General features: G+C 39.3%; 1 long non-coding RNA gene across 1 annotated transcript; it reads left to right on the top strand.

The window, feature by feature from the left end:
• The first annotated feature begins 518 nt into the window (after positions 1 to 518).
• Positions 519 to 6,069, top strand: LOC104605523 (uncharacterized). The gene is made up of 3 exons (XR_736631.2): positions 519 to 721; positions 819 to 896; positions 5,873 to 6,069. It is a non-coding gene; the product is annotated as an uncharacterized LOC104605523 (long non-coding RNA).
• Positions 6,070 to 72,089: the final 66,020 nt, after the last annotated feature.

The raw sequence follows: 72,089 nt of genomic DNA on the forward strand, positions 1-72,089 counted from the left end.
GAAATCGGTTGCCTAGACGGTTTCCAGTCCGAACGGGCTGACCGTTCGGGTCAACGACGGTTCGAAAACATTGGTTAAAAAAATCATAACAAAAATCCACTTGCATTGTTTATTACTCTTTTTAGTTATTGGTGGCTATAAATTGATTATAAAATAATAAATATATTTAAAAGTAATAAAGTAATAAATATTTTAATAAAAAGATAAAAATTAATAAATATTGAAATATTTACTAAAATGATTAAAAATTCATGTAATGCATGGAAATTAATACTAAAGAAATTATTAAAATAAATAAATATGATTAATAATTAATTATTTCATTACTAATGAATAACAATAACAATTAATGATATTAAATTATTAATAATTTCATAATTACTTATTGCATGAAATTTCCTTTTAACTACGGTCAACAATGACCGTGGTTAAAGACATTGTTTCTGGGATTTTCTATTTTTCTTTTCCTCCCGCCCCTGAAACCAATCTTTTCTTTCTATTTTAGTTTCAAAACTCTCCTCTTTTTTAACTTCTTCTCGTCTTTGTTTTTCTCTCTCATTTCTTATTTGCTTCATTGCTTTTTTTCACTCACAAAACCCTCCCCTTCTCGTTCATTTCTTTTCACTCACAAAACCCTCCTCTTCTCTTTGGTTTCATATTTTCTCAAAAATCATCAACTGGTTCGGGTGCTACTCTAGGAAGAATCCATCGACTGTTTCAGGTAAGAATTTCAATTCTCTGATTCTTTATATCACTCTTTATCTCTCTCTCTTTCTCTCTCTCTCTCACCGAAAAGAATCATTTATCTTTGATGCAAGGACTGGCTTGGGTTCTAAAGGTGTGCAGCTTCGTTGGCTCAGCTCGGACGCCAAAGGTGTGCAACTTCGTTACCTCAGGTTTGTTTTAATTGCCCTGTCTCTCATCAACTTAATTAGTTCATCAAGTTTCCAATTTCTTTCATGAACCGATTGTTAATTAGGTATATTTATTTTCAAAAGATTAAAATTATAAGTTATTACATGAAAAGGAAAAAATTGAAGAGTGTCCGTGGGTAATTCTTTAACCGGTGGGATGGGGGTATCAAGTGATGTTGTTCTATCTTTCTTCCAAAAGAAAGATGGTCGATAGTATTTCTTTAATGGTGAGATTTATTTGAGTTTCTGGATTTGGGGTTTTGGTTGAAATAAAGATGGTGGGTAATTCTTTAATGGTGAGATTTATTTGATTTTATGGGTTTGGGGTTTTGGTTCGGTCATCAAAAGAATATTTTATAATTGTTGAGAATCTTTAGAGAAATCTTGTATAATTTGGCAGAGGTCGATGGGTGGTCTTGAATGGTTCCTCTGCCTTTTGCACCCCAACCACTGCTGCCTTGAGTTCTACCCCGATGGAGTCTCATTCTCCTATTAGGCCTGAGTACATCACAAGTAAAAAAACCATTCTCATTTCTTATTCCTCCCCCTATCCCATAATGACAATGATTGCCCTTACTGCTTCCATCAAAGTTCAGATTTATTCATCCCTTTTCTGATAGTGTCCATTCTTTTATCAGCTTTGGTTTCTTAGAACAAGAGGCTGTAACTGCACCCCAATTCTGAAAAAAAAAAAATAATCATCCATCATGAAGTCTGAAAACAAATTGAAAGTGTTTCACCTAATTTGCAACCTTCACCATGATGCTTTTAATAATAGTTTCCTTTCTTCTTTCCTTCCCTTCAAAGATTCTTGTGTTTTTTCCTTGCACAAAGTCTAGAGTACCACTATTGCTTTTTTTTTGATAAATAAAGTAATTATCAATTTATTTTACTAGAGCACCACTGTATCAAAAAGAGGGGAAAAATGTTAAAAAGTGTATATGAGTGGCCTTCCTACATGGAGAGCTTAAGGGAAAATATTGTATATGAGTATTCCACTTAGGGTAGAGTTGTCTGGTGATATAGGAAGAAAAATGTTCAAATTGACAAAAAAATAAAAATAAAAATCTATGGCCTCAGACAGTCTCATAGAGCCTGGTTTGAAAAGTTCAACGATGTTGTCCATAGACTTGGGTTCACTAGAAGCCAAGTTTATATATAGTATTTGTCAAAAGAGCAAGTAAGTCTACTAGACTACTACAATATTATTTGTTTATGTTGATAGCATTTTGATTAAATGTGATAGTGTGATACTGTCAAAAAGATACAATAACTTAAGCTATTTTTTGAAAAAAATTAAATAAATTCAAACCAAAGTGAAAAGAAGCAAATAACTACACCGTGGTCTTTCTGGTTTGAAGTGAAATCTATCAGCCCAAAAACAATATACAAATTTGTTGAAATCAAGGATTTAGGACCTCATAGGTAGTTTTTTTCTGAATTGAGATTACTAGATCCAATTTTTTTTCTTTTTTTTTTCTTCATGACATCTTCAAGAAATTGGAAAATTGAATTCAAAACCTGCTGATGTGCCTACAGAACCAAATTTGAAACTTGATGATGTTAATGATCACAAGGTTGAAGATGTAAGGATGTTTCGGTGGCTGGTGGTAAAGGCATTTATTTGTCTCTCACTAGATATAACATTGCACATGTTAGACCTAACATTGCACATGCTGTTGGAGCAGTGAGCCAATTTATGCATTGTTCTTGTATTTCTCTCCTCAATGTTGTGAATAGGGGGTGTCAATGGACTGGTTTTGTGTTGGACTCCATCCAAATCAAAATCAATTTGGATGGATTTAGACAGACCAATAAGACATATTGAATTAGACCAATCCAAACTTAATGGTCTAAAATATTTATTGGATTGGACTGGACACGGTCCATCCATAATGGATTATATTGGATTGGGTCGGATTGAACCAATATCCAGTTCATTGATTGAAGATAAGAATACATGTGTCAATAGACTAGGTTTGTGTTGGAACCAATCTAATTTAAAACCGATTTGAACGGATTGGATGGTCCAAACATTGAATTGGACTGGTACAAGAATGGTCCAGAGTATTCACTGGATTGGATTGGACCTAATCTACTCCAGTTGACACCGTTAGCTGTGAACTTATTGAGCTACTTAAGGGTCACTTGGAAAACATCTCTTGTTTTATAACAATGGTCTTTTGAAGGTGGGTATTTGTAGTGATGCTTATTGGATTGTATTTCTTTTTATTTTGATAAATAAGTGGTATTTTATTAAGCATAGAATAGAAAAGTGTAAATCAGCATAAGAGGAGGCACGGGATGTTACCTCCCCTTAGAGCTAAGCAGTTAAGCACACATTCTATCCAGAATTACAATTATAAGGTAGCTCAAAACAGATCACCCCTTGATACCCCCTATTTAGCCAAGGAATCAGTCATGGCATTTGCCAATTTGCTGACTCACTGAAAGCTAACTAAGGGTCCATTTGGTTCATAGTTGGAATTGGAATTCGGAATCAGAATTGGAATGGCCTATTCTCATAGTCTGTTTGGTTCAGACAGGATTAAGAATAGGAATCAGCAGGAATGAGATTTCATTCCCAAGGGAGGGACAGGGAATGTCCATTCCCTCAAATTGGGGAATGCTATTCCAGCAGGAAGTGGAATGGGGTTCCGATTCTGCCCAACCAAGTAGCTGGAATCAGAATAGCCCATTTCAATTCCAATTCCAGACCCCTATTCCTACAAACCAAACGGGGCATGACATATTCCTGATAAACCAATGAACAATAGCAAATTGGTCTGGTGTATCAACAATAGTAAATTGATGAAACAGCTTCAGAAAGAACCATGAACAGCTTCAGAAAGACCAAAATCTGACAACTTTGGATGAAACCCTTCATCCAATATATTATTGGATGATTTGAGGTCCCTATAGATAACTGGGGGGTTTGCTTTGTCATGTAGGTATTCCAGCCCCTTGGCTGCACCAGCAGCTATCTTCATTCTTGTGTTCCAGTCAAGTGGCTCCTTAACAGGTGGAAGATCGGCACAATGAACATTTGTTATTGATCAGTATTATTAATATTCAAATTAAATGTTGACAACTTGACATACTCATAAAATGCTGTAATAACTGTCCACTTAAACACTTACCAAAAGAAAAAAAGAAAAGAAAACTGTCCACTTAAACTTCAAAAATAAAAGCTAAGGAATGATAGGTAGCTTCGTAACCTTGACACTCATTTTCTTTTCTTGGAAATTCTTTATTCTTTTTTGGGTTAAGTTAGCAATCAAAATATTGCCTTGGACAACATCCGGCTGCTCCTTCCAGAAATCTACAACTCTTAAAAGTTATAGTTTGTTTATTCTTTTTTGGGTCTGATTTGTCTAGTTATAGTTTGTTTATATTTAAATCTTGTTTTTTGGGTCTGATTTGAAAATCTTGTTTATTAACATTCCTAAATGCACCAAAACTTTTGTGGATGAGTTGTTTTTTTTTTTATTTGTTGCTCAGATTGGACTCAATGGCTGAATTATATAGTGGATCTCTTGAGCCCGTTTTTTTGTGTATTTGGTATAATCCATCCCTGTCCCTCTTGTTTGTGCTGGTTTTTTTCTGTTTTACACTTTTCTTTTGTCTTGCTTTTAGTAAACTTATCATTAGAAATTAATTAGAAATTTAAATAGCAAAATCACAGATTAAAACAAAAGAAAAATAATTGCATTTGCATTTGGAATCTGATTGACAATTGTCACAGGTGATCTAGATGGCTACAGTACAGGCCCAACAGACGGTGTACTCGTAATGCATAAAATAAACTCTAAAAATGGTGTTTATTGTATGTTTGATAATCAAAACTAGTCAAGATATTAATGTTCTTGGAATACTTGGAGACACTGAATGATATGATGCAGTAGATGGTTTCATCACTTTGCTGAAATCTTATTTGTGGGTCTAAAGTGGAAGATGTTTATTGTGTCATGTTTCATTTTCACATCCACTTCCTGCTTTGTGATGTGTATGTTGTCTTCTTTGAGAACAATCAGGTACAATGGGCCCTCCTTTCAAGATTGAGTCCATAGGAATTCTCTTGGTTTCCTCCCTATTCAACCTAATGAACCACCCTATGAGGTCAAATATATTTTCCACCTGTTGTATGTTATTCTTAAAAGTTCCAACATTTATTCCCCCATCAAATACTCTATAGCATTGCTGCAGTTCTACAATGCTAAAGTATCTTACCTCTTCTTTTGTGTGTATGAATGATTGTGAAGTTCCATTGTTCTCTTCAGAATCCCTTTCTAGAGATGGGATTAACAGACTGAAGCCTGTATGTGAGTTGAGAAACTCCATGACCTGGCTTTCAATAAACAAGAGTTTGTCCAGTTAAATATATTTTGCTAACGGTATTGCCTGCTATGTTTCACATAGTTCTTGAATTGTTCCTGCTACTAGATATTTTTCAGATAATCTTAAAATAGTAGGAGCTTTCATCTTTCTATATCAATAAAAATCCTATTGACTTTGTCATTGATAAAGAAAAAAGAAGAAGAAAACATTGATGCTGAACTTGTATGCACACCAAGAATGTAATATTACATCATGTGAAACGAAGAAGATTTCTTTAATTTTGCATTAAATTATTATAGAATTTGGACCCAAATGCCTCGGCCTACCAAGATTAAACAACAGTTTTCAAGTTCAATGACCAAAAAAAATTCAAGTTCAGGGATTTACTTCAACATAGCTAGGCTCCACATGGAATTCAGAAACATTGTTGTGTTTAGTGAAAATCCGAAATTCATAAAAGATGTGTTTGATCTCAATCCTTACGTTTGTCATTTGTTTAAAATTAGGCTTGGAAAGTAGGCAAGAGTTTACATTCCATATATACTTAATTAAATTTTCATATATGATTTTATATCTCCAAAAATGTGATATCTAACTTATTTTCTATTATTTTCTTATAGGTTGAACATGGTAAAGGAGGATACTTCACACGTGTGGATGGAGACATTTGATCAAATTTTACATGCCATTTTTTTTTTATTGAGTTTCATGTATTCAAGAACATTGAATTTGTAGCAAACACATGGATATTAAAGCGCTGTGAGATACATGTATTCAAGAACCTTTTAATGAAAATTTAAATTCAAGTTCCATCTTATATTATGAATTAGTTATGCTTGTATTCAATACAGGAAAGCAGTTTTCAAATAAATAATGAAAAAAATTGGGATCTAGCCATCTAGGCTTTATGTTTTTTGCTACAAACAATGAAAACCGTTGCTAAAGGTGTTTTAGCTACAGTAAAAAAATCGTTGCTAAAGGACTTTTTAACTAACTACTGATTGTACACCTCCGTAGCTATAGATTGTTGTTCTTCTGCTACTGATACATCAACCGTAGCTATAGCTAATTTTTTCTAGCTACGGCCAGTTATCCGTAGCTATAGATTGATGCCTTTTGCTACGAGCAACTTGAGTTCGTAGCTATAAATCCATAGTTTAAGCTACGGATATCTCATCACCGTAGCTATAAATGCAAATTTTGTAGCCATGGGCATCACACAACCGTAGCCAAATTTGACAATACAATTTATTGCCATATGTTTATAGTAAAATGCCAAGCCTCTAACTCAGAGTAGATGAACTTTTGTTTAAGTTGTTTTCCATGAAACAAGAACTTTCTTTCTTTTTTCCAAGGATAAATCTTCTCAATTGACTTTTAATAGAGCAGTCCTGAATTTGGTTTCTATTGGTTCTCGTCTAAAAAATAAACATCAAAAGAGGAAACTAACACTTGAGTAGATGTTAACCAGATCTTGATACCAATTCATGTTCTGTGGTTAGGCATAGAAGGCTGGACATGAACCCCACTTAGGAGTCTCAACAACTGCGAACAGGCCTCCACCTCCCAATTGTTCAGGTTGCACCTGAACTGAGGACATCGAGAAATGCCTGCCTCTAAAAATCAAAACAATCTCAAACAGTAACACCCCTACTGGTCATATGTGTCAAACTTTTGGCTTAACTCTGTTGATCTTGCACTATATTGTGTGCTTACCTATTAGAGTAGTGAATAGAAAAGAATAACCTTCCCCTTACCATTAAAGAGATAACAATTCTTGGATCCTTTGCAAAAGGGTTCAGATTTGACAGTTATTAGCCTGATTTAAAATAACCATCCGCTTGCCTGTTATGGACACAACACCCGGCAACACGCTACGTCGCAACCACAGGTAGTAGCGTGCACAGCAGTGCGCCTAGCGGCACGCCCCGCCCGGTAGCGCGCCGCAGTACAGTCTGCCAGCCGCACGCCTAGCGGCACGCACCGCCCGGTAGCGCGCCGCGGTATAGTCTGCCAGCCGCACGCCTAGCGGTACGCACCGCCCGGCAGCAGCACGCACCGCACGACAGCAGCACTCGACAGCAGCACGCACCACACGGCAGTGGCACGCACCACACAACAGCAGCACGCACCACACGGTAGCAACAAGGTGAGACACACGCGCCAGCGGTAGAGCGGGGCCCACACGACAGCTCATCCAGGTGGGCCCACACCTATCCGGCCACAACAGCCCTGCTCGCCAATGCCAGTTGTACCTTTCCCTTATCCCCAATTTTTGTGTTCCCCTTAGAAGTAGGAGTTTGAGTTTCGATAGAAGTTTAAGTTGCGATAAGAGAGGGACTACCCTAGCTGAATACAAGAAGGAAGCCCTCTTGTAATCTCCTATTTAAAGGAGTTTTGAATTTGGAAGAAGTCATTGAATTTTCGATCAAGGAAGTGCTTAGGAGAGTTAGGGTGATCTGCACTACATGCTGCTGGTTAGTGTGCAACCGTTTGATCCATTGGCAGAGTTCCAAGCCCCGTATCCGGAATTCGAGCTTGAGGACAAGCTCGTTGTCCAGGAGGGGTGTAATGTTATGGTCACACCAACCGACAGCGCACTAAGGCGCAGTCATAGGCAGCAGCACGCACAGTTGGACGCACAACAGCAAGCACCGCCTGGCAGCGTCGCCAGCAGCACGCACCGCCCGGCAGCGCGCAGCGCGCACCGCCTGGCAGCACGCAGCATGCACCGCCCGGCAGCGCCGCACGGTAGCACGCACTGCCCGACAGCGCGCAGCACGCACCGCCTGGCAGCATGTAGCATGCACCGCACGACAGCAGCACGCACCGCACGACAGTAGCACGCACCTCACGGCAGTAATACGCACCACCCGGCAGCAGTAGTAGGGCGGGGCCCACATGACAGCTCATCAGGCCGGGCCCACACTTATCTTACCACATCAGCTATGCCTGCCAACTCACCGCCAGCTTACCTTATCCCTTATCCCTTATCCCTTATCTTATCTTATCATTATCTTTATCTTATCTTAAGTAAATGTGTTACCAATAGGAGTAAGTAATTAGGAGTTTTGAGTTCAAGTTGGAGTTTGAGTTTAATTAGGAATTTCCTTCTGTAATCTCCTATTTAAGGAGCTACGAATTGAAAATAAAGGCATTCAGTTTTCCAGTCAAGAAAAGAGTGAGGAGAGTTCGGGTAGTCTCTTGGACAAATCACCTATTCAGTTTCCGCAATAGGGTGGGTCTACACGAAAGGGAAGGCGCAAGGGAAAGCAGGGCTTTCTCACCGTGGACTGACCCATGACGAGATCCTACGCGCGGGCCCATAACATTTGGTATCAGAGCCAAGCGTCATGGGCGACATGGAGCAGCTATCTTCCAAGGTTCACGAGTTGGAACACCGTCTCGTGGAAAATCACGCAGAGGTAAGAGAAGTTAAAGAGGATGTCAGGGAACTTCGGCATCTACTGGAGTTACACTTCTCCACCAGGGAAAGGAGCCCTGAAGGGGCAGCCACCAACAACAGCCGCCGCCCAGATCGGGCAGAGGGCTCCGGTGAACGACAGAACGACACCCCAACAGTAGCAATCATACCCAAATACAGTCGTCTGGAGTTCCCCTCATACAGCGGCAGTGGTGACCCACTTGGATGGCTGTACCGCTGTGAGCAATTCTTCCGCAATCAGTGCACGGAAGAGAAGGACAAGGTCAGCCTGGCAGCATTCCACTTGACTGATGAAGCACAGCTCTAGTTCTACCGAGTGGAGCGGGAAGAACCCGGCCTTAGTTGGAACCAGTTCAAGTCGTAATGCCTCCTCCAGTTCGGACCCCCATTAACAAGCAACCCCTTGGGAGAGCTCATTAACCTCAAGCAGACCAGGATCGTCGTGAAGTATCAACGGCAGTTTCAAACCCTTCTCGCTAGAGCCTCTTCAGTTTGGCCAGACCAACAGGTGGATATGTTCACAGTCGGCCTATCTGAATCTCTAAGAGTTGATGTGGAGATGCAGAGCCCACCCAACTTGGTCACAACAATGAATCTGGCCCGAGCCTTCGAGTGCAAGCTGTAGATCAGCCGAGCCGAGGGCCGCCCAGCATGGGGCGTCCCGCAACGACTTGGACGAACCCAAGGTCTACCGTAGGAGGGCCTTCGATGGCTGCCAACAGGGAACAACACCCTTTCACCAGCAACACTACCCGATCTGCAACTACCATGGGTAGCAACATGACAACACCTCTCATCTGACTCTTATCCAGGGCCGAGATGGCTGAGCGCCGAGCCAAGGGCCAATGCTTCAACTGTGACGAGATGGAGGAGGAAGAAGAGGAACAGGCGGCACTAGAACCCGAGATCTCCCTCCATGCCATCACTGGAATCCAAAACTCCCAAACCTTGCAATTGCAGGCCCAGGTGGTAGGAAAACGGGTACGGATTTTGGTTGACTCAGGGAGCACCCACAACTTCATCAGCAAGCGGGCTGCGCTCCAACTGAAGCTACCAATGGAAGACAGACCGCAGCTCCATGTGGCTGTAGCAAATGGGGAGAGAGTTCATAGTCCAGGGATCTTCCGAAGCATCCAAATCCGTGTGGATTCTGAACCATTCCTCGCAGATCTATTTGTACTGACCCTAGACGAGTTCGACATAGTGTTGGGAATTAAGTGGCTCATCACCCTCGGCCCCATCCTATGGGATTTCAGTGCCTTGACCATGACGTTTGACTTACATGGGAAATAGGTCACCTGGAAGGGGACCAAGATGAGAGCAAGAAAACCACAGGTGCGAACTCTCCATGGCGACGCCTTGCACACTGCAGAGATGGAGAGGCTTCTTGCCGATTTTTCAGACGTGTTCTCAGAGCCCAAGGGCCTTCCACCTAGCCGGTCGTGTGACCATCAAATTCCCTTAGTACCAGGGGTAGGACCCGTTGTCGTGAGGCCGTACCGCTACCCGCACCTATAGAAGGACGAGATAGAGAGGCAGTGTACAGAGATGCTGGAACAGGGAATCATACACCCCAGTCACTCTCTATTCTCTTCACCAGTCTTGTTGGTGCCAAAGCAAGACGGCACCTAGAGATTTTGTGTGGACTATAGGGAGCTCAACAATAGAACCGTCAAGGACAAGTTCCCGATTCCGGTGGTAGACGAATTGGTAGATGAGCTTCACGGGTCTCAGTACTTTTCTAAGCTAGATCTCAGGTCAGGCTACTTCCAGGTCCGAATGGCCCCTAAAGATGTGGAGAAAACAACCTTCCGAACGCATCACAACCACTTTGAATTCCTGGTCATGCCTTTTGGTCTCACCAATGCCCCATCTACATTTCAGGCCCTGATGAACGAGGTATTTTGGCCCCACCTCCACAGGTACTTCGTGGGTGGAGCACGTTTGTCACCTAAGGACAGTTCTGGAGCTGCTACGACAGCACAAGCTCTTCCTAAAATGGACCAAGTGCTCCTTCGGAGAGCCACAGGTCCTTTACCTAGGCCATATAGTCAGCAGGGAAGGAGTCTCGGTAGATAATTCCAAGATTCAAGCCATTCGAGAATGGCCCAAGCCTTAGACCATTAGGGCTCTCTGCAGGTTCTTGGGGCTCACGGGATACTACCGCAAGTTTGTAAGGGACTATGGACTCCTGGCGGCCCCATTAACCAAGATGTTGAAGAAGAATGCATTTCAATGGGATGAAGCAGCTAACACCGCCTTCATAAACCTAAGGGATGCACTCTCCACTACCCCCGTGCTGCAACTACCAAACTTTGACCAAGAATTTAAGGTGGAATGTGATGCGTCGGGCATAGGCATCGGCGCAGTACTGCAACAGCAAGAGCACCCCATAGCCTTCTTCAGCCGCAAACTAGCAGATCGGCACCTCAAGCTACCTGCCTACGAGTGTGAATTGATCGGACTGGCCAAGGCCATCTAGCACTGGAGGTCGTATTTGTGGGGCAGGCCCTTCGTTGTCAAGACAGATCACTACAGCCTCAAGTACCTTCTAGAGCAGCGGCTTACTACTCCACCCCAACAGCACTGGGCAAGCAAACTGCTAGGGTTTGACTTCCGCGTAGACCACAAGGCGGGAGCCTCTAACCGGGCCGCTGATGCGTTGTCCAGGCGTGGAGAGGACACGACACACCTCTGCGCGGTCTCCCAGCCCCGTGTGACCCTACTGGAGGACCTAAGGAGCGTGTTGCCTCAATCACCAACATGGAGAGACCTGGTGCAAGATTTACAGTCTGGCACGAACAAACCAAACTAGACCATCCACGAGGGACTTGTGCTGTACAAGGGAAGGGTATATCTCCCAACAGATTGTCCCTTGATTCCAGCTATCCTCGCTAGCATCCATAACGCCACCCATGAAGGGGTTCAGAAGACGTTACACCGCATCCGTGCAGATTTTCATTGGCATGGTATGCGAGGCTCGGTTAGGGATTTCATCCAGAACTGCTCCATATGTCAGCAACAAAAGTGGGAGAACTTACACCCAGCAGGACTCCTGCAACCTCTTTCACTCCCGACGCAGATCTGGGCCGATATCTCTATGGACTTCGTGGAAGGCTTGCCTAAAGTTGATGGGAAATCCATCTTATTCGTAGTGGTGGACCGCTTCTCCAAATATGCTTATTTCATTCCATTGTCCCACCCTACAGTGCAGTTTCTGTGGCCCACGCCTTTTTCACACACATCTTCCGCCTACATGGGCTGCCCGAGTCCATCGTCAGTGATAGGGATGCAGTCTTCACCAGTGCTATTCAGATTACAGGGCACGACCCTAGCCTTTTCCTCCGCCTATCATCCACAGACGGATGGGCAAACGGAGGTTGTCAATCACAACATAGAAATGTACCTCCGTTGTTTCGAAGGGGACCAACCACGACGCTGGGTGGACTGCGTTCCTTGGGCTGAATACTGCTATAACACATCCTACCACTCGTCCCTTGGCTTGACTCCCTTCCGCGTCGTGTATGGGCGAGACCCTCCTCGTCTTCTCTCCTACGAACCGGGTTCAACACGGTTGGAAGAAGTAGACCGCAGCCTCCAAGACCGCGATGCCCTACTGGCTGAAGTCTCCTTACGTTTACAGCAGGCACAGGCACGCATGAAGATAGCCTACGATCAGCACCGCCATGAAGTCACCTTCCAGCCAGGACAGTTCGTTTGGCTAAAGCTCCAGCCCTACCAGCAGCTCTCCCTCAGGCGACAGGGCCCCCAAAAGCTGACCCCAAGGTTTTACGGGCCCTTCAAGGTTCTTCGACAGATTGGGAAGGTTGCCTATCAACTTGAACTGCCAGAGCACAGCAAAATCCATGACGTCTTCCATGTGTCCCTACTAAATCCATTTACAGGGACTCCCCCAACGCAAGTGCCCCCTCTACCCCCTCTCAAGGATGGCAGACCCATCCTTCAACCTAGAGCTCTTGTCCGGTCACGCATCAATCAGGGCACCTTCGAGGTTCTAGTAGACTGGGATGGACTACCATCAGTAGAGGCCACTTGGATTCCCTGGACCGACCTGCACAACGCCTACCCTGACCTCGAGCTTGAGGACAAGCTCGTTGTCCAGGAGGGGTGTAATGTTATGGACACAACACCTGACAACACGCTGTGTCGCAACCACAAGCAGCAGTGCGCACAGCAGCGTTCCTAGCGGCACGCCCCGCCCGGCAGCACGCCACGGTACAGTCTGCCAGCCGCATGCCTAGCGGCACGCACCGCCCAACAGCAGCACGCACCGCACAGCAGCAGGACTCAGCAGCACGCACCACACGGCAGCGGCACGCACCACACGACAGCAGCACGCACCACACGGTAGCAGCAAGGTGAGACGCACGCGCCAGCGGTAGAGCGGGGCCCACATGATAGCTCATCCAGGTGGGCCCACACTGATCCGACCACAGCAGCCCTGCTTGCCAACGCTAGCTATACCTTTCCCTTATCCCCTATTTTTGTGTTCCCCTTAGAAGTAGGAGTTTGAGTTTTGATAGAAATTTAAGTTGCGATAAGAGAGGGACTACCCTAGCCGAATACAAGAAGGAAACTCTCTTGTAATCTCCTATTTAAAGGAGTTTTGAATTTGGAAGAAGACATTGAATTTTCAATCAAGGAAGAGCTTAGGAGAGTTAGGGTGATCTCTTGAACAAATCACCCCCTCAGTTCGCCACCATAGGGTCAACTCGCAAAGCGAAGGGCAAGGGAAGGCAAGGAGTTTTCCCCACAAACCGCCCCGTGACGAGATCCTACGCCCGGGCCCATAACATTAAACTCGAGTTTGAGTTTAATTAGGAATTTCCTTCTGTTATGGTCACACCAACCGGCAGCGCACTGCGGCGCAGTCATAGGCAGCAGCACGCACAGCTGGCCACACAGCAGCAGGCACCGCCTGGCAGCGTCACACAACAGCATGCACCGCTGACAGCGCGCAGCATGCACCGCCTGGCAGCACGCAGCACGCACCGCCCGGCAGCGCGCAACGCGCACCGCCCGACAGCACGCAGCACGCACCGCCTGGCAGCACGCAGCAGTGCCGCACGGCAGTAGCAGTAGGGCAGGGCCCACATGACAGCTCATCAGGTCGGGCCCACACTTATCTTACCACATCAGCTTTGCCCACCAACTCACCACCAGCTTACCTTATCCCTTATCCCTTCCCTGTACAAGGGAAGGCAATGAGTTTTCCCCACAAATTGCCCCGTGACGAGATCCTACGCCCGGGCCCATAACATTTTGGTATCAGAGCCAAGCGTCATGGGCAACATGGAGCAACTATCTTCCAAGGTTCACGAGTTGGAACACCGTCTCGTGGAAAATCACGCGGAGGTAAGAGAAGTTAAAGAGGATGTCAGGGAACTTTGGCGTCTATTGGAGTTACACTTCCCCACTAGGGAAAGGAGCCCTGAAGGGGCAGCCACCAACTATAGCCGCTCCCCAAATCGGGCAGAGGGCTCCGATGAACGACAGAACGACACCCCGACAGCAGCAATCATACCCAAATATAGTCGTTCAGAGTTCCCCTCATACAGCGGCAGCGGTGACCCACTTGGATGGTTGTACCGCTGTGAGCAATTCTTTCGCAATCAATGCATGGAAGAGAAGGACAATGTCAGCCTGGCAATATTCCACTTGACCGATGAAGCACAGCTCTGGTTCTACCAAGTGGAGCAGGAAGAACCAGGCCTTAGTTGAGACCAGTTCAAGTTGTATTGCCTCCTCCGGTTCGGACCCCCATTAACAAGCAACCCCTTGGAGGAGCTCATTAACCTCAAGCAGACCGGGACCGTCGCGAAGTATCAGCGGCAATTTTCAGACCCTTCTCGCCAGAGCCTCTTCAGTTCGGCCAGATCAGCAGGTGGATATGTTCACAGCCGGCCTATCTGAATCTCAGAGAGTTGATGTGGAGATGCAGAGCCCACCCAACTTGGTGACAGCAATGAATCTGGCCCGAGCCTTCGAGCGCAAGCTGTAGATCAGCCGAGGGCCGCTCAGCATGGGGCATCCCGCAACGACTTGGATGAACCCAAGGTCTACCGCAGGAGGGCCTTTGATGGCTGCCAACAGGGAACAACGCCCTTTCACCAGCAACACTACCCGATCTGCAACTAGCATGGGTAGCAGCACGACAGCACGGCAGCGCGTAGTGCACACCACCTGGTAGCACGCAGCATGCACCGCCTGGCAGCACGCAACAGCGCCGCACAGCAGCAGCAGTAGGGCGGGACCCACATGACAGCTCATCAGGCCGAGCCCACACTTATCTTACCACATCAGCTCTGCCCGCCAACTCACTGCCAGCTCTACCTGCCAAAATGTTATGGGCCCAGGCGTAGGATCTCGTCACCGCCAGCTTTGCTATTGCTATATAACTTTGATACTTCCTTGTTAATATTAAAATGGTCTTTCATGGTTTTCATATTGATGTTTAAAAAAAAACTTGTTTTCTGAATCAAGAGAGATCATGAATCAATCTGTTTCACTATCCTTTGAAACTGGATATGTCTGTGTTTCTTTATCAATCTGATAATTTTCCAATGGTCATGTATTGTAAATTTTGCACGGGGGAAGAACAATCATTTTATGGATAATTTTCAGCCTTCTCTCTTGTTTCTTTGCACACTTCCCATCATGAATTGCATTTTTCTGCTTCTTTTTGGTAATTATAAGATGACTTCTTTGCCTCTACTGTGTCCATCACGTGATTGGTTACATGTCTCGATAGATTTAGTTCATCTATCAATAACTCTACAACATCTTTCTCCATTTCCTTATTCATGTTAGGATCATGCTTAGCAGAATCTATACAAGAGGATAGGAAAATATGATGCAACACAGGTTATCTTGAAAGTAGGAGAGGCACACCTTGGTGCATGCATATAATGTTGGAAGGTTTAGAAACTTGTTATCATCTTTCCAACTAGCCCATAGGAAGGTTCTCATCTTCTTTTCTAGTTGCTTTGCATCTGAAAATGGATTTGAAGTAGTGATAAATAATAAATTTGGAAGGGATAATAAGACACTTGTTATCATGTGAACCTCTAAAGGGGGTTTATTTGGGGTTAGCGAGCCCCCTTGAGAAGGTGAAGAATGTTAAGAATTTATGGCAAGTGTAGGGGGTCTTCTCCAACATAATTTGCTTTCTTTTTTGCCCCATCTTGATTTTGATTCTCTTGGATTTTTTTTTCTAGGGCAATTCTTGGAGATGCACTTGGATCTCACATCGCATGGGTTAAATCAATGGTAAGTGTATAATGCATATAAAACTCTTACATTATTTAATTTATACAGCTAATTATTTACATCAATGCTTATGTGTTCATTTTTTTTTTGAACTTGATAGACTGAAGTTATGATCCAAAGTGAAGGTCTTGAGTATGATGAACGTGCATATAAGTTATTGTTCAGATGAAACAAGGATAATTTTGTTAATTCTCTTTTCTTTTTTGGTGATGAAAAAACAAATTTATTAAATGTGTATATTGAACAAATACTACTATAGATATTGTGTAAAATTGTACAGGTTTTATCAGTTGCTATAGCAATTTGTAGCAATGGTCTAAAATAAATCCGTTGCAATAAAATTTTTAATTAGAAATGGTTAAAACCGTGGCTATACGTACATTTGTAGCCATGGTGTACAATGTCTGCGGCTATAGGTTTTAGCCATGCCAGTATCTGCCACTGATAGAAAACCATAGCTAAACCATTGCTATAGCCTTTAGCAACAGGTTTTTGTATCTTTTTACAACGGTTTTGTCCATTGCTAAAGCCGAATTTTCTTGTAGTGTGGATTTGAAGAGTTGGCTAGCCAATCTTTATTGGGATACTTCTATTCTAAAGGTGAAGTTGAAAGGAGTCTCTCTAATGGTGGTTTGAGGAGCATTTTTGTATGCTCATAGTACACTAGGAAATTCTTTAGCCATAGGCATTTAGCTCTATCAAGTTTGGTCTTCAAGCCATAAATTATAGTCTAATTGGTCACCTCATCTTGACCACTGGTTTGTAGGTCTCAAATCGAGGTGAATTGTTACTTTACTTTAAGACTTGTGCAGAAGTTCATGAACTTAGAGTCCTTCAACTTTCAGCCATTGTCCATAAATAGTGTTTGATGGAGGCTAAAGTGGCAAATGATGTAATTCCAAAAGAAACCCTAAATATTCTTAGTCATTATTATTGCTAATGGGTTGACTTTGACCCATTTGGTAAAGTAATCTATCGCCACAATCAAAAACTTCTTCTAGACTCATGCAAAAGGAAAAGTTCCAAGGGTGTTTGTTCCCCTTTGAGTGAAGGGCCATGAGTTGTTGGTAGAGACAAGGGATGCCACGAGTTGATGTAGTATGTTTGAATATTTTTGGCACTAGTTACACTTCTAAACTAGTTGGATCATGTCCACCTTTATGTATTTCTCTGAGGACGTAGTTTCCCTCATCGGTGAGCAAGCATCTTACTTCTTATGCATGGCAATGCGAAGGACCTCTTGTAAAGTTTATCTTCTAGTAGAGTGTATTGAAATGACTTGCGTGTGGTCTTTTGTGCCTCATTTCTGTCTTCTAGTAAATGGTTGTGACATAAGTAAGATCAAATTGAACCCATTCAACTAAGTTCCAACTGAACTGGGCAAATTGATTTGTCTTCAACACTGGGACGAGCTAGTTCCTCGATATACACTATTTTGTTAAAGTTTAACCTTGTCAAGTCAACAATGTGTCAACTTGGGTTTTCTCCAATCATAGCACTTGTTGCAAGGTGAAATCCTAAAACTCAACTTCATTGTTTGAGACTACGAAGCCGAACCAAAGTCACACTTTAGTGTGCGTGGTATGGTCTGAAAATAGAAGAATAAGACTAGCTTTATTCCTTTTTTTAGAGGATTCGCCTATATGTAAAGTCCATGTGGTTTAGAGGTCTTCAGGGATTGGGGCATTGTTGTTTCTAAAGGTGAACTCAATTAAAAAAACCACTAGTGCCTAGGCTTTTATGGTAGGCCTTGATAACCCTGCATTTTGATGCCTTAAGGGCATCAATTCAGGGGTATTTTCGGCCATCGAATAGTCAAGATGTGCCATTTTCTCAGTTAAATGCAATGTTGTGGCATCTAAGGGTCTCTGTTCAAATTCTGGGGAAAACTAAGAAGTTTTTATGGCTGAAATACAGATTTTGGGAAGCTGGTGTAAAGTCCAGCTGAGAGAGGGGGCATTTTTGTAAAGAATTGAAAGCAGGAGGGGGCTTCCTAGCTGCTAAACCCAGTTTGGCGCCCCTCCTACTGTATTAGCATGCTCCCCATGCCTTTGCAAACCCTCGGGCGCCTTTTAACCCATTCTTTTCACTCTTAACAAACCCTACCAACTCCTAACTCCTGATTCCTCAAACTTCCATCCCTTCTAATCTCCACCATCCATTGTAGAGTACTTTCTTTTTAGCACTCTAACCCTATGAGCCACCATTTCTACTAATCCTCACCATTCAGCTCCCCACCATTAAATATTAGTCACTCCCTCCATCTTATATCTCAGCCATTCAATCTAGGGCACCACATATTCTTTTAATCTTAACCCTTCAACCCTAGATATTCTAATTTACACCCTCCATTTTTGGGCACCCAAATCTCAGCGCTACATAATATTGAGTGCCCTCTCCTTCCGTCTTCAGCCTTAGGATCACCCCAAAACCATCTTAGCCATTCATTAGAAACCCTAAGGCATCCCTAACTTTGCTAAATCCCAGCTTCTGCCTCCCATCTTTCTCCCTATTTCCAGTTTTATTCACCGTCCTCTATAAAAAGGGTCCCAAGGGCCTAGTAGAAGGGGTTGGTCAATTCACCAAGTTAACAATGCTAAGGTTTCTTGAGGAGTTCAAGGGTTGTAGAAGGGGAGGACACCCAGATCATGTCAAGAGGAGTTCTTGAAAGCTTCTAAACCATTCTGCAACTACCGCCACTAGATCTGATTAACCATTATTTTCTTTTCTTTATTTTCTTTTCCGTTATTTTTGTTTTTGCAATATTTTAGATTTAATTCTTTTACGTTTCTTTGTTTTGCAGATCTGAATTCGTTCTGTTCAAGGCTAAGGTGTCTTGAGGGGTTCGAGGGTTGTAGAAAGGATAGACGCCCGGTTCATGTCAGTGTTAGACAGTTGTATGCCCTTTGCTCCAATCAGAATGATGTACATTATGAATTTATTGTAAATGAATAAAGTACATATTTGATTCATGTTCTTGTGGTGTGTTTTTGTGTAATACCCTTAAATTGTACACTTATGAGACTCGTGTTAGTTTAGAATGTTCACAGCCATTGGATAAGTCTGAGGAGATTTATCCTGCCAAGGCTGACATTGGTGTGCTGCCAAATGTTGGGGTGGCCTGTCTCAGCCGCTAGGGTGAGACCCAAGGCACATGCAGTGTAGGATTAATTGAATCTTTGATCCGGACCAGATTTCTAGTATTGCCTTGGACCTTGAAGATTGATGGGCAAAACTGAAAAGTTACACCTGACCCCTAGACTCGATTATGATACTGCACTAGGTGTCGGACTGGGCTATCTTTGATATGCCAATCAGTGAGATCCTTAGCGGGGGTCAAAACCTGGGTATGTTGGGACAATTCGAGAATTCATCTGTGTGGATGATCATAGTGACAGGATCAGCCCCTTTGTCGGACAAAGGTAATGATCGGGGATGTGCTCTCTCTGATGGAAACCAAGACTACCGACAACCGATTTCAATCGTTGAAATTTTGTTTTGCAAAATATATATTACAGTTTCTAAACATTTGCAAAATGTTTTAATTCCCGGGATCCATGTGAGCAGAGAGTGCAACACTGTTCCTTGTAGCCGAGGGAGAGGTCCTCTCTTGTCGGGCAGTGTTTGATCATTATGGGCTGAGAGGTTAAGTGTAAGACTATTGAGGGTAATACCATATACTTGATGGGCTAATCTTGCATCTGCCCACAGACCTTGGGTGTTACAAGGTGGTTTGGCCCAGTGACCACTTAGGGTAAGTGTTCGAACCATAGAGCCCATGTGATGGGTTTCAACGGGTGCACTGTCCACAATAGTGTATTCGGCCAGGCCTTGTAATAAAGGATGGGCTGAACCCATGTGGCTGATGTGTAGATCAATGTTTGGGTCCCACGCCATACAAGGAAGCCCAACTGGGCAGTAGTTTGGAAGGCTAAGTGAGCACATATCCTTATTGGGCCTAAAGCCCATTTTGAACTGGGTTGATTTGATTAGTTAAATGAGTGGGCAAATTCTGAGATTAGATTAGCAGATTTAAAAACCTCCTAATGAGATTAGGAAATGGCTGATCTAATCTGCAGATAAGATAAGGGTTTACCCGGGTTTACCCTTATCACTTAAAGGGAATTATGATCCAAATATGATTTGGATCAGCAACTCCTAATGGGATTAGGAGCTGATCCCTTTAAGCTTATAAAAGGAGGAGGGGGTGGCAGCCTTTAGGGGGATATTCATATTCACATTCTCTTTAGAGCTGAAATCACAGAAGAAAGAATTCAGCACCTCTGTGAAAATTCTTTCTTGCCGCCGCCATATCTGGCAGTTCGATTTCCTATTCTCAGTGGAAGTGATCAAGATTGGATCTTAATATCAGTCCTTTGTGAAAAGGCTGATTGGAAGTCGTGCTCACGTGTCGTCCAGCTGATTCTTGCGAAGGATCTGGTTCTTTTGAAGAACGCTGTTGATTCTGCTCCATCTTACACTATGCCATCTTCAGTGGGAGCAATTTTTTGTTCCTTCCTTGGGCGTGAACACCTCCATTGGGAGATATTGTTTCTTCGTATCAGGTATATCCCTCTCCTACTGTTTTTGTTCAGATCTGGTTCGGTTCTTGGTTCAAGATTGATCCTTGAAAAATATGATTTTTCTAAAATAGGGAATACGATTCCCAATAGGATGGAGAGAAGTTTTTGAAATTCGCCCATTCTATTCCGCAAGATTCGGGCGTCCATACGATGGATCTCTCATCCCTTCAGTCAGGAGGGGTTTCTGCGAGTTGTCTAGCCGATCTGCAGCTACTGCCACCAGATCTGGATTCTGGATCATTTTTTTATTTATTTCTTTTATTTCCTTTCTTGATTCCCATACTTTATTAAATTCTGGTTTTTATTTATTGTCTTGTTTAAATTTGAAACATTTAATTTCACCAATAATAGATTCTATTTTCTCATTTTTTGCAATTCTCGATTGTATTCTCTTGTTCGGATCTAAGTATATATTAGTTTTTCACTTGCTTTCCTGTGGATATGACCCGTTCTCACCCATTTACTAATTAATAGTTATTTGCGAAATGATAAAAATTATAAATGTTTAAATTGGTGTTCCATAGTGTTTAACGACGCGCTTTTGGACACACCAAGTTTCTGGCGCCGTTGCCGGGGAAGCACGAAGATAAATTTTTATTTACTTTTCTAGATTTGTTTCATTTTTTTTCTTTTTCGTTTTATCACTTGATCCGTTATCTTAGTTTAATTCTTGTTTCTCTTTGATTCTACATGACGGAATAGTGAAAGGTGGGGTACCGGAGCGTTGCGAGACTATGAGACGGAAGAGAAGAGAAGAGAAATTGGATTGCGTTTTAGGTGTAGTCGTTCCATTTTACTTTTGATTTTTGATTTTTTATTTTTGAACTCTTTTTTAGTTGAATAGTGATTTTTGAATTTTTAATTATTATTTTTCCTTGATCCGATTTATTTTTTTTAGTATTATTATCTTTTTTTCTCTTCAGTTTTGTTTCTAGATCTATTCTTTCTTTATTTTAATTTCTTGTTTGATTTTTTTCCTTTATTAGGTTTCTGTTTTTCTTTTATTTCATATTTGAAAAAACATTTTTTTTATTTATTTCATTTTATTTTATTTCTTGCAGCAACATTTTATTTTATTTTATTTTTGGTTTAAATTTTAGATTTGTTTTTTTCTTTTATTTCAGATAAAAAAGCACTAAAAAACAAAAATAGAAATAAAAAATTCGTTTATTTTATTTTATTTATTTATGCAGCTTATTTTTCTTTCGTTAATTTTATTTTTGTATTAATTTTTATATTTGTGTTTTTCTTTTATATAGAAAAACGAAAAAAAATATAAATCAAAAAATTTAGCATATATTTTTTCTTTGTTTATTTTATTTTTACTTTAATTTTTTTGTTTGCATTTTTTTCTTTTTTTATCTATTTTTTTGCATAATTTTCTTTTTGATCATTTTATTTTCAGTTTAATTTTTAGATTTGCAATTAGTTTGTTAGGATTTATTTTTGGTAGTTGTTAATTCTGTTTAGCACAATTAATTGTTGTTTTATTTTCTGTTTGCAATTATTATTTGTTGCCTTATTTAATTTTTGTTCTTTTAGTTGTTTAATTGAATAATTAATTTCTAAATAGAAAACTGTTGAAATTTTCAAATTTGAGTTTAAATTACAAATCTGAATTTAAATTTAAATTTTATTTCGAATCTAAATTTGAATTTCAAATTTCGAAATTTAAACTTTAAATTTTCGAATTTAAAAAAAATGAAAAGAAAAAAATGAAAAAAATTCATATTTAAATTTTAGGAATTTAAATTTCAAAATCTGAAATTGAATTTAAATTTTGAAAAAAGTATATACAAAAAAAAAATTGAATATTTCTCTTGCATTTTCATTCCATTATTTAGGGTTTGATATTTTAGAGCATGCATCATATAGGTTTATTTATTTGCTGAAATTATTATTGTTAGTTGTGAATGTGTTAGATATTATTTTTAGTATTTTAATTGTTCCTTTTTCTTAGTTGTTTGCTTTATTATTTTAGGTTTAATTGCTGAATTGCATCTTAGAGATAATTGTTCCTACATTGTAGTTAGTTGCAATTTGTTGTGTTTATTTCGTTTCTTCGTTAATCCACTTAAGGGCATCCAACTTAAATAAGATAAGGTGGGGACTTCATCATGCTTCCTTGGCCCAAAAGTCACCATCACCCTAATCCTAATTTAAAATTTGGATAGAAAGATCCTTTAGGGAAGCCTCACATTTGGTTCAAAGGTGTATTGAATTTTAGGTGAGCTTGAAATTATTTTCCATAACCGGCAATTGGTGTCTAAGGAAAGAGGTTAAACGGCTAAGCCTAAGAGGGTTTTGTGGTTACTTAATTAGGTCCTTATGAGAGCAAGGGGAGCCTCCCACATCCCCACCTCTTACCTGGCCAACCAAAGGAAGTATAATTCCAAGTGAACCTAAAAGGATTCACATTGGTTGAACCACTAGTTTAGGAAACCCTAGGTCAGTCCCTAGGTTGTGTGGTTGATTTGTTTGCCTTAAAAAAATAATAATAAAAAAAAGAGAAAAAATAAAAAATTTTAAAAAATTCAAATTTGAACTTAAATTTTAGGAATTTAAATTTTAAAATCTGAATTTGAATTTAAATTTCAAAAATTTAATTTTCAAATTTAAAAAAAAAATCAAATTTGAGTTTAAATTTCAGAATTTAAATTTCAAGATCTAAATTTGAAATTAAAATTAAAAATTTAAATTTCAAATTAAAAAAAAAAAGAAAAAGGGGGTGAAAATAAAATGAATTTAATGGCTAGAGTTTGTGGAATGAGAAACTACTTCCAACTTGAGCCACAAATTAATTGGAACCATGTGTTTCGACAATTGGACAAGATTAATGGTATGGCGCAAAGACTTGACGAAGTCCTTGCACGTTGTCAACAAAGTGGCCCATACCCAACCTTGTCATCGTATGCATCATGTTCCATATATGCAAGCCCGACCCATCATGTCAACCAAGTACATGTGGCCCATATATTTTTCCAACCCAACGCTAACCCATTCTCTAGTCCATATAACCTTGGGTGGGAAAATCAGCCAAACTTCAATTATAGGGCCCAAGTCCAAGAAAACCCCCTGCCAAATATGCACTCTTAGTGGTTTGGAGCCCAAACTCACTGGGAGTACAATGATTACCATGGGACTCAACTGGCTCAATCATGTCAAACCTACACACAGTCCCAACAATATCATCATTCATCTAACTCTATGGCCCAACAATTTCAGAGGCCACAAGGGCAAAACTAATTCCAACAGTTGCATCCTAGGAACCAACTGGCCCAACCTTATCAGACTTACCCAAAACCTCCTCAAGCATGTACAATAGATGACCAATTCATGCAACTTCAACAGTTGATCCTAAATCAGCAGCAGTCCCTTGATAGATTAGAAAGCCAAATAGGACAGCTAGCCGAAGCCAAGGCGAGAAGAGGAGTAGGGAAACTATCGAGTCAACCGATTGCAAACCCTAGAAATTAGCCACCGGGTTTTCATCCACAGCAGATTCAACCACCTCTTAAGAAGCTCCAGTTTGAAAATAATAAGGCTATTATAATCGTAAGGAGTGGGCTGATTTTAGAGGACCCGGGAATTAGTGAAGAAGAAAAGGAGCATGAAAACCCTAAATTGGGGGGAGAAGGAAATAAAACTTTAGAAGAAGAAAAAGAGCCTATAGTGAACCAACCTGTAGTTCCCTTTACAACTGCACTCACAGCCGGACCGGTGCTAAAGATCAAAGAAACTCACAACGAGGAGAGCTAGGAAGTCCATATTAACATCCCTCCCCTCAATGCGATCCAACATGTCCCGACCCATGCCAAGTTCTTGAAAGAGCTATGTACTCAAATGACGGAGCCACAACGGCCCCACAAAAATTGATGCTCTCGGCAAATGTTAGTGCAACTCCCCCAGAATATGAAAGACCTTAGTGCTCCTCTCATAAGCCGTGTCATCACTGGAATCACCTTTGATCGGGCTCTATTGGATCTTGGGGTCAGTATAAATATGCTTTCGTCCATTCATGACAGGTTCAGGATTGGCGAGTTAGAACCTACCCCAGTAATTCTGCAACTTGCTAATTGATTAGTCAAGACTCCTCGAAGTGTTATTGAGGACGTCCTTGTTAGGGTAGAGGGTTGTCACTTCCCAGTGGATTGTATCATCCTAGACATGACCTTAATCGAGGATCTGAACCACATCCTGATAACCTTAAGATGTTTGTTTCTAGCAACGGCCTATACAAACACTAACTATAAATCGGGGGAAATGGACATTTCATTTGGGGAGCATGAGTGAAAGGAATGGTAGGATCCATCTAATGGACACCAAAAAGGTTGCGGAATGGGTGGGCGAATTTCAAAAATTTCCTACCTTCCTCCAACTGGGAATCGTATTCCCTAAATTTAGAATACCATATTCAAGGATCTTATTTGAACCATAATCGAACCATATCTGAACCAAAAGGTAAATGGGAGGATTATACCTGATCCGGAGAAGCAGTATCTCCCAAAGTTGGTGTTCACGCCCAAAGAAGAAACCAAGATCCACTCCTGCTAAAGATGACACAGCTGTGGATGGAACGGAACCAACAGGGTGCGTCCTACACACTGGATCCTTTGCTAGAATCCTCTGGAAACTCTGAACACCGAATCTTCTTCAGTCTTTTTTGCAAGACTGATGTCAAGAACTGATTTCTTGACTTCCTATTGTTGCAAAGATCGAATCTTGCAAGGGTGAATGGCGGCGGCAGGAGGAGAACTCCAGGGACAAAGATGGCTGAACTGCTTTTCTTCTGTCTGGAATATGAATGAGATCTAATCTCAATTCGCAGGGAGTTTTCTTTTTCCAAAACCCTAGTTCGAATTCTGATGTATTTCTCTTGTTTTTCTCCTCCTTTCTTCTTGATTAAGAAACCTCCTAATTAGTAGTTATCCCAATCCAAATCTGTATTTGGATAGGGGATTATCTTAATCCTATCTGCAGATTAAGTTAGTTTACTCCTGATCTTATCAGGAGGTTGCCAGATTCAATCTAATTTGAATTTGGTCTCCTGGAGTGGATAAGGTTAAATGCCCAATCCTTTTACTAACATTAATCTCAGATTCGCCCCATAGATGGGTGATCATATTAGCCCAGCTCGAAATGGGCTTTTGGCCCATTAGATGTTCAGTGTTTAACTAGTTTTCAATCTGCTGCCCAGTTGGGCATCTTTGTATGGCGTGGGACCCAAGCATTGATTTACACACCAGCCACAAGGCCCAGCCGAATTCACTGAAAGACTCAGTAAACCCCTGAGCCCATCATATGGACCCTATGGGCCCAACACTTACATTAAGTGGTCCTTGGGCCAAGTCATCTTATAAAAACCCAGGGACTGTGGGCAGGTGCAAGATTAGCCCATCAGGTACTACCCTAAATGGTCTTACACTTAACCTCTCAGTCCTTAATGATCAAGCACTGCCCGACAAGAGAGGACCTCTCCTTTGGCTGCAAGGAACAGTGCCGCAATCTCCACTCACATGGATCCCGGGAATTAAAACCATTTGCAAACAATTCGAAACCGTACATATATATATATATATTAATTTTGCAAAACAAAATTCCAACGATTGAAATCAAATGCCGACAGTTTGGTTTCCATCAGGGAGAGTGCATTCCCGATCATTACCCTTTGTCCAACAAAGGGGCTGATCCTGTCACTATGATCACCCACTCAGATGAATTCTCAGACTGTCCCAACATACCCAGGTTTTGATCCCCATCTAAGGATCTCACTGATTGGCATATCAAAGACAGCCCGATCCGACACCTAGTGAAATGTCATAATCGAGTCTAGGGGTCAGGTGTAACTTTCCAATTTTGCCCATCTGTCTCCAAGGTTCAGGGCAATACTGGAAATCTGGTCCGGTTCAAGGATTCAAGTAATTCCATACTGTATGTGCCTTGGGTCTTACCCTGGTGGCTAAGACAGGCCATCCCAACACTTGGTGGCACACTAGTATCAGCCTTGGCAGGATAAATCTCCCTAGACTTATCCAACGGCTGTGAATATTTAAAACTAAAACGAATCTCTATAAGTGTCCAGTTTTAGAGTCTTACACAGAATTAAACCAAACAACATGAATCAAACATGCACTTTATTTATTTCCACTAAATAACAAAAGTACATCAAATCGGATTGAAGCTAAGGGCATACAAAACTGTCTAACAATGAGGACTAGTTAAATGTTTGTAATGCTTCTAAGTATCCAGACCTAGGGAGAGATGGATTCACGGTAGATATAGTGGATGACTTTTTAGATGACTTGTCTGCCCCTTGGTTAGCCCAGTCTGAGCCCTGTCTGTCAGAAGATGAAAGTGAGTTAGAGAATGTAGATGGAAAAAGTGCTTGAATGTGTCCGGCTAAAGACGTTAAACTTAACGCTGGTTAGGAGGCAACCCAACGTAATTTTTAGTTTTTCTACTTTTAGGAATTGGAAAATACTCCCAAGTTTGCTCCTGTCAAAATAGGAAGAGAAGGATTGAGAAATTAGACAAAATTCTTTAAATTGATAAGAGACAGTGCACTACCTTGAATAGTGTTACGAAAAAAAAAAAGAGAATAAAAGGTCAATGGACAACCTAGACTTAGTAACCGGGTCTCTTCATGTAAGTTAAGTGTCGAGATTTGCATCAAACAGAAAAGGGACAACCAAAGACATTTACCTAACACTTAGTAACCAGGTCTCTTCACCTAAGGCAAGTGTCGGGATTCGTGTAAAACAGTGAAAAGTAACAATAAAAATAAGTTCAAGAGTAGAAATCCGTTGTCAGAAATAATAAGAAGAATACCTGTCTGATTTTAAATTCAATCTCATCTTATCAAGACAGTTTGCAAATGGAAGGGTAAATAAGATTTTTAAGCCATGTTTCAATAATATTCAAAATAAGACAATTTTACCCCTAAAGCCCAAAATCGATCTATATAGAGTTTGAGAATGTTGGAATCAGGATGCTTGATAAATTCTGTTAGGAATTTCCTTGTAATGGGAAAGATCAATATACTCAGTGTAATTTTTAGGCTGCATTGCTAAGGGACAAGCAATGGTTAAGTTGGGGGGTGTGATAACCCTACATTCAGATGCCTTAAGTGCATCAATTTAGGGGTATTTTCGGCCTTAGAATAGTCAAGATGTGCCATTTTCCCAGTTAAATGCAATGTTGTGGCCTCTAAGGGTCTTTGTGCAAATTCTGGGGAAAACTAAAAAGTTTTCATGGTTGAAATGCAAATTTTGGGAAGCTGGTGTGCAGTCCAACTAAGAGAGGGGGTGTTTTTGTAAAGAACTGAAAGTAGGAGGGCGCCTCTTAGCTGCTAAACCTAGTTTGGCACCCCTCCTACTGTATTAACATGCTCCCCACGCCTTTGCAAACCCTAGGGCGCCTTTTAACCCATTCTTTTCACTCTTAACAAACCCTAGCCACCCCTAACTACTAAATCCTCACCTTCCATCATTTCTAATCTCCACCATCCATTGTAGGGTACTCTCCTTTTAGCACTCTAACCTTAGGACCCACCTATTCTACTAATCCTCACCATTTAGTTCTCCACTATTATATCTCAGCCACTCCCTCCATCTTATATCTTAGCCGTTCAATCTAGGGCACCACATATTCTCTTAATCTTAACCCTTCAACCTTAGATGTCCTAATATACACCCTTCATTTCTGGGCACCCAAATCTCAGCCCTACATAATATTGGGTGCCCTCTCCTTCCATCTTCAGCCATAGGATCACCCCAAAACCATCTTAGCCATCCATTAGAAACCATAGGACATCTCTAACTTTGCTAAATCCCAGCTGCCACCCCCATCTTTCTCCCTATTTCCAGTTGTGTCCACCATTCTCTATAAAAAGGGTCCTAGGGGCCCTGTAGAAGGGGTTAGTCAATTCACCCAGTTAACAATACTAAGGTTTCTTGAGAAGTGCAAGGGTTATAGAAGGGGAGGATGCCTAGATCTTGTCAGGAGGAGTTCTTGCAAGCTACTCAACCATTCTGCAACTACTGCCACTGGATTTGATCAACCATTCTTTTCTTTTCTTTATTTTATTTTTATTTCTACAATCTTTTAGATTTAATTGCTAAGGTTTCTTGAGGAGTGCAAGGGTTATAGAAGGGGAGGACGCCTAGATCTTGTTAGGAGGAGTTCTTGCAAGCTACTCAACCATTCTGCAACTACCCCCACTGGATTTGATCAACCATTCTTTTCTTTTCTTTATTTTATTTTCTTTTATTTTTATTTCTGCAATCTTTTAGATTTAATTATTGTTCATTTCTTTGTTTTGCAGATCTGAACTCATTCGGTTCAAGGCTAAGGTGTCTCAAGGGGTTCGAGGGTTGTAGAAAGGACAGACACCCGGTTCTTGTCAGGAGGGATTTCTGCAAGCTGTCTGGCTGATCTACAGCTACCGCCACCAAATCTAGATTCTGGATCATTTATTTATTTATTTTATTTCCTTTGTTGATTCCCATACTTTATTAAATTCTGATTTTTATTTATTGTCTCATTTAAATTGGAAACATTTAATTTCAGCAATAATAGATTATATTTTCTTATTTTCTGCAATTCTCGATTGTATTCTCTTGTTTGGATCTAAGTATATATATTAATTTTTCACTTGCTTCCCTGTGGATACGGCCCGTTCTCACCCATTTACTACATTAGTAGTTGTTTGAGAAATGGTAAAAATTATAAATGTTTAAACTAGTGTTCCAGAGTGTTTAACGACATGCTTTCAGACACACCAGGCCTCAACTTGTATACAATGTCAAATTCCTTGATCTCTATAACCAATTTCATTAATTGACCTGAGGTCTTAAGATTTTGTGGTATTTGCCTTAGATGTTGGTTGGTTAAGATGACTATTGTATGAGCCTGGAAGTAGGGTCTTAGGTTCCAAGTTGAGGTCACCAGTGCAAATGCAGTCTTCTCCATGTTTGGAGTATTTTGCTTTGGCATCGTGGTGAACCTTGCTAACATAATATACAGGCTTCTACATCCTAGTGTCTTTTAAGACTAGCACTAAGCTAACTGCCTCATCACCTACTGGTAGGTATAGGTAGGTTTCCTCTCCTAGGTTTGGTCTACTCAATAATGGTAGGGTGTTCAAGTATGTTTTTAGATCTTTAAAGGCCTTCTAACAATCCTCTATCCATTGGAAATCTTTCATTTTCTTGATGGCTTCAAAGAATGGTAGGCACTGATCTACTAACCAAGACATGAACTTGTAGAGGGCTGCTATTTATCTAGTAAGCTTCTACAATTCTTTGACCAACGTCAGAAGTTCCTTATCAAGGATTGCTTGGATCTTCTCAGAGTTAGCCTCAATACCTCACTGCATAACTATGAACTTAAGGAACCTACCCGAGGCCGCCCTCAAAGCACAATTGGTGGGGTTCAATTTCATATGATATCCCCATAGGATGCCCAAGACGTCATTGAGGTCAATGATGTGTTAGCCAACTTAGAGACTCTTCACGACAATGCCATCAACATAGGCTTCAACATTATGACCGATCCATTTCATGAATATCTTATTAACTAGCCTCTGATAAATGACACTAGCATTCTTTAATCCAAATGGCATCACCTTATAACAATAGGTGTCGTGCTCTGTGATGAAGGTAGCCTTTTCTTCACCATTGGAGTTCATTCGGATCTGGTTATAGCTAGAGAAAACATCCATGAAGTTAAGGAATACATACCCTAAGGTGGAATCGACGAGGCAATCAATCCTTGGCAAAGAAAAACTATCTTTAAGGTAGAATTTATTGAGATATGTGAAATCAATGCATATTTGTCATTTCTCATTAGCCTTCTTTACCTTAACCATGTTAGCTAACTATTTAGGGTAATCTACCTTTATGATGAATTTGGACTCAAGTCATTTAGGGCTTTAGTGGATATTAGATGCTATTGTTTTTTCTTTTTCAAGTAAAAATTAGAGCACTTATTTGAGGGAAAAGGATGGTTTTCAAGGGTTAGGTCATTCTTATAAGTTATAACCTGATCCATTTACATCCTGTTGCCCATTCAATTTATAAATAGTTGGTTAAGTTTTGGTCAAGTCATACTAACTTGAATCTAGACAAGTTTGGTTTCCACTGAATCAATCTAGTTTTCACTTTAATTAAATGTTAAGCTTACTTGAACAAAGTAGAAATTAGTAAAACCTAAAAGTTGATAACTGATGGAGGATGATTTGGCCCAACCTACGAAACGGTGATATGTGAACTTGACTCAGCGCGAGTAACAACTCAACATCGTGGCCTATTACGACCAAGTAATGAGCCCATAAAGTAGCTCACCGCATCGTAGCTCGTAAAGAAGGAGCTCGCCACAACACGAGCTCCGGGTTCCCCAAGCTACCCCGAAGGGGATATTCCGAGGAAACTTTAGCTCACGAGCTAGGGAAACCAGCTCGCCCCGGCCCCCAAGCAGATAAGCCATCCCAGGGACCAATTCTACTAAGGGTAACCTTGAGGTATTCCCAAGCTCGCCACAAAGTGGTTCGCAAGTGCGCAGCATGAGCGTTCCTCAGGAAACTTCTATCTGACAAGCCGTACCGATCAGACTATGCCACGTCCCTTAATTGACGGCACAGTCCCTGTCCTTTCAACAGTCTGTGCCCACATCTCTCAGCAAGCAAAGGCACGCCTGCCCATTGGAAGCGTGTCACTCACCTGGGTAAGGAGTACGTTGCAACGGCCACCTGCGTAGCCCTGGCAGGTAACGGCTGTGGTAGGGGTCCAGTGGTGGTTACGCTCGATCTGACAAGAATGCCCCTATAAAAGCCTTCAAGGCAGAGGGGAAGAGGGATCTTCAGACTTTGGAACACATTAACATTCTCATACTCTAAACTACATACACCTTTGCTCGCAAGCTAATCTCTCGAGCATAGTGATAAAGTGCGACCTACACTCTTAGCTTTAGCACTCTTCTTTTGTCTTTCCCCTGCGTTCTGACTTAAGCATCGGAGTATTGCCACTGGGTAAATCCCCGGGAATCCTTCTTTTCCGTCTTCTCAGGTGCCGTCCGTCGTCAACAAGGAGCCAGTCAGCAGACAAGTAGGAGTGCCCGGATCGCGCCGCATCAATAACATTTAAAAATTAGGAGAAAAAAGTAAAACAAAGTATACATTAATAAAATGTAAGATAACAGAAAATAAGAAAAATGTATCCATTAACTTTAGTGGCATAAACTTCTTTAAACGTAAAATAAGAAATAAAGCTAAAGTTTGTTTTTTCCTAATATAACAAAGAAAATAAGAACAAAGTAAGTAAACATAGAATGTAGTATCATTTAAAAAGTTGGAAAAAATAAAACTAAAATAAGTAAAATTTAAAATTAAATATCATTTGAAAATTTTGGTCGTATTTAATAAAAATAATAAAATGTAGTAGCACTCAAAAATTAATATTTAATTACATTTATAAAGTAGGATAAAATATGCAAAATTAAAAATTTAGAAAAAATAAGTAAAAAAACTTAAGTATCATCTAAATATTTAAGAAATTTAGTAACATTAGGCATAATAAAATTAAGTAAAAATACATTGTTGATTAATTTGAAAATTGAGTTTAGGACCCTGAGGCCAAAACTTGGGATTTATGTTGAGTATTTGTATTTTTCTTTTGAATTAGTTGATGAATTTGTGTTAATATCTTTAAGAATATGGTTGGATATGTTTAAATGTATTTGAATATATTTTGATATTTTTTGATAAAATTGTAAATTGTGATTATTTTATTTTAAAAATATAGAATGAAGTAGAAATAAGAAATAAATTGAATTTGACATCATAAAAAACTGTGTACAAGGAGTGGAATTCTCCACAAGGATGAGGATAGGTATAAGGATGGGGTTTTATTTTTTTACTGGGATGGGGATGGGGTTTTTCACTGGGACAGGGATGGAGAATGGTTCCCCATTCCCGCCCCAACTTGTCCCATTGCCATACATACATAAAATTATAAAATATAAGTATATATTATTTCACTTTTACTTAACAAAGTCTGCATCAGATGGGCCCATGGGCTGCAGGCTCGACTTGTGCTGGAGCCTGGCCTGACCTTCTACAGTGCAAACGGCACAAAATAAAAACAATAAAAACGTAATAGTTGTGTGACGCATGTCCCAATTAATGCACCTTTTGTCCAAACGTTTTTTATTCCGTTAGACAGAAATTATCCATTATTTTATTATTTTTGTCAAAACAATTAAAAATAAAAATAATGAAAAAGAAAAACCTAAATGTGTTGGGAGTTGGGACTTATTTACGTTTTCCTTTTTCATTGTTTTCTATTTTTAATTATTTTGACAAATATAATAAAATAATGAATAATTTCTGTCTAACGGAGCAAAAACGTTTGAATGAAGGACGCATTAATTAGAACATGTGTCACACAACTATTACATGCTCACACGTTGTGTTTTCCTAATGTACCTACTACATCTGGACCCCGCCATTACACCTATATCCAAGCAAGTGTAGCCAGTAGATAATTTCTATGATACTAAAAATGTACCATATAACTTACCAAAAAAAAGGTACCGTATACAGGGATCATAGATAGCAGTAGAATTTATATAAAATAATCCAAGAAAGGTAAAATTTGCTTCCAAGTACTTTACTAATAGATCACATTACACAAATTAAATGAAAGAAGTAGCAATCAACTCAGCATTAAACTAAACCTAATAATACCTAAAGATTGAAAGTAGCAAGTCTGAAACAAACAAACTGATATGATATCTGTGACTAATCTAACTAGATATTTAGATGCTTTGTTGACTCTGTAAATATGGTTAGAGAGTATGTGGAATGCATCATTTCAAACAACAGGGGGAGTTGGCGCAGAGAAATCACGAAAATTGGGAACATAGAGAGAAAAGCAGGAGGAGCCATAGCCCATTTGATTTCGTTCCGGAGTACCATAAGTATGGTACTAACGAAATTAGTCATCATGGCTGCAATAGAAATGTAGAGGAATAGAAGGCCAATGCTCAACATCCGTGGCAGGGCTTCCAAGAAATCTCTCTGTGAGAAGCGTGAAATATAAATGGAGAGAAAGGCAATCACGGAAGCAGAGGAGAAGAGAAGTGATATCATATTTGATATAATGAAACTGTTGAAGTATTCATGCTCAGAGATGAATATGGTGATGCCGGTGTCGTTTCTAGCTGCACCGGGTAATTGCAAAGTTGCTGAAAGCATAGCCGAAGCGACGAGCACTGCCACCACCATACATGCATCAGCAGTTCTCTTCATCCATTCCTCTCCTTGTTTGAACAACCCATCATGCATTTCATCGAACAACATCCGAGGAGTTTTCTTCTCCTTGTTATTTTCTTCTTGGCGAGCATGAGGGAGAATGGCTTGCACTTTCTGTGATGATGAGAGACAAGTACATACTATTATTTAGCTGTTAGAATCTACAATGTTAGGGTCCATTTGATTCCTAGAAATAGAGGTCTAGAATCGGATTCAGAATCGGAATGGGACATTCCCATTCCAATTTGACTCTTTGGTTGTGCAGAATCAGAATCTCATTCCCCTTAATACAGGTCTGGAATTGGAATGGTCTTACTGTTCGGTTGGGTAGAATTGGAATCTTATTCCCATTCTTGATGGAATGACATTCTCCCATTTAAGGGAATAGTCATTCCTTTTTCCTTTCTTGAAAATGAAATCCCATTTCAGATGATTCCAATTCTTATCTGAACCAAATAGACTATAGGAATAGATCATTCTAACTCTGATTCCCAATGATTTTGATTCCAATTCCAACTATAAACCAAATGAGCCCTTAATTGATGAAATCAACACTCTTGCTGGTGGCTGGCAGAGTATGAAGGTATAGCAAGAAGAATAAAACTCACCATGAACCAAATGAGCTCCTTCCGCGCTTGAAGAGCTGCACCAGAGATTTGATTAAGTCGTTCCACAGGCGGCAATGTTGCTACAAGATGTAATGTGTTGTTGTGGGTTTTCTTATCCCAGTATGCGTCTATTGTATTCGTTGGTACATCCAGATCGTCGATGAGCTGGAATATCTTATCTTGACGGTGGAGAATTGACGCATGAAACAGGTTCATATCTTCCTCATTGAGTAGCCGTGCTAGTCGAGGACAATATCGGAGGATCTCAGCAACAAAATCCACATTCCCCTTCTTGACCGCAAGGAAAAGGGCGTCCGTAATTGATTTTGTCAACTCTTTGTCTCTGTTGTTGTCCTCCTCGTCATCAGCATCAATGATCTTAAGAGTTGCAATTTGTTGACAAATTAGTCGTAGGAGATTAAAGGCATCGACAGACATCAATCTGATTTGATTCTTGTCCGTCGCAGATTTGAGTGGCCGTGGAACGAAGGCATCAGCTAAAACATTTTAAGGTAAACAGAAGTTAGAATTCAAAGAGATGTAAATAAGTGACGGGATTCTCTCTGCACAGAAAAACTGTGAAGAGAAAAACTTTTATATCATCTTTGGCTTGATTTAATCTTTAGTACTACTCTAACTTAATTACAAGATATATGGTATGGTTTCTATTTATTTGATGAATAGTGTCAGGTCATTGTTATGTGGGCATTGCATTTGTTCTATTATACTATTTGGTACGTCTATTTTATCTTATAAATATTTATCTTGATTTATGTACAAGTCAATCATTAGGAGAAGCTTTATTTTAAGGTTTATCTCGATACAAAGGTGTTTATTTACTGTTCCAATTATGTGCTGCCTAATAGTGCCTAGTGATATCTACCTGTCAACAAAAATCAGGAAAACGTTCATCAATCATTTTTTCTCAGTTTTGACGACAAATCAAATACAAATGTTTATTTAATAAATAGAAACTATACCAAACATATACTTAATATTTGCTTGATTTATGGAGAAATTATTTACCTCAAATTTATGTTTCTCTATTGTTTTCTGATAAGCTAAAAAGAATCTTAGCAGGCACGTACATATAGATATTAATATGGCTAAGCAAATAACATGGTAAAGAGACAATAAGGTTAATCTTGCTTCAGAGTACAATTTGTGCTTCAAAATAATTTCAAGCAACATACCACTGCCATACTCCAATTGCAAAAGGATGGGTTAATTGGGCTACATAACTGGTGCATGGCAGGCTGATTTGATCCTAAGTCTCTACTGGGATGAAGCAGTGACCATACCAACTGAGCCATCCATTAGTTGGCAATCAATAGTAGGATATAGGCTATAGAGTTTGAAGTAAACTAGCCAAGCAAGCATAAAGTTAGTCCAGCCTATGTTTGGATATGCTTTTGATTCTGAGCCTTGGGCTGTGGTAAAACAAAAACGTGACAAAAAGTGTTACAAGTTTGTTTGGTCTAAATACATAATCTACAGTCATACATTTTTAAGACTCAGATTTATACTTTAGGCTTTGAAAACACAAATTCTGAAGCTTATCCAAATGCAATCATAGTTGGTAATTTTATTGAAGCTCCTCTCCAAGTCCGGGTTAGGTAGGCACAGCATTGTAAGCATGTTTAATGAGCATTTTGAAAATTTTTTAACAACTGTTCTTTAAAATATTTTCAATCTACCCTTGAAAAAGATTAAAGATAGCTCTTCATAGTTGTCAAAATATTTATTAAGTGCTCATTGAATGTGCTTCCTATGTTGTGTCTATTAGATCCCACATCATCTCTAAAAAGTGATCTACTAAACTTTCTCTCTCTCTCTCACACACATAAAGAGAGAGAAGATACATACCTTGAGGATTATCCACATTCTCCACATCTTGTTTGCGACGACGAAAGGAGAATCTTGATTTGATATCTTCAATTCCTTCAATAAGCAAATAAGCATTGTTTCTATTTTTCTCTTAGTAGTGCAACAGTAATGGAACATGCATAAATAAATCACAATTGAAAAGCATTTATTATTATTATTATTATTATTATTATTATTACTACTATTATTATTATTATATGTTTTGGTGTTGGTGATCGGCATTGGCTTTGGCCCAATATGGCTCAAGTGATTGATATAGTCATTGGGTTAATGGGTAGTGATAACATGAGTTCAAATCAGCCCCTCACAAGATAGTTTACCACAATGTTTCACAGCACATCTTTGCCGTGTATCAAGAACATTTCTCGATGATAAGTACCAGAAATGATGAAGCATCATTGGAAGATGTTCCCAATACACAACGGGAATGTGTTGTGGGATGTTGTGGTAAACTATCTTGTGGGGGGCTGATTTCAACTCTAATAACATACATAAATTTAAGGGCCCCTTGATATACAACATAGAAAACATGTCTTTCCAACAGTTTCAACTTATACTTCATCAATACGAGGGATGCCTATGCCTTATGACCAAAAAAGTCCCAGCAGCTCTCATCATGACCACTCCCTTGAGTGGGAGGATGGAGCTTACTCTATTAATTGTGATTCTTGTTATAACTTATAATACTCCCAACAGAACTAACCAACCAAACAATGATAGTAAACTCTGGTATTTGCTTCCAAACAAGACCTGTAGGCTGTAGCTAAGCTTAATTTGGAAATGGTGCAAATACAAATATGTTCAGTGCAAAATCTTGCATTTTGTATTTCTAAATTGTAGATTTATATTGTATATATTTGTATTTGCATGCTTTCATTACTGAGGCTTAGACTTAATCTGAAAGAAATACATATGCAAATATATATAGTGCAAATATAAGGTTTAAGAATACAAAATGATACAAAATACAAGGTTTTGTACTATACATATTGTACTTGTACTCTTCCCAAATTGAGCTTGGCTTACTTTGGAAGGAGTACAAATGCAAATATGTAGAGTTCAAAATCTTATATTTTGCATTATTTTGTATGTATTTATACTGTACATATTTGCATTTGTACTCTTTCCAAACTGAGAGTATTTATGCAAAGTACATATTTGCGTCTGTATCGCAACCAAACACAGCCTTAGGCTCCACTTGTTTGCAATGCAGACATTGAACCAGGGTTTTTATGTAGCCCAGTTCACGTTTGCAAGCGTTTGTTTGATATGTAAAAAAGTAATGATTATCATATCAAAAGTGTATTTTCTGACACTTTTCTAATATGAGAAGAGAGTGTTACTGTACCTATGTTTTGAATACAAATTTGTGTTCTTTTGATAATTAACTTTTTGATAAAAAGCATTAGATCATAAAATAGTTAGAGCATTTAATGATGGGCCCACACTTTGCACTGATTTCAAACACAGATGAGTGCAAAAATGATTTAAAATGTGAACCATGTTTACATTCATGAACCGAAAAAAGATAAATATATAGTGTACATATTTGCACTTTTATTCTTTCCAAACTAAGCCTTAGCTGCAAATGTCAATCATATGTGTGACTACAGATTGTTGAGATCTGGACTCGTCAATGTATACTTAATTTCTTTTGATCCAATTACTTGATATTCGCCCCCATGGATTATTTATTTCAGAGGGGAATAAATGATGATTGAACAGAAAATTAGGCTCCATTTGGAAAAGCTTTTGCCTTTTGAGATTTGGGCTAAAAAAAAAAGAAAGGTATTATAGGTCTTTGGTAAGAATTGTTTTTAAATAATTTAAATCTGAAGTGAAAACACTTTTAAGCCCCAATGCACATGCATTTTAAAAATAGGAACCCTGAAGCATATACAAATTTAATCTTATAGGTCAAGATTTTTGCTGAGTGAGACCTCCTTTGTTGTAGCTAAATTCATAGGCTGGAAGGCCATGGTTTTTAAACTGTTGTTGACCCACTGATCAGATTGTTAAAACAATCACTTAACCACAATTTCAGTTCTGGAGTATATAACTTTGCACTAAGTGTCCTTGACCTACTATTTTTGTCAAAAATATGCATTTTTTGGCCTTAAATCTCAATTTCAGCTTTTTTACTTATAAAAAATATAAATTAAACAAAAAATAAAACATATATATATATATCACATATTAGTAAATTTTAATTATATATTTTTTAGTTTATATAATATTTATTTATACATATAAGTATGTATATATACATGATAACATGTCATGGTCTAACCCATCCAACCTAGCCAGTTGAACTGCTGACCCACAACCCCACCCGTTCAGCTCACAAGTCTTTTTAAACAGAGGGAAAGATGACGACGACCACAACAACAATAAAATTAAAAGCAATAGTTAATTATGTAGATCGAGATGCATAATAAAGAGACATTGTCACAGGTAGTTAGGTAGATGCTTACCTGCGGATAAAAGCATTGAAAAGGCGCTCCACCAGGTTTGATTTTCAAAAGTAGTTTCAATTAGGGCAGTGACGGCCGTTTGCCCACGTATATCCTTGGTTAAGACTAAATCCGGGAAGGATTTCAGTAGCTTGTAAGCCAAATCTGCAAGTTACAGGAGAAAATATGTGTAACAATTAATTAGAAAGAAATTATGAACCAAGTTCCAAAAGAAAGAAAGCAAAAGCTTCATTTAAGTTGCTTACTGAAGAATCGGCCATGTATCAAAGAAGTAAGAACAGTAGCCCTATATAGGTTGTGCTCGTCGGAATTGGAATTCCTCCAATTACTCTCATCCTTGTCCATTTTACAAGTGATATCGTACAAGAATTTCACCACTTTCTTTTGTTGGTTCCTGATAGCAAGCACAAGGGGTGTCTCAAAATAAGCTTGCACCAGCAGTAGGCGATCCTGCTTTTTCACCAGGGCCTCTATCACATCCAAGTGTCCGGCTGAGGCAGCCAGGTGAAGTGCTGTTTTCAAATCCTTGTTCACTGTCATTACCTCTTCGGTCATATTGTCTAGTAGCAGGTTTACAATTTTCAGTTGCCCTGCCCTGGCTGCAATGTGAAGAGGGAGATCGTAGCCTACTGTAATTCTGGATGACACAATTCCTTTGTTCTTGTCCAAGAATTCTTTAACTTGTTCATATTTTCCTATTACAATATTATTGTAGAATTCCTGACACCATGTATAGTTGGTTATATGCGGGTGCAACACCAACTCTACCATGATCACAGAGGAAATTGTAATAAAATACATTAGTCTCAATCAGCCCTATTGAGCTGTGAGCAAAAATGAAAACAAAAAACACTGGGAATGATTTGGGTCCAAAAGGCTCTAATACATCTTTTCTTTTTTTCAGAAGCTACACAACGGAGGGTAGCTCATCCCCCAAAGGCCAAACCCATAAACCCCCAACTCAGGTACAGACAGACAGAATTCGATCTCAAGTTTTCGCTAGAACCAACCCCTTGGCAATTTATAGAATGCCCTGCCTTTTAGGACATACATAACTCCTATAAGGCTGCGTTTGGAAGCGGTGTAAAACCTCATTGGTGTAAAAGTTTATCAATGGAATTTCACACTGAACTGTAAGAGGTTCTGACCATTGAGCTTTGAGAAGCATAGAGTTTTACATCAATTTTAACGATGTAGTATTTACATCAATAATCAATGTAAAACTTTATTTTAGATGAGGTTTTACATCGATTTTCAATATAAAACTCCACTCCATCAAAACGCTGATAAATCTAAATCGGGAGTGGAGATTTACAACAATTTTGATTTACGCTCCATCCAAATGCTGATAAAACCGAACTGGCATAAACTTTTACATTACTTCCAAACACAGCCTAAAGGATTAGCTGATCCTTCTTTAAAAGTGATTGGCTGAACCTTATAGCTATTTTAAGAGATGTAATATTAATTATTACTAGAAAATAATATATGCCTACTATCATCACTATATGATTGATCTCAGTGGGTCACTACCAATTAAAAACCAGCTATGAAGTTCAGTTAATCCATTCTCCATACTCGATACGAACAAGGTTTAGCTGAACGTTTTAACTGTTTAGCGGGCAGTGGAATCAATGATAAGATTCCACACAAGTAATAAAATACATAGAATCCACACCTTTCAGGGATTATTAATTTATTATTGACATAAAACTTCATCATATTGATACCATCACCCACTGCACAACTAAAACGTTCAGCTAATCGGAATTCACCTGATAATCCCTGCCCAATGCGGGAGATGTCGCCTTATTATCCATCGTGAATTCCTCTATATGTCCACCGTGCGTGCATAAAAATAGTAAAAGCCATTTTTTTATACGTACCTTTCCCACGGTAACCATACATAGCATCCAATTGACTCCAGACATTTTGGGACGATACCAAATCTTTAATAAAAACTCGGATCATCGGATGACAGTGCTTAAGGATACTGCTTATAGCCTTTAAATCTCTTCCCCACTGATCACCTTCGAGAGTTTGGTCCAAGTAATTTTTCATCTTAGTTCTCCAATTTGAATAATCTATATTTTTTGTTTCACCTAGAACTGGAAGATCAAGACCTGAAAAAATAAAGAAAAGCATGATAACTAGTCAGTAAGTAGATAGAAGATATTGTCATTAGATGTGATTTATTCTTTTATAGTCTTCTATTGTCATTAGTGGGGTCTTGAAAGTTTCTTCCATTTTGCAAATAACTCATTTATAGTAGAAAAAACAGGTAAAGATATATAATTAATTGTTGTTTATTGTTTATATATATGTTTTTTAATAATATATGAATATTTATATATAAATATATGCACATATTTTACTGTTTTTAAATGTAATGCTGTCTTGACCGAATTTTTATCATATTATTTATCTCTAAAATGAATTAAGTAACATGAACATGGGACCTTGCTTTTAATTTAATATAATCATTGTGCCAAACATTTATATTATTTGTTTATATTGATCTTGCTATGTATTATTGCAAATGTGTATGTGTGGTTACAAGACTTCAAGACTTCAATATCAATTACCTGTGTCAGAAAAAAAAAATGTAACCAAAACATGGTCTTGAATTTCTGGTTTAAAAGAAAATGTTTTCATCTAGTTTTTGTTTCAAAAACCATTAATTTGATGGTAAAATCAACTTGTTTTTCCCATTCAAAACAAAAACAGAATTTAAGAATATGTTTTTATTGTTCTTTTCTTTTTCCTGATATGGTGATTTCAAAAACAAATAAAAACAAAATCATTCATCTTTGCTAATTTATAAGTTCTTCCTTTTTTTCCCTCTTCAATGTCTAATTATTGATAAAGCTTATCATATGTTCTACAGTTAATTTCATTCACCTTCATTTTATCTTCCCTTTTTATAATTTTATACTTTTTTCAAGTTTTCTTACATTTCCACCTTTTGCCATTCTTTGTAAATGTTCATTTTAATCTAATTATATTTTGAATTTCTTCCTTCAATGACCAAATTCTTTTAGTACTTTTCCATTACCTTTATATTCTCTTAAGACATATTTTTCTATTTTCTTTATGTATTTAGCCATTTCAAGCCACATATCTTTAATCCTTTTTTTTTATCTAAATTCCAAATTTCTTCTATTGTCAACCAATTATTAAATTACGCTAATTTTTCTCTTTTTAGGTTTTCCTACCCAATTTTTCTAAGGAAAAATTGCACACCACCCTCATCAGTCAAACGCATTCTAAAAGAAGGATTTGGTGTGAAGTGGAGTTGGCAAGAGGTCTTTCCGGTGATGGGTAGTCGAGTTCCGCATCCTACTCTTGGAAGATGGTAAGCTAGAAGCTATCACTTCAATTTCGCGTGGAGGAAAAGGAGAGAGGATCAGTCCAGGCTTGCAGCGGAGGAAATCACCTCTAGGCAGGGGATGTGTCTCTCCGGGAGCAGAGAGATGGCGAAGCCAGGCTCTATGGGCACCCAATTCAGTCTAGGAACATTCAACATTGCCGAAGGAAAGCCCCTCTAGCCAAGGTTCAGGTGGTCTTGAAACATCTTGAGGTGGTTCAGGTGGATTCGGAATGGGCTGAGTGATGTTCTCAGTGCTTGACTCAATTGAGGGATTTTGGAATGAATAAGGAAGTTGGGTGTTTTCCAAGAAAATTGGATATTTGGATTAAGCTCTAGGGGAATGGCCATGATGGGTGTATTCAATTCAGTTGAGTTTCCATTTTCAAGAAAAGGGAACTGGTCTTCATAAAATTTAACATTTCGAGACACAAATATTTGTTTAGTGTCTAAATCATAAACTCAAAACCCTTTCTGAGCATGTAGGTATCCAAGAAATATGAACTTGGTGGCTCGAGGAGAAAATTTATCATGTATATGACCATGAATTCAGACATAACAAAGGCATCCAAATACATGTAGATGACCATAGTGTGGAGGCATATCAAATAACATTTCATAAGGTGATTTACCATAGAGAAGTGGTGTGGGCAAATAATTTATCAAGTGGGCTACCGTCATTACACATTCTTCCCAAATTTGGATTGGTAATTCTGCATGAAATCAGAGTGCACGTGCCGTTTCCAACAAATGTCTATGTTTGCGTTCCACCACTCCATTTTGTTGGGGTGTGTTAACACAAGTCCTCTGGTGTTCAATGCCATAAGATGCATAGAATGACTACATTGGCCCAGAATATAATTCAAGTCCATTATCTAAACGGATGCACTGAATCGATGTCTAAAATTGTGTGCTAACATAAGCACAGAATTGTTGCACATAAGAAGAGGCCTTAGACTTCCGTTTGACTAGGAAAACCCAAGTGGCTCGTGTATAATCATCAACAACTGTCAAGAAATATAAGGCACCTAAAAGAGAAGGGGTGTGGTAACCCCCCAAATGTCACAATGTATTATAGAGAAATGAGAATTTTATCTGGTTTCACTAACAATAAATGGTAACCGTGTCAGTTTGGCCTTATTACAAGCATCACAACAACTTGATTTTGGTGAAGATGGTATTCCTAAGCCAGAGATGAGAGAGAGATGATCATATGAGGCATGACCAAGCCTAGAATGCCATAGTCTTGCATCTGATGGAGGTGATGTCGTGTGGAGGGATGATGGAGAGTTGTGAACTGAGAACACATATAGTCTGTTGTGTAGCTTACCCACACCAATCAGCTTCTTGTGGGTCAGGTCATGTATAACACAAAAGGTTGGGAAGAAAAGGACCACACTATTCATTGTAACTGTTAGTTTATTGACTGAAATCAGATTGCAATGAAAGTTTGGTAAACATAATACATTTGATAATTCAAGACCTGTCGATAAGGTCATTGAGCCTTGAGATTTCATTGGCACTATTGTGCCATTAGGAAGCCACACAGGTTTGGAAACACAAGTAGTGTTTGTTGTCATGGACCCAAGACAAGTCATGTGGTCTGATGCACCGCTGTCAAGAATCCAAGTGGTTGCATTATCAAATATGATTTGTAGATCAGAGGCCTTACTAGAAAAATTGGCTAAACCAAGGCATTTATTTGTATTTAGAAGGTCTATTAGTTGTTGATATTGTTTTGGTGTAAGACTTGCAAGAGAGGATGAGGTAGTCTTGATGGACCCATTTTGTGTTGAGGAGGACGTCCGAGAGCCCTGTTTCTTCTTGCCGCGCAATTCTCAATCGGGGGGTATTCCATTAATTCATAACATTGATCTTTGGTGTGGCCATTGCGCTTACAATGGTCACACTTCAATTTCAGCCGACCTGAATTGCGTGGAGCTTATGAATTTGATGTAGTACCACCAGCATGGAATGCAGCTGCTTCGGTCTGTGGAGATCGTTGATTGACAAAGATCTGGTGTTGCTCTTCTTGCATTACCAAAGCATACACCCGGCTGATTCCAAGTAATAGATCCATGCTTAAGATGTTTGAACAAACTGTATTGTAACAATCATTCAAACCGAAAAGGAATTGATAAACCTTTTCACGTTCCTTTTCAATGGCAAATTCTTTTACAACTCCACATGTGCAATTGCCACAGGTGCAGTTTGGGATGGGAACATATACAGATAACTCATCCCATAATGATTTCAATCTAGTGAAATAGGCTGATACAGACAAATTTTCTTGTCTGATCAGAGCCAATTCACGCTGGAGATGAAAGATCCGTTGTGCATTCCCTTGAGAGAATCTATCTTCAAGATCTCTCCAAATATCAGCTACAGACTCCACATAGGCTATGCTCTCATGTAAGTCTCGAGCAAGTGAATTAAACAGCCAGACAATGACCATTGAGTTGTATTTTATCCATGCAAACAACTCCAATGACAGTTTGTCTAGTTTCTTGATGGATCCATCGACAAAACTAAGTTTGTTCTTTGCCAGTAAAGCATTGCTCATTGTCTTCTTCTTGGTTGAGTAGTTATCTCCATTGAGAAGAAACGAAGTCAATACGGCTCCTGGATGGTCGAACGGATGGATGAAGTATGGCGATTTTGGATCAAAAAGGATATCAAGGCTATCGATTGCCATGAATTCCAGTGAGGCTGTCAATGAACACAAGACTTCAGGTTTCTTGGAGAATGATCTAAAGAAACAGAGGTACGATGAGTTCTTGACTTTGACGCAAAGTGCGATGACGTTTCGTTACCAATGTGAGATGAAGAATTCTCAGAGGCGCAAATGTATGATGAAGTCAATTTGCAATGAGAAAGCTCTGATACCATGTAAAATGGTGTGGAGACAGAGTATTGAGAATGAAAAGATTGTCTTCAGTTTGACACTTAAGTTAAATATTTATAGGTGTACATCTTCGATTAACAACTATCTTAACAACTATCTAACTGAATGACAACTGTCTAACTGTCTAACTGAATGGTGTGGAGACTTCCTAGTTGCAAGATCATTGGATATGCACTTTTGGGGTGGAGAAGCCTTCACAAAAGAAGCTTTTCAAAGGTTTGAAGCAAAAGTAGAAAGGGTGCGGTCAAGGAGGTGTTGGAAAGCAATGACTCCCTAGATGAAGCTGATGAGATTTTTAAGTTTGGGGGTCTTCCATTTTGTAGTAGAAAGCTGTGAAGACTCATGTGGATGTTTTGCTCAAAGTAGACAAAAGAGGAATGCAGTTAGGGACAGAGGAATGGGAGGAGGCAGAGTTTCTGGGTGTTAGCACTTCAGTGAATTTAGAGGGTGTTTGGTTTTGTTTATGTTTATGGGAGGTCGTTTATTTGTGATTTTTCACTTTAAAAGTTTATTTATACTTTTTCACTTTAAAAATTTTTTACTTTAAACGTTTCTTGTTTTTCTTGTTTGATTGGATTTCACTTTAAACATTTTTTATTCTCCACTTTAGATTAATACCCATTAAAGTGTGACATATCAGCATTTGGTTTCAAGAAACGCTGGGGCAAGAATTTGGCATTTCCCCAAATGCCCTATGCTCAAAAATCAAAGTGTTTTAGTTTTTTACTGTTTATTTGATAAATGGTGAAACCAAACAATTGTTTCATTTTGCTTCATATGCAATAAACGTCAATGCCTATGTGGCACTGATGTGGTGCTGTTTTTTCAATAAATGCCAACTAAACCAAACTCATACTTGATGTTTGAAGTCTTAGTGGTAGAGTCTACAGTCTTCCAAGATTTCTGAATTTTTTATGGATTTCATGTGTTTTTTTTTTGGGTGGAAGAAGTTGTATCAACTGTCTTTAGCTTGTCTATGTTTTTTTTTTCTTTTAGTACGTGCTTCTCTGCACGTGGATCCTAAGTCCTAGATATTAGATTCCCTCCCTTCCCCTTTTTTTTTCTTTTCTAATAAAATTTTTATTTTATTTTTCAAAAAGTTAAGTGCATTTACCCATATTCTTTTTATCTCTCGAGTAAATAACATAATGACTGTTTTAGATATAAAATGCCATTGTTGAAAGGATAAATGTGTTCCATCAAAGTATGGGCAACTTTCCCCCCGAGTGGGAACACTACTTGCCTACTTAACTTTTCCTCGTTAGAGATGAGTATCATTTGGTAAATGATACCCAGAGAAAATGAATTTTCCATAAACCCCTCATAATTATGAAATAAGAATATAAATTTCTCTTCAGTAAATGGGATTTTACTGACTTCCCCCTGTCAAAATCCCAAAAGAAAATAGGGCCTCAAGGTTTATTACAACAGTGTTCAAATCTATTCAAACTCTACTGTTATACCATTGAGGTTAGCGATTATAATCTCAAAAATTTGTCCTATTATGTTTTCATTAATACGTCATAGTTGTATTAATTTGGATTTATAATTTGTGATTATTGGAGTATAAAAGCTTATTATAAAAATTAAATAATTTTATATACTCATAATTTAAAATTTTATTTAAAACATGGCTCGATCTCAATTTGATTGTTAACGCTGCCAAGCCGAGTAAAAGATACTGAACTAATGACCCATGAAATGGATATGAAGTTTGAATCTGTGCTAAATTAGTTAAAGCCTAAAAAGTACTTTTCTGATCTTATAAATATTTAACTTTGGAAATTAATTTGCAATGTATTTCTTTAATAAAAGGCAATGCATGCAACAGTAAGTACGTAATGTATACTTAACCAAAGAAAGGTTTATCAACTACTACTGAAAATGAAAACTCCAATACAACTTTGTAGAGAAAAAGAGGGGATTACCTTCTGATTCATCGTCTCTTTCTCCATAATCTTTCTTTCCAAATTTATGCTTAAAAATAAAATACATGAAAAATGTTAAAAGTGAAAGAAGCACGTAGGAAACATATGATATAGAGATGATAGCCGGTAAACACAGCGTAACATAATTAAATTAAACACATCGATATAATGAATAAATAAGGATTCAAGACTTAGCCTCTGAATCAAATAAAATGCCAGTCTAGATGATTCAATGTGGATAGGGCGTTTTTTTAAACAAAATGCATACGTATAGACTACATATAGTTTCCCAAACCCGTGGAATGGTTACCGAAAAAGCTAAAAAGATTGGTTTGGAAGTTGGAACAACCAAACCGGTGCCACCTCTTTACAATTAGGGCACAAAAAATGGACGGCACCGTATAAATGGTTCGGTTTGAATCTATCCAACACTTTCAATAATCCTATTGTGACTACAACCACATGCTTTGAACAAGTACATTTGAGTTTCACAAAATCCAATACCATATTTCATACGCTTTTGCGATCAGCATCAAAACCAAAACCAAAACCAAGGCAAATATCCGTTTCATATGATAATAGATAATATATAAAATAGGGAAAATTTTAGAGAAGTACTTTACATTTTGACCCTGTATTTCTTATCCACGAGAATTCTGTTCACATCTACTCGTAATACACTATTCCCGTGAATTGGAAACATTTTCCCCTGCATAATACTATGCAGGAAGATGAGATGTTCTCCATGTATGACTGCAATGTTATGTGAATAGATGTGGACAGAATTTGTGTGGGCAGGAGATCCCAAACTTCTATATTTTGGGATAAGGTCCTTAACATTAACTTTCAACTACAACAACTTCATACCCTCAATTTTCAAAAATCAACACTCAAGTTCAGGTGTGTTAAAGGAAGTTAGAGTGAGTGGTGAATTTACCAATATCATGTTGAGTGTTAAGGTCCCTAACTTTCAAGTGCAACAAGTACCCTCAATTTTCGAAAATCAGCACCCAAGATCAATGCCATCACTTTGAAGATTACAGAGACAATTTAAGAGGGTTTAATGATTGTAATGTAACTGGGAATGCGACTGTAAAATTTAACATTATATTTCCTGTCTTATCGGTTAAAATTTTTATCCAAAGATGTCTATGTATCTGCTCTATAGTTACATTTCATCTCTTATTTCTGGACATCTGTAGCGTACAATGCATTACATATGCTATCAGAGTAATATTCAGTTCAGTTTCTTCTCTTTAGATTTGTCAAAAATTTAATTTATGCCTCCCATTCCTTTGCTACATAAGTTATTAGAGTAGGGAAATGTGAATGCTCCTAAGTTTGTAAAAATTCTTTTATGCCTCTCATTGTTTTGCTACCCCAAAACCAGCTAGTGGCTGATGGGACTGACCTTAACCCCGTTATATTGAGCTGCAGGTGAAAAGGTAACAGATTGAACCCAAAGGAAGTCTCCTCCTCCTCTGTGTCTTTACAGCCCAAAGCAATGAGGCAGTTCATTGTGCATAACCAATATAATGGAGGAGGAAGTAATGGTGAAAAGGTAACAGATTGAACCCAAAGGAAGTCTCCTCCTCCTCTATAACTTCTCTCCATGTCTAAGAAGTCAATTCGATAATGATTTTGAGTAGTAGGGATGGTTGCAAAACATGCTTAAAAATGACTCTACAATGGTTGAAAAAAACACAAGAAAAAAAAAAAGAAAAAAGAAAAGGCAAAGGAGCCTAACTAGGTCCATTCTCTCAACATAGCACGACACAATGCGATAGGCAAGCACACACAACTGAGCCTGGCCCAATGCGTGCATATGTATGGTGTGGTCTGGGGACACTCTTTACCAAGGCTTGAAAAGGCTAGCTAAAGGCATAATGACCCCATCCTTGAGGTATTGCACGATATTGATAAAAATAACATATAATATACTAAATCATTAGAACGATAGAAGGTACGAATATCCATAAAATAAAGGTTTATACGGAATAAGTTTCAATGTTTAAATAAAATAATAATTAATCAATTAACAATTATAACAAGAAAGGAAACATATGAAGAATTATCCATATAATTTATATTACTTATGGTTATCCGGTAATTTAGAAGAAAGGAAATAATATGGTTGATTTGATTTATGAAAAAAAAAACCAATAAAAAGAAAAAGTTGCATTCAGAAAAGAATGAAAAAATAATAAATTTGGGATGTTAGAATATAATAAGAAAAATAGTCTCACTCAATTTATGTAAAAAAATAGTCTAACTCAATTTAGCGGGGAAGGGGAGAGCATTCCCCTCCCCGAAGGAACCTCAATCCTCACCCAGTAGGATCCCCACTAATATATGTATATATGTATATGATGAGGGCGGATTCGGCCCTCCAGTGAAATTGTGACACTTGACACCTCATGCAAACCAAGTGCAGCCTCTTGACAACTACGCTGCTCGGGCAGATCGACAGAGCTTGCCACTTACAGACAGCTCAGCATGACTTGCCACAGACAGCTCGGCATAGCTCTCCCCCAGGTAGCTCACCACTTGTAGGGTAACTCACGGAAGAGCAGTTTGGCATATCGCAGGAAGATCTCCTGCCTGACATCCGTACCTGTCGGATCTGGTGGCAGCGCCCACATCTCTTGCCAGGCGGCGTCGTGCCTGCCGTCTCTGAAAAGCATGGCACGCCTGACGAGTCCGTACCCTACAGCAGCAACCTACACCTGCCACCTCAGTCCTAGCAGTAATGGCTAGGGTAGTGGCGGTTATGCCTGATGTGACTGAGCACCGCTATATAAGGACTCCGACCCCCAAAGACAATGGGAGAGAGTGAAAAAATGGAGGTAATCCCTGCTCTCTAGCTCTCTCATTTCTCTCCAAGTTCTCTACAATGAGAATGCTAACTTAGGCATCGGAGAGTCCCCGTCGGGTAAATACCCCCGGGCCCCCTGGTTCAGTTCTCGCAGGTCCCTCAGCTCCCACCGCCTACAAAGAGGAGAAAAGGATGAAGTTCTCGCAGGTCCCTCAGCTCCTGCCGCCTACAAAGGAGAGAAGATCACCTCATGCAGAGGGCGGTCGGGTTGCGCTACACCAGGGAGCTCCACCATCCTCTGAGTTATAGGCCGTCTAGGAGCAGGTCAAATGACGAGTCCACCAAGGTAGCTCACCACCAGGGAGCTCGGCATAGCTCGGGCAGCTCGGCCTCTCCCCAGCACGGCATAGCTTAGGTAGCTCGGCATAGCTCTCCCCCAGGCAGTTCGCCACCAGGGAGCTCCACCATCCTCTCCTAGGAGCAGGTCAAATGACGAGGTACTTAGCCAAAAAAAAAAATTGATACATCACAAAAAATTGGTACGTGACCAGAAACGATTACATCAATTGGCGCCGTCTATGGGAACACGCTACAAAAAGCTAAGTTCTCATCCTACAAAAGCTAAGTCCTCTTCTCCCAGAAAGCTAAGTCCCCACTTTTTAGAAATTGAAGCTCTCGCTTTATAGTTTACATTTTTATGAACTCAAAGACTATGCAGGGAGCTAGCAGACTAAGCAGCTCTACCAACTTTACTTTCAATTCAGATAAAACCTCATCAGTCCTCTCTGCAAGGTCCCCTCTACAAAGATGAGCTCTTCGTGGCTTCCGCGGGAGTTGGCAGCCAACAGACTACATAGGCACCCTTGCTGGTCGAGCCTTCCAAGGCTCCCGTGTGAGCTGGTGACCTAAAGTTAGTAGTGCTGCCCCCGAAGGTCGAGCTCCTAGTAGCTTCTTGTAGGAGTGGGTGACCGGCATTACGAGGCTGATGCAACGCAATCACGGGTAGCTTAGCACCTGGTCAGCTCGGCACCTCACAAGCAGCTCAGCACCTGGTCAGCTCGGCACCTCACAGGTAGCTCAGCACCCGGTCAGCCCGACACCTCACAGGTAGCTTGGCACCTGGTCAGCTCGGCACCTCACAGGCAAAGCCTACGGGCCACATTACTGCTTGAGACCCAGTCGCCTCTTCGGCACGGGCAATGTCAAGAATAGTGGACTACGAGTCGCTCCCAAAGCCTACGGGCCACATTACTGCTTGAGACCCAATCGCCTCTTCGCCACGAGCAAAGTCAAGAAGAGTGGACTATGAGTCGCTCCCAAAGCCTACGGGCCACATTACTGCTTAAGACTCAATCGCCTCTTCAGCATGGGCAATGTCAAGAAGAGTGGACTACGAGTCGCTCCCAAAGCCTACGGGCCACATTATTGCTAAATACCCAGTCGCTTCCTCAGCATGGGAAAAATCAACAAAAGTGAACTATAAGTTGCCCCCAGAGCCTAAGGGCTACACTACTGAATTGGCAAAGACCTCCTCACCTTACAGGCAGCTTGCCACTTGCAGGCAGCTTGCCACATATAGGCAACTCCAAAAGCCTAAGGAATTGGATCAGCATTTACTAGCTCGTCGACTTACGGGCCAAAAGAAGAAATCTACTCCCTTCGTTGAGCTACTCTCAACTCGGGAGTGGGGGGCAAATGAGGAGGGCGGATTTGGCCCTCTAGTGAAATTGTGACACCTTGCACCTCATGCAAACCATGTGCAGCCTCTTGACAACTGGGCAGCTCGGGCAGCCCGGGCAGCTCGGCAGAGCTTGCCACAGCTTGCCACTTACAGACAGGTCGGCATGGCTCGCCACAAGCAGCTCGACATAGTTCGGAGAGCTCGGCATAGATCATCTCATGCAGAGAGCGGTCAGGTTGCGCTACACCAGGGAGCTCCACCATCCTCTGAGTTACAGGCCGCCTAGGAGTAGGTCAAATGACGAGTCCACCAAGGTAGCTCACCACCAGGGAGCTCGGCATAGCTCTCCCCAGCTGGGCATAGCTCGGGTAGCTCAGCATAGCTCTCCCCCAGGCAGTTCGCCACCAAGGAGCTCCACCATCCTCTCCTGGGAGCAGGTCAAATGACGAGGTACTTAGCCAAAAAAAAATTGATACATCACAAAAAATTGGTACGTGACCAGAAACGGTTACATCAATATTACTTATGGTTATCCTGTAATTTAGAAGAAAGGAAATAACATGGTTGATTTGATTTATGAAAAAAAACTAATAAAAAGAAAAAAGTTGCATTAGGAAAAGAAATGAAAAAATAATAAATTTGGGATGTTAGATTTATGTAAAAAAATAGTCTCATTCAATATAGCGGGGACAGGGAGAGCACTCCCCTCCCCATAGGAACCTCGATCCTCACCCGTGGGATCACCACTAATATATGTATATATGTATATATATACACATACATCTATATATCAATATTTTTAAAAAATATGGTTGAATATGTTTGAATCTTTTCTAATAGGATTGTAAGTTTTAATTATTTTGTTTTTATTCTTTTAATAAAATAAAAAACAAAAACAAAATGATTAACAATATAAAAAATCACGAAAAATGGGGATCTCGGCCCGCTGGGATGGGGATAACCTTGTCCCCAATTGCGGGGACGGGGACAAGGATTGTGATGGGGATTTTTGTGGCTCCCCATCCCCGCCCCATTGCCATTCCTAAGAAAAACTAAAAACTTGATTGATCCCATTTGCCTTGAATTCTCCTAAAACACTATAAATACTAATAAAACTTGTTTTGTCCTATTGGTTTTCATTTTTACTCTTTTTATTTGGCCGTTTTCATTTTTGCTCTTTTTATTTGGCCCATAAATTAATTAACTTCTTCTTTGAATTACAAAAATGCATTAAATATATTTTATATTAAGGCACTAAATAATCATTCCTGATGCTTATGCTTTAGGGCAAAATCTGTGTACTTTGTATAAGCTTCATACCTCAAGACTTCAGTCTTTTAAAATAATGTTTTCTCCACATGTCGCACAACACATATATCATAAATAAACCCTAAAAGAGATTTTTTTTTCCCATGTGGGACTCAAGTCACTCCACTAGAGAAAAACCATCTACAACGTAACTGTCACCTTGCAATACACCATATTTTTCAAAAATTAAAAACACTGTATTTACAATGTCAAAATACTCTGTATTATGTGGCAAAACAAGGAACGGACAGAAACGAATTACCCAACAAAACAAGGTACTGTACTTAGGTGCAAGGTGGGGTATGTCGCCCCCTCTATCTTTTCTTCTGATTATTGAAATTTAACAAAATTCTTAGGTGGTTGCCCCCTCCACCTAAAGTAAAATTCTTTTATCCGGTCGTTTTGATAAGTAAATATGCAGAGAATTAGTTCTGAGCAAAACTCTTAGCTAGGCTGTGTCTAAACAATTGAAGGGTACTTTCATCACCTTACCTCTAACTCGTCCCAAGCTTCTTTCGCTGATTTATAAGAGGAGATTTCCTGGAAAATGTCTTCATCCACAGCTCGGAAAATATAGAACAACGCCTCAGAATTTTTTCTTTCATCTTTCTCTTCACCTGATTTTGGTTTTTCTGGTTCTTCTGGTACAACAACTTCCCATAAATTCCTGGATTTCAGCATGAGTTCCATCTGGATTTTCCAATGTCCATAGTTTTCCCCATCAAGCCTTGGAAGTAGAGGAAGCATGCAATAGCACTGCTCCATTGATAAGGATGACCACTAGTCCTCTACTAAATACGGATCCTATATCATGATACGGATATCAACATAAACAAATAGTTACAACAATGAACTTTCTAACTCTGAAAGAGAACAATATCTAATTGATTTCTATGATAATTCAGCTCATTTAATTTGCACATGTCAAGTTGAAAAAAGCATAGCAATTAGCAAGCCATACTCACAATTTTTCTCTGATCTTGATGGTTTTCTCAGAATGAAGATGGTTTACACAGAAAAAAACAGCTAAAATTGAATATGAATTACCAATAACTCAGTTTTTCCAGGGTGGCATAACAGTGCAGCCAACTTTTATTTGGGAAAAGGTTGGGTTGAGGCCACAACAGCGCGATTAAGTTAAGGGTAAATTATATATAGATAGGTTTCGTGTACTTTGGGGGTAGTGATGGATAGGTATAACTTTCAATTGCAACATTTGAGTATGAACTCTCAAAAATAAACACTTGGGTCCATCCAATAATATCACAGGCTCAAATCTACTACAGTATTACCATTAAGATGGAGCTAGAACTGTCATAAATCTCAGAGCCATGCATGCATGGAATTCTACACGCAAATGCTGTTCTACGATCTACGTTCTTTTACTCCTCCCGAAAAACAACGTTCTTCCACATCATTCCATTTCCCATTTTACTCCTCAATTCTCATCACAAACAAGGGAAATGGCAAAAGGTAAAGCATAATTTATAAAATCTTATACAACCCATTTGCACTCCCAAGCATTTATACCAGTGTAAATTTGTACCGCAAACAGAGCATAAGGACAAGGCTACGTAAATTCTATTTACCTGTATATGTTCTCGTAAGGAAGCTAGGAATGCCTTGGATGAAGTCGATCGTTCAAGCAAAACTACCTGCATTACAAATATATAATGATTTGCCATTAAGAAATTAAAGCAGTACTACAAACTCCTGCATGAAAGATGAAAGTATTGGAGTCTTAGTACCTAACCGATAGCTAAGCATCAAAAACACAAAGCGGACATGTCACAGAAAGCACTCTTGTAGTAACTTAGAGCCAAAGCAGTAAAGCTGGAATTCCTAGTTTGCGCTTAGATTATACTTATATATTCGTAGTAAGAGCAGTAAAGCTTGGCCTTGAGAGCTTTATTAACCTTATTAAAGCTGTCTTACATTACAATTTGAATGCTTTTCATTTAAGATTTGGATATATTCTTCTACAGCAATGATAAATCCAGGCCTGGTCCTTTCTGTAGTTACCTCTCATAGATCCATCATCAATCTACAATGTATAGCTGATACAAATGAAATAGTCCTTACAAGGTTATATTTGATTGGGGTTGGTCCGGTCTGTTTGCAGTGCAATTTCATTTTGCACTAGATCAAAAGTGTGGAAATGCAAAGAGAAAAAAAGAAAGGAAATCGGAAATTCTGATTTCTTTGTGTTTTTTCACGTTATTTTGTTTGTTTGCAAAACAGAAAAAGTGAAATAAAAGCTGAAGAAAAGTAAATAAACCAATGCAACAATGGTTTGCATTAGTACGAATGGATTTGCATTATAAACAAATAGAGTTTTAGCTGTGTTTGGATTTTTCTTTATTCTGCTTCATGCCTTAACTTACTTCATCTGTATTGCAATCAAACAAAATAATCTAAAATTTGAAACAAATATAGGTCAGAATTTACACTCAAATCATTTTGGACATCTTTAATCATTACATGCGGAATTTTATACGTCTTTTTTTTTTTTTTCCTTCTTTCTTTTGACCGTTCAACAAGAAATTTGTTATTTTATTTTAGGTGTTGCGGGGGAGGGATCTGTTCTAAGACCAAAAATCAATCAGGTGGGTTTTGATTGATCACCTTTCCGATATCACGTCTTTCTGACATCACAGGCGGTCTTCTAATATATATGGCTTATATTCCCTAGTGTAATATATATTTATTGTATCAATCCTTCCGAGTGAACAATTCCCATCAACCGGGATAGCCTCCGCTGTAAATGTGAGAAAGAACGCCACAAGGCGTTTTATGTATGTAGATGGATTCATTTAATTTTCAGTGTGGAAAACGTTCAAGAATAAAATTTGTAAATATTATATATATGAGATGCCAAAAGCATGGGGTGTTGCAAATGAAAAAAAGGGAAAAAGAAAAAGAATAGGAAAAAGAAAAAAGCAACCATCTCTGTTGCAATTTTCACCCTTTGCTCTCGATCGCGGTAAAGAGGAAATTCTGCTATCCTCTCCACGAGTAACACATTAAATGGAAATGTAGTTATGTTGGTTGATTCTAAATAAATAAATAAATGGGAAATTATCTAAAATTCGTCATGAATTTTTAGTATTTCTCTTAAATTCATCATAACTTTTTAAAATGTCTAAAATTCATCATATCAGTAAGTTTCTATTTTTCAAAACTCACCTTCTATAATGTCTCTTAATAGAAGTGTTCACATCAGCATAAATAACAATTTTTATGACCAAATTACCCTTGAATGGCAAGTTAGAGGGAAAAGAGTCTTTTTTCAGTTTTCAATTTCTTTTTTTTTTTTTGCATTTTTAGTGTTTTGTTATAATTTCCAATGTTTTTTATAATTTATGTATTTCTTACATTTTCTATTTTCTACGATCTATAAATTTTCCTATTTTTTGTTATTTATTTGCAATTTCTGTGTTTTTCTATAAATTTTGGTGTTTTTTCTACAATTTTTATTTTCTAATTTTGTTTTTCAATTTCTATAGTTTCTATAATTTGAAAATAAATTTTTTCTTTTGTTTTCAATTTCTATAATTTTTTATATTTTTTGTAGTTTCTGTGTTTTTACGTATTTTATATTTGAAAATATTTTTTGAACTATTTCCTTTTTTCATGTCTAAATATTAAAATATATATTTATTTGTATATATATATGTATATATTTTATATTTTTCTATGAAGGCTAAAATGATAATATATTAACATCGTTGGTCTGTATAGCATCAAGTTAGTGACATACTAACATGGTGAATTTTAGACATTTTAAAAAATTGTGGTGAGTTTAAGAGAAATGTTGAAAACTCTTGGTGAGTTTTAGACAATTTCCCTAAACAAATAAATAAATGTCTGACAATTAAAAGACATGAACTTGTAATGCTCTACACTTGATCTACTCTGGTCATTATGTTAAAATGGTCAGGAGAACAATTGTTGTTACCAACATTTTTGAGTCATCGTTGACCCGGATGGTTGGACCGTTTGGCCCAGGAACCGTCTAGGCAACCAGTTCTGTTTTACCCCAAAACCGGAATCTGGTCAAAAATCATTGAAAAAGTCAACAAACTATTGACCCAGGTGGTCGAACCGTCAACCCGTTGACCCATTCAACGGTTTTGACCGTTTTTTAATTTTTTTAATTTTGCTGTCAGAACGGGTCGTCTGTTCAAACTGGATAGTTGGACCATTGACCAAAAAACCGGTGGCCAAAACGGTTCAATTTCCGAGTCATTTTTTAAAACGTTGGTTGTTACTTTTGATTGGTGGGGGTAGGTATCACAATAATGTCATCAACTAGTCATAATATTTGAGCTTTTCAGAAATAGTAAATTTACCAAAAATATAAAATAACAAACGAGGATTCAAATTTCTTAAACCAACTTATTTTAATGAAAGAAGACTTCCAAATCAAATACGTATTCAAAATATGTGTATTTGGCATTCCTTATTTTAAGTATTTATTTCTTGTTTGCATTTAAAAACTCATTATTCATAGGGGCATTTTAACTACAGAAAGGAGATATATGTGCCAAATGCAGCCTAAAACAAATAATATACATAACTTATTATATAAGGAAAGCTTTTAGAAAATGGCCATTCGGGGGCAGAAAGGATGTAGTGCTTGTCTAAGCTTTTGAAGCCTCACCACTTGCTTTGGCCCCTTTTCTTCTTTTCTTTCCATTCATGGGCTTCTAGGAACTACTCAGAAATTAACTTGTTCTCTACATCACGGTGCATAAAGAAGAAGAAGAAAAGGAGTGAACTACCCCAACCTATCTATTGTTTTCTATGTAATTGTACTGTATATATTTGCATTTGTACTCCTTCCAAACTGAGCCTAATTATCTAAATTTTTTATTTTGCTCTTATATAAACACTTATAACAGGGAAAATGCACATGTTTGACTCTAGCCTGACCTCTTAAGCCTTTTAAAACCATGAAAAATGAAAAAAAAAGGGGACCCTGTGTAAGAAGCCAAAAGTTTTATTTGAACCCCTAATATTTTATTTGATCAATGGGGGTAATTGCCCACACTCACATAGAACTGCCCCTGTTAATGTTACTATTTCCTCGGTATATTTAAGACTTTTAGTATTTATTTTTATTTTATTATCTTTAAATTGATATAATTTGAAATTTCAAATTTGATATAATCATATATAACTCCACCAAAGCATATATATTTTTTAATGTTATGGATAAATTAATGGACAATGAGTTACACTGATGTGTTTGGAAGTTTTAATTATTTGTCAATTAAATCTTCATTTAGACATCACTAGTGTGGACCAATGTGATGTACAGGATTTAGTATACAAAATCAAAGCAAAAGGAGCCCTATGACATTCACAATTAGGCCAAACCGGTTTGAGTCTAATAAATTGTTTAATTTTATTTTTCAATAAAGTAAATTTAATTTTTACTAGTTAAATTAAAATTTAAAAACATGGTTATTTTTAAACAGAACTTAAATGGATTTCAAAATAAAAATAACTTTATTAATCTAACATTTTAAAAATAATGTAATTTTCTAATTAAATTGTTAGATAGTATATGCCCTTAGCTCCAATCAGATTGATGTACATATAAATTTATTGTAAATGAATAAAAGTCCATAATGGATTCATTTTATAGCTGGTGTGTTTCTATGTAATTACCCTTAAACTAGACACTTATGAGACTCATGCTAGTTTAGAATGTTCTCAGCCATTGGATAGACTTGGGGAAATTTATCCTTCCAAGGCTGACACTAATGTGCTGTCAAGTCGGTTGGGGTAGCTTGTCTCAACTGCCAAGGTTAGACCCGAAGCACATATAGTGTGTGTTTGTTTGAAACACTGAACCCCCAGACCATTTTCCAATTATGCCCTACACCTTGGAGATTGGTGGGAAAAATTGGAAAGTTACACCTAACCCTTAGACTCGATTATGGTACTACACTGGGTGTCAGATTGGCTTGCCTTTGATATACCAATCAGTGAGATCCTTAATGGGGGTCAAAACCTGGGTATGTTGGGGTAGTCTGAGAATTCACTCGAGTGGGAGATCATAGTAATAGGATCAGCCCCTTTGTTGGGCAAAGTGAATGATTAGGACTGCACTCCTTCTGATGGAAACCAAAACTGTCGGCAGTCGATTTCAAACTTGTTTGAGATTTATTTTGCAAAATATATTTATATGAATATATATATATATATACATATATATATATATATATATTATGTTTTAAGAAAAAGGTTTGCAAAAGGTTTTAATTCCTGGGATCCATCTGAGTAGAGAGTGCAACACTTCTCCTTGCAGTCGAGGGAGAGGTCATCCCTTGTCGGGCAGTGTTTGATCATTAAGGGATGAGAAATTAAGTGCAAGACCATTTAGAGCTGTTATACCTGATGGGCTAATCTCACTAAAGACCATTGTCCTTGGGCCTAAATAGGATGGCTAAACTCAAAGATCATTTAGTGTAAATATTGGGCCCATTAAGAGCCCATACTGATGAACTCAAGGGTTCACTGTGCTTAGTAGTGAATTCGGCCAGGCTTGTCATGGAAGTTAGGCTAAACCCATATGGGCTTTCGTGAGGTCAATGTTGCAGTCCCATGCCATACAAAGAGAGCCAAATTGGTCAGCAACTAAAGAGTTCAGACCCATAATTAATTGGATTAATTAAGAAGTCACATGACAGCTTAAGTCATGTGACTTGGGCAAATTTGGGTATGAATATGGGCTTAGATCAACAATTGGATAAGAGGATAACTCTTATCCACTTAAGGAGTCCAGACCCAAATAAAGATTTGGATTAGGAAGTTCCTAATTGGATTAGGAGAAGTCGATCTTTAAGGCTTATAAATAGAGGAGGGTGAACTGCTCCAGATTACACACTTTCGTTCTCAGTTCTCTTCTTCTGCTCTTGCCGCCCTAACCCTAGTTCGACCTCTAGTTCTTGGACTAATAAAGATCAGTTTTGATATATGAATTTTGCAAGAAAACATCAAAACCAATTCATGCTCACATCCCTTGCTCGATCCAAGCTGTTGGATTGTAGTTCTTGTTGAAGGATTGCGTTGCTGAACCAGCTTCACACTAAGTTGTGCCATCTTCAGTAGAGGCTGGTTTTGGTTTTGGTACCCTCTTTGGGCGTGAGCACCCACATTAGAAGCTACTCATGTGGAATCCGTATCAGGTATTCTTCTCCCTTTCTCTTGGTTTCAGATCGGGTCCGGTTCAGTGCAAGAACGATCCTTGAAAAATATAGTTTTTCTAAAACTGGGAATGCAATTTCCAGAAGGGTAAAAAAGTAAATTTTTGAATTTTTGCCATACCATCCAGCATGGTTTGGCCGTCTGTATGATCGATTTCCCCTTCCTATAGTGGTATCAGAGCTAGCTTCAATCTTGAACCAAAATAAACCAGATCTTAAGCAAGACCCAAATCGGTAGAATTGTTCTACCCAATTTGTGCATTTAGCAGTTTACTAAGAAATTAGTTCTCAATTTTTGGGCGATTTAATCAGAAATTAATTTATTTTATTCTGCAATAACTTTAGAATCTTTCTATTATTATTTCTTGAATTTTTGGGCTGTTGGTGTGATGAAGATCGAATTCCTTATTGGCACCAAGATTTGCGCACCTTGCAATTTATTGATTCGATTTTGGTTTGTAAATATTTTTTTTTATTTTTAGACAAAATGTATTAGGATTTATTCTGATATAATTAATAGACAATTAGGGTTTTCTACATTTTTACATTGGAAGACATGCTAGAGTGCGCGGAGGAGAAGAAGAGATTTTTTGCAAAAACATTCTACAATATGCGATTAATAGTTTCTCGCATGTTTGTAGTTCGTCCGGATGAGATTTGGGCCATCACACTTGCAGCCCTAAATTATGTGTTATTTCTGTGATTGATTGTCAATTTTTTAGCTGTTAATAATTTCAGATCGAAATCATGAGAATTGTAACATGTTTTGGACACCAAACCCTAGGCCGAATTGACCTAGTTTGGTCCAAATTGGTTGGACTGAACACATGGTTTAATAGGGTCAGAACTCATACCCATGGGTCACGTTTTAGGTGACTCAAATTCGGTTATGGGCCAAGGGTTTGATGGCCCATCACATGATACAATTCGGCCCACCCTTGAAAAACCTAATTTTTAAGTTAAAGCAACATCATCCCAAATTTCAGCATAACTACTTTCTGGGCCGAATAGCTTTTTGCAGTTTAGCCCATATATCTAGATGATATTATTTGATAATTCATGGGCCTTAATGGCTAATTGTGTGTTAACTTCAATTAATTAAGGTTTTACAAGCTTCTGATTGATTGGATCAATTTTGCTTATGTGAATGCTTGTGATGTGTTGAATGTGATTTGTACATGGGCCATAAGTGCTGGTCCATGTTTAATCGTATATGGCTCTCTGTGAACACCATGGCTGAAAACAATAGATCTTGGACTAGCAGTGCTTGGCCCATGTTTAATCGTATGTGTCCCATGTTTAACCCTAGTTCAACCTCTAGTTCTTAGACTAACAGAGATCAGTTCTAATATCTGATTTTTGCATGAAAACAACAGATCCAATTCATGCTCACATCCCTTGCTTGATCCAAGCTGTTGGATTATAGTTCTTGCTAAAGAATTACGTTGTTGAACCGACTTCACCCTAAGCTACTGGTTTTGGTACCCTCTTTGGGCATGAACACCCACTTTGGGAGCTACTCGTATGGAATCTGTATCAGGTATTCTTCTCCCTTTCTTTTGGTTATAGATCTTGTCCAGTTTGGTGCAAGAACGATCCTTAAAAAATGTAGTTTTTCTAAAACTAGGAATGCGATTACCAGAAGGGTAAAATGAAAATATTTGAATTTTTTCCCTACTATCCAAATCTGAAGCAAGACCCAAATCGACAAAATTGTTCTACCCGATTTGCACAGTTAGCAGTTTATTGAGAAATCAGTTCTCAATTTTTTGGCAATTCGACCTGAAATTAATTTTATTTTATTCTGCAATAATATTAGAATTGTTCTATTATCATTTCTTATTTTTGGGCTATTGGTGTGATGGAAGATCGAATTCTTTATTGGCGCCAAGATTTGCGCACCCTACAATTTATTCATTCGATTTTGGTTTGTAAATATTTTTGTTGTTAGACAAAATGTATTAGGATTTATTCTGACGTTATTAATAGAAAATTAGGGTTTTCTATTTTTTTACATTGGAAGACATGCTGGAGCGCACGGAGGAGAAGAAGAGATTTTTTGCAGAAAAATGCTACAATCTGTGATTAACAGTATCTTGCAGGTTTGTAGTTCATCCCGATCAGATTCAGATCATCACACTTGCAGCCCTAGATTATGTGTTATTGTTGTGATTGATTGTCAATTTTTTAGATATTAATAATTTCATATCAAAATCATGAGAATTGTAACATGTTTTGGACACCAAACCCTAAGCTGAATTGACATGGTTTGGTCTAAACTGGTTGGACCGAACCCATGGGTGAATAGGGTCTAAACTTAGATCCATGGATCATGTTTTAGGATACTCAAATTTGGCTATGGGCTAAGGGTTTGATGGACCATGAAACCCTGCTAGCTGTAGCAGCATACAATGACTTGAGATTTGGCAAATGGATGTCAAAACTGTATTCCTGAATGGAGATCTTACTAAAGATATCTATATGTAGCAAGCACAAGGATTCATTGTTGCTAGTCAGGAACACATGGTGTGTAAATTTAACCGATTCATTTATGGACTTAAGCAAGCTTCAAGAAGTTGAAACATCCAATTTGACTCTACCATCAAATAGTTTGACTTTGATCAGAATCCAGATGAGCCCTATGTTTACAGGTAATCAATGGGAGATAAGGTTACGTTCCTTGGTTTTGTATGTAGACGACATTCTACTCATTGGGAATGATGTAGGAATGATGAATACGGTAAAGGTATGGCTTTCACAACAATTCTCCATGAAATATCTTGGAGAAGTCTCCTACATCTTGGGACTTCGACTCTATAGAGATAGATCGAAAAGGATAATAAGATTATCCCAATTTACTTAGACAAGATTGTCAATAGATACAACATGGAGAACTCTAAGAAGGGATTTGCCCCTTTCAGACATGGAGTCACTCTCTCCAAGGGTATGTCTCCTAAGACTCCCAAGGTGATTGAGGGCATGAGAGAGGTAACCTTTGCCTCAGCCATTGGGAGCATCATGTATGCCATGTTGTCCACACAGCCAGACATTGCTCAAGCTACGAATGTGGTAAATAGGTACCAATCAAAGCTAGGACAGGAGCATTGGACTACTATAAAAAACGTACTCAAATACCTTTGAATGGAAAAAGAGTTTTGTTTGGTATTCAATGGTAGTTCACTATAGATCCTCGGATATACCGATGCCAACTTCCAGTCAGATCCAGATGATAGAAAGTCTACATCTGGATACATCTTCACGATGGGGTCCTGTGTAGTTAGCAGGAAAAGCAACAAACAAGGGTTCACAGCAGATTCCACGACCGAGGCCGAGTACATTGCCGCAAGTGAAGCTACCAAGGAAGTAGTATAGATGAAAAAGTTCATTTACGAATTAGGAGTTGTTCCATCCAGTACATCACCCATTCCACTGTTGTGCGACAACACTGGAGCCATTGCTCAGGCTAAGGAGCCGAGAGCCCATTAGAAGTTGATGCACATCAAGAGGAAGTACCTTATACTATGGGAGATTTTCGTTTGAGGGGACGTCCAGATTCAGAATGTAGCATCAGTGGAGAATGTGGAAAACCCATTGACTAAGCCACTGACACAGAAAGTGTTTGAAAAATACGTGAAAAATATGGGACTCTGGCTTGTACCCGATTGGACCTAAGTGTAAGTGGGAGCTGTTAGACGGTGTATGCCCTTAGCTCCAATTAGATGGATGTACATATACATTTATTGTAAATGAATAAAAATACACAATTGATTCATATTATATCTGGTGTGTTTCTATGTAATTACCCTTTAACTGGACACTTATGAGACTTGTGTTAGTTCAGAATGTTCTTAGCCATTGGATAAACTTAGGGAACTTTATCCTGCCAAGGCTAACACTAATGTGCTGCCAAGTCAGTTGGGGTAGATTATCTCAGTTGCTAGGGTTAGATCCGAAGCACATGTAGTGTGTGTTTGTTTGAAAAACTGATCCCAGACCATTTTCCAGTTACACCCTGAACCTTGGAGACTGGTAGGCAAAACTAGAAAGTTAACACCTAACCCCTAGGCTCGATTATGGTACTACACTAGGTGTTGGATTGGCCTGTCTTTGATATACCAATCAGTGAGATCCTTAATGGGGGTCAAAATCTTGGTATGTTGGGTCAATCTAAGAATTCACTCGAGTGGGTGATCATAGTGATAGGATCAGCCCCTTTTTCGAACAAAGTGAATGATCGGGACTGCAATCTTTCAGATGGAAAGCAAAACTGCTGGCAGTCGATTTCAAACTTGTTTGAGATTTTTTTTGCAAAATATATTTATATGAAAATATATGTACATATATTATGTTTTAAGAAAAATGTTTGCAAAAGGTTTTAATTCCGGTGATCCATCCAAGTAGAGAGTGCAACACTGCACCTTGTAGTCGAGGGAGAAGTCCTCCCTTATCGGGTAGTGTTTGATGAATAAGGGCTGAGAGGTTAAATGTAAGACCATTTAGGGTTGTTATACCTGATGGGCTAGTCTCACTTAAGACCATTATCCTTGGGCCTTCATAGGATGGCTGGACTCAGGGACCATTTAGTGTAAATGTTGGGCCCATTAAGAGCCCATACTGATGGACTTAGGGGTTCACTGTGCTTAGCAGTGAATTCGGCCAAGCTTTTGTCACAGAAACTAGGATGAACCCGTATAAGCTTTTGTGAGGTCAATGTTGGGGTCCCATGCCATACAAAGAGAGCCAAATTGGCCAACAACTAAAAGGGGACGTGAGCCTACTTGCTTAATGGGCCTAAGGCCCATAATTAATTAGATTTATTAAGAAGTCACATGACAGCTTAAGCAGTCATCTGACTTGGGCGAATTTGGGTATAGATATGGGCTTAGATCAACAATGGGATAAGTGGATAACTCTTATCCACTTAAGGAGTCCAGATCCAAATAAAGATTTGGATTAGGAAGCTCCTAATTAGATTAGGAGAAGTTGATCTTAAAGGCTTATAAATAGAGTCGGGCGAAGTGCTCCAGATTACACACTTCTGCTCTTAGTTCTCTCCTTCTGCTCTTGCCGCCCTAACCCTAGTTCCACCTCCAGTTCTTGGACTGATAGAGATCAGCTCTGATATTTTATTTTTGCAAGAAAACATCAGATCCAAATCATGCTCACATCCCTTGCTCGATCCAAACTGTTGGATTGCAGTTCTTGCTGGAGGACTGCATTGTTGAACTAGATTCTCCCTAAGTTGTGCCATCTTCAATGGAGGCTAGTTTTGGTACCCTCTTTGGGCGTGAACACCCACTTTAGGAGCTACTCGTGTGGAAAATCCTTATCAGGTATTCTTCTCTCTTTCTTTTGGTTTCAGATCTGGTCCGGTTCGGTGCAAGAACGATCCTTGAAAAATGTAGCTTTTATAAAACTGGGAATGCGATTCCAGGAAGGGTAAAAAGAAAATTTTTGAATTTTCACCCTACCATCTAGCATGGTTCGGCCATCCATATGATGGATTTCCCCTTCCTTCATAAATTCCATTAAATTAAGGATAAAATATAAAAACCTCCCCTAGATTTTGTAAAAGAATTCGACAAAAATCTCCCTTCTATCAATAACCAAGACAGAAAACGTTAAACCAATATAATCAAATTTTTGAAATACCTACTTTACCGTTTTGCAAATTAGTTTCCATTTATATTTTCTGATACTACCACATGGCCCACCCTACATCTTTACAAACTTCCCTTCACCCCCTACCACGCAAGTTGCTGGACATGAATTGATGTCCAGGATGTCCTCGTCACCTAGCCCCACTACCAAGTGGCAACATCAAAAGCCTCTGCACTCCTCTCCAACCATCCTTACATCTTTGTGGAATACCCACCTATGACGAGGAACCTGCTAGTGTGGAAGATCCCTTGCACTCATCACTTTGCTTGTTCATGTCAGGTAGTAGGGTCCATTCATCCTATGCCACGTCATATGACATCATAGAGTTGAGTGCATTCTTCTCCTCATCATGCCTTCTGGCGTCAAAAACCATTTGATCGGAATCCACCGCACAAGCAAAGGACTTCCTTTGGCAGTTTTGCTCCACGATGCCATCCGTCAGACACAAAATTGAAAACAAACACAGCGTTTGACACACCTCCCAAGTCGCCAACTTCCACCCGCCAATCACAACCAGTAGTTTGTAAAAACACCTCCCAAGTCGCCAACTTCCACCCGCCAATCACAACCAGTAGTTTGTAAAAACACCTCCCAAGTCGCCAACTTCCACCCGCCAATCACAACCAGCAGTCCCCCAGAACTCGTGGCAGGTTACCCACACACTAGTAGTATGTAAAAACAAAGAAAACAGAGGTGGGATGCGAGAATTTATCGCAAATGTCATGGATTCATCGTAAATGGAATGATGCTTATCGCAGGTATCTCTCATTGGATTAGAAGAGGAGGTATAAATACACTTTGCGTTGGTGTTTAACCGACCTATAACTAATTGATGCAAGTGGGATGCAAGTGGTACAAGAGGTTGTAACCAACTGACAGGTGGCAAGCCAGTTGTCCGTCATTATTCTAACACCCTTCCCATGCTCCAACTTGAGAACGAGGCTTTGAAATGATGACACTCCGAGAGCTTTGGTAGGAGATCTACTGGCTGGTTGTTGCTATTGATGCGGAAGGTTTTGATCTCATTACTCTGAATGTGCTTTCGTACAAAATGGCAGCAAACGTCAATGTGCTTTGTAAGTTCTTGGAAAACCGGATTGGCAGTGACATGGAGAGCAGTTTGACTATCACAGTACAACTCCATGGGTGTTGCGACGTGAATTGTTAGATCTGCAAAAACTCGTTTGAGCCAAATGAGTTCTGAGGTTGTGATTGCCATAGCTTGATACTTGACCTCTACAAAAGATTGCAACACAGTGTGCTACTTTTTAGTCTTCCAAGAGATTGGTGGCTGCCCAAGCATTATGATATAGCCTGTTGTGGACCGTCGGGTAAGTGGACAACTAGCGCAGTCGGAATCACAGAAGGCCTAGACCACAAAGTCATTAGTGGATGGGATAAGGATTTCATGATGGGGGGTGGACTTGAGACATCTGACCACCCATAAAGCAGCCTGGAGGTGCTCTTCTCGTGGATCTTGCATTAATTGATTGAGCTGATTTATTGCGAAACTAAGATTAGGCCTTGTGGTCGTAAGGTACAGGAGGCAGCCCACCAAATGCCTGTATTTGGCTGGATCTGAAAGGGCTAAACTGGCATCATTATTGAAGTGTCATTGTTGTTCCATGGGAGTTGAACATGGTTTGCATTCGTGCATTCCAGTTTTGTTTAAAATGTCAACAATGTATTTATGCTGACTTAAGAAGATGCTTGAGTTTGAACGAACCACCTCAATGGCCAAAAAATATGTCAAGGGTCCAAGATCCTTGATGCTGAAACATTCATTGAGGTAAGATTTAAGGGAGGCAATACGGCTTGGGTCATTTCCTATGATGATGAGGTCATCTACATACACCAGGACTGCAACAAAGGAGTTGTCTTGTTTGCTTGTGAAAAGTGAGTAGTCTGCCACTAATTGGGTAAAGTCAGCACTCAAGAGCGCATGAGTGAATTTTTGGAACCACGTCTGTGAAGCTTGTTTGAGGCTATATAAGGAATTTTGGAGTTTGCAAACTCATTGATCGCCATCTTTGGCAAATCCAAGAGGGATGTGCATGTAAATATCTTCCTGGAGCTCACCATAGAGAAATGCATTGTTTACATCAAGTTGAAGTTTTCAACACTTGGCAACAACCACTGCAATCAGGCAACGAAACAATAACAATCTTTGCTATAGGTGCAAAGGTGTAATGGTAGTCAAGCCCTTTGACTTGATTGTAACCTTTTGCCACCAAATGGGCCTTGTATCTCTCAATGCTACCATCAACTCTCAACTTGATCTTGTAGATCCATTTTGAACTTATGGCCTTCTTTCCAAGTGGTAAGTCTACGAGTGTCCATGTGTTTTTGCGCTCAAGTGCTTCAATTTTGGTTGTCATTGCTTGTCACCATTTGGGATCATTAACAAACTTAGCAAAGGAAGATGGTTCTATTTCTAAGTCGTAGCTAGACAAGCACCCGGGCTGGTGACCACATTAGCAAGAGAAGGTGGAAGTTGGTAGTCATATGAGCACAAGCGTGTGGGGACTTGTTGAGGTCTATGCGGTCATGGGCCAGGCTGGGTTAAAGCTTGGTTATTTTCTTCAATGGCTATTCCTGGTCTACCAATGGGTGTGCTTGTGATTGGTCGTGTTTCATGCATGTCATGGACCAATGGATCAGGTGATATGATTGAATCATGGTTGGATGCAGGCAATGGAATGACAGGAGTGGTTGATGTTGAGTGTGAACTCTGAAATGGAAATTGATCTTCATAAAATAAGACATCCCGGGAGGTGAAAATGTGCCCAGTGGCTATATCAAACACATGATACCTTGTTTGACCAAAGGGGTACCCAACAAACATACAGTGTGTTGCCTTGCTAGAAAATTTATCCTAAGGTTTGGACTGTACTTGTGCATAACAAAGATAGTCAAACACTCACATGTGGTTGTAACTTGGGGTTTATTGCAGTAGTATTTCTGATGGAGATTTTCTTGAAAGGAACGGTGTTGGTAGCTGATTAATGATGTATGTGGTCGTGAGGAGACATTTGCCCCAGAATGTGACAAGTAGTGAAGCCTAGAAGTGTAGTGCACGGAAGACTTCTAGCATGTGACGGTGTTTGTGCTCTGCAACACCATTTTGCTGAGGGTTTGCTACACAAGAATGTTGTTGGGTTATGCCTTGTTCAGCGAAGTAATTGAGAAGAGGAACAGAAAAGAATTCCTTGCCATTATCCGATCGAACTTGTCAAACGAAGTGGCCATATTGCCTTTTTGCCATAGCACAAACAGATATGAGATGACGAACAGCTTCAGATTTAAATTTCAAAAGATAAGTCCAAGTACATCTCGTATGATCATCAACAATAGTAAGAAAATAGTGTGTGCCTATGTGTGATGGAGTCTTGTACCCTCCCCATAAATCGCAATGTATCAAATCAAAGGGTTGAGTAGCCCGAGACTGTTGAACTGGAAATGGTAATCTGAACTGTTTGGCCCTGTGGCATGCATCATAGCAGCAGCCCGAGACTGTTTGGCCCTGAAGGGCCAGAATTTATGGAATGAGAGAAAGACGCTGTGATGAGGCATGTCCAAGTTGTCTGTACCAAAGCTCTTGGCCTTTATTTGATGTTGCAGTGAACACAACAGAATTATCTACAGATCCAACAGAGGTAAAGTAATATAGTCCGTCCACAAGTTTACCCATCCCAATCATGGTTGGAGAGACAAGGTCCTGGAGAACACAAAATGAAAGAAAGAATAAAACAACACATTGTCGCTCCTTTGTAAGTTTGTTAACAGAAAGTAAGTTGTAGTGGAATTTTGGGACATGTAAAACATGATTGATGACCAGGTTCGGTCCAAGATTCATAGTTCCCTAATGAGATGTAGTTGTAATAGTCCCATTCGGAAGATGAATTGGTTTAGAAGAATGGAGCTAAGTGCGATTAGATAACAATGATGCAGTGGAAAGCATATGGTCAGACGCACCACTATCTACAATCCATCCAACAGAAATAGTGGAGTGCTTACTAGAAAGATTTACATGCGTAGCTGATTTATGGTTCTCTCTGCTCAATAGTCCCATTAGTTGGTTATATTACTAGATCCTCAACCCAACGATTGGTGATTTCATCATCATTGGTGTCTGCATTAGCACATGAACTTGGTTGGGGAGTCTTGTCGGACTTTGCAGAACGATTTGGTCTGCCTTTCTCCCATCTGGCAGGGTAACCCACAAGCTTGTAACGTCATTCCCTTGTGTGCCAGTTTTCTTGCAGTGATCACAAACAAACTTAGAATGATTGTGATTCTCAGAGTCTTGAGGCATGGATTTTGATACACTATTCAAGGCAGCAACTTCAGGGTTGGGTGGTCCTTGAAGGGAGATAGACATCTGGTGGCGTTCTTCTTGGATTACCAAAGAATACGCCTTGTTCAAACTTGGTAACGGATTCAATTCTAGAATATTCAATCGGATGATGTTAAAAGATTCATTCAAACCCATTAAGACTTGGTGGAGTTTTTCTTTCTCATGGTCCGCAATGAATTGTTTCAAGGCTCCGCAAGTGCATTAAGGCAGATTGGTGAGGCTTCCGAGTTCATCCCACAACCCTTTTGAGTCTTGTGAAATACTCGGCTACAGTTAGGTCTCCTTATTGCAGCATTGTCAAGTCCCGTATCAACTGATGGATCTATGGGATGTTGCTCTGTGCAAATCTTTCTTCTAACTCTTTCCAGTTCTCAGAAGCTGAGTCAATGAAGGCTACACTTTCGTGGAGTTCTTTGGCTAAATAATTAAATAGCCAAGAATCCACCATTGAATTACCTTTAACCCAAGCATTCTCGTCTAGTGATGATCTTGCTAGTCGTGGCAAAGATCTGTCCATGAACCTGTATTTGTTCTTTGCTCTCAGTGCATTCTTCATGGCCTGTTGCCATGTCGGATAATTGTCTCTGGCCAACGAAAAGGATACAAGAATGCTTCCTGGGTTATCGGATGGGTGTAGGTAGTAAGGAGAAGTTGGATCAGATTCCATAGTTGTCACGGCTGGAAACAATGGCGGGTTTGACAGTGATGAGAACAAAGGGGATAAAGAAGGAGGGAGTCACATGTTGCTTCAATTGCAAAAGGCAGTAGCAATGGAAGGGATTACAGGCTTTGATACCATGTAAAAACAAAGAAAACAGAGGCGGGGTGAGAGAGTTTATCGCAAATTTTGTGGGTTCACCACAAATGGAATGATGCTTATCGCAGGTATCTCTCATTGGATTAAAAGAGGAGGTATAGATACATTTCGTGTCAATGTTTAATTGACCTATAACTAATTGATGCAAGTGGTACAAGAGGTTGTAACCAACTGACAAGTTGTCACAAGTGTTCTTTTCACCGCGCCATCAAGTGCCATCCATCGTGCCTACAGCCGCCACTCCAGTGTCCAAGTGTGTGTCATGGGTGGACTATGCATGTACTTTTTGTATGGGGGGATTGCCAATGGCATTCTTGTAATTACTTAGTATGATTTTTCATCCTTTTGATGTATCTTTATGTTACTCCCCCAAAAGCTTAACGTACTTTTTGAGGGGAGGTAGGTAGTCGAGTGGGTCATAAGCATGTAAAGGTTAAGCACGAGATCCCCTCGACACTGAACTGTGTGCTTGTGCTTGTCATCCATTAATGCAATACAAGTAGCCTTTTTGACTAACTCGTGTGCCATCTTGTTGCCTTTTCTTGTATTGTTGCTTGTTACATAGGCTTACTCGTCACATTCGAGTGTCGCACGAGCCCCAATGACTAGCCCCGTGACAAGGTGGCAAGCCAGTTGTCCATCATTATCCTAACATAGTAGGTTCAAGAAGTGTAAGACGATAAGTAGGTGTAGCTATGCACTTCACAACGCCTAAAGCTCGATTTGGCTCAGCTCGTGTGAGAACAATAATGGGCTGGCTCAAGCCATTGGACTTCCTTCGGTGGTGAAATTGCACCGACTCAAGCTCTTCTTTCTAGCCTTTACAAACCGAGGAGACAATGCCCATTGGACTTCCTCCAACGGTGAAACTACACCAACTCAAGTTCTTCTTTCTAGCCTTTACAAACTGAGGAGGCAGAGACCACTAGACTTCCTCTGGCGGTGAAACTGCACCAACTCAAACTCTTCTTTCTAGCCTTTACAAACTGAGGAGACAATGCAAACTAGACTTCCTTTGGCAGTGAAATTGCAATGACTCAAGCTTTTCTTTCCAACCTGATGAAGGAAGATTTGGCCCAACCTCGCAATCATGCCACGTGGCAAAAAACAAATAGCTCGGCACTTAAAGCAGCATACCCAGGGTGCAAACACCAAAGGGAAGAAACCAATAGTCCAAACTCCCCT

The sequence above is a fragment of the Nelumbo nucifera genome, chromosome 1 (assembly GCF_055504915.1).
Source record: "Nelumbo nucifera cultivar China Antique chromosome 1, China Antique-T2T, whole genome shotgun sequence".
NCBI lineage: Eukaryota > Viridiplantae > Streptophyta > Magnoliopsida > Proteales > Nelumbonaceae > Nelumbo > Nelumbo nucifera.